At 41.4% G+C, this 65945-nt stretch overlaps 4 protein-coding genes across 7 annotated transcripts; 2 read left to right on the top strand and 2 right to left on the bottom strand.

Annotated features, from left to right (window-relative positions):
- The first annotated feature begins 5911 nt into the window (after positions 1 to 5911).
- Positions 5912 to 19143, top strand: efna1a (ephrin-A1a). 2 transcript variants are annotated; one of them, XM_065470675.1, is made up of 5 exons: positions 5912 to 6242; positions 17238 to 17533; positions 18326 to 18391; positions 18503 to 18598; positions 18721 to 19143. In XM_065470675.1, the coding sequence occupies exons 1-5, from the start codon at positions 6145 to 6147 to the stop codon at positions 18843 to 18845; spliced, it is 681 nt and encodes a 226-aa protein (XP_065326747.1). In that variant the 5' UTR covers positions 5912 to 6144; the 3' UTR covers positions 18846 to 19143. The 2 variants fall into 2 exon arrangements, with proteins under 2 accessions (XP_065326747.1, XP_065326746.1); XM_065470674.1 differs by having other exon boundaries at positions 5913 to 6242; positions 18718 to 19143.
- Positions 19144 to 28749: 9606 nt separating this feature from the next.
- Positions 28750 to 30544, bottom strand: dpm3 (dolichyl-phosphate mannosyltransferase subunit 3, regulatory). Its single transcript, XM_065471944.1, has 2 exons — positions 30495 to 30544; positions 28750 to 30283 (listed from the first exon to the last, which is right to left on the bottom strand). The coding sequence occupies exon 2, from the start codon at positions 30235 to 30237 to the stop codon at positions 29959 to 29961; it is 279 nt and encodes a 92-aa protein (XP_065328016.1). The 5' UTR covers positions 30238 to 30283; positions 30495 to 30544; the 3' UTR covers positions 28750 to 29958.
- A 14327-nt stretch (positions 30545 to 44871) lies between these two features.
- LOC135932918 (tripartite motif-containing protein 46-like) lies at positions 44872 to 59787 on the bottom strand. 3 transcript variants are annotated; one of them, XM_065470667.1, is made up of 12 exons: positions 59222 to 59783; positions 56521 to 56782; positions 56109 to 56298; positions 55252 to 55450; positions 54553 to 54699; positions 53712 to 53807; positions 53120 to 53373; positions 52137 to 52258; positions 51597 to 51935; positions 48498 to 48727; positions 46557 to 46624; positions 44872 to 46223 (listed from the first exon to the last, which is right to left on the bottom strand). In XM_065470667.1, the coding sequence occupies exons 1-12, from the start codon at positions 59312 to 59314 to the stop codon at positions 45794 to 45796; spliced, it is 2430 nt and encodes an 809-aa protein (XP_065326739.1). In that variant the 5' UTR covers positions 59315 to 59783; the 3' UTR covers positions 44872 to 45793. The 3 variants fall into 3 exon arrangements, with proteins under 3 accessions (XP_065326739.1, XP_065326740.1, XP_065326743.1); XM_065470668.1 differs by lacking the exon at positions 59222 to 59783 and adding an exon at positions 58436 to 58551; XM_065470671.1 differs by lacking the exons at positions 44872 to 46223; positions 46557 to 46624 and adding an exon at positions 49427 to 49491 and having other exon boundaries at positions 48499 to 48727; positions 59222 to 59787.
- A 4093-nt stretch (positions 59788 to 63880) lies between these two features.
- Positions 63881 to 65495, top strand: LOC135933774 (protein S100-A10-like). The gene is made up of 3 exons (XM_065471943.1): positions 63881 to 64011; positions 64947 to 65096; positions 65234 to 65495. Exons 2-3 carry the CDS (start codon positions 64968 to 64970, stop codon positions 65393 to 65395), a joined length of 291 nt encoding a protein of 96 aa, XP_065328015.1. The 5' UTR covers positions 63881 to 64011; positions 64947 to 64967; the 3' UTR covers positions 65396 to 65495.
- Positions 65496 to 65945: the final 450 nt, after the last annotated feature.

Here is a 65945-nt window from a genome sequence, read left to right as displayed (position 1 = left end):
TACTCTGGGATCAGGTGCATTAGCCTACAGCTTCCTCCAAAAAAGTGTCTCTGCAAGCCTTGTCACCTCTATTCAACTTCCTCTCTCCACATTTCCTCTGGAGAAACGTGCTCAGCTGGCACCTGTGAGATTTTTAGAGCTCTCTGTTAAAAATCTCGTTGTGTAAGTGCAGTGCGGTGCTGGGCTGTTTAAAGAACGATATCATTTTAGGTTTGCTTTCTTCTCAGCCTTACGTGACGGGAAAAAAATCAATACACCGTAGTATCGCTTTATTTTGCATGGCACTATTGTCGATCGATACATAGAATAAATAACTCAAGATATAGATAACTAAATAACTTAATCTAATTGCATAAAAAAAAGATCCTGATAAGCTTTTAACTTTCAGGACATAATCTATACCAGATGAAAGGTGATAAATCACCGTATATGTTACTGAAATATTCAGCATAACACAAAATATCAAAAATTGCAATATCGTATCGTGGGGTGAGGTGATTCCCACCTCTATATCATTGTATGTGATGCAATAAGGTAATTGTGTTTGTGCTTGTAACGTGGTTGGCAACTTATTCACACTTAGCCCCTCATACACTCTCAGTCTGTTGTGCTGTTGTGTCAAGAAAAAGCAGGGGATGGTAAACAGAACCTCTGGGTGGTCCCCTTTCTCTGGACTCACACTCCCTGGACACACTGTAAAGTCTGCTGACAGGAGGAGAGCTCTTTTCTTTTCAGCACAACCTGCGTCGCTGCACTCCTCTCCTTTCTGTTCTGTCGCTTGTTTGTGGCTGCCAGAGTCTATGGAACTGCCCTCATACATATTGAAGGGGCTTTTGAGGAATCCACCAGTGTGCGGCTTTTTCATCCTCCTCTCCCTATTTACATTTGAGTGTCAGTCTCTCCCTCTTTTTCTCCCTGCATCTGTCTGTATCTCTCTAAGAAGTACTTTTGCATTCCACTATTCAATTTAGGTTTTTCTCACCCTCTTCCACCTGCCCACTTTGATGCAGGCCCCCCTGTTTTCTCACACCACTTAGCGCTGCCTAAATATTTCTGGTCTTTGTTTTGTGCCAGTCCTTCTCTTCACTCCAATTTTTTTTTGTTTCCAGAGACATGTCTTGTTATATTCCAGTATATCTCTAGATTTCCTCAATGTCAAATTATGCCATTCTGGCATATTTCTATCCCTTTCTTTGGGTCCTGTTGCTTTTCTGTTCCAAAATTCAGTATTAATTTATTTCAGCTTGTTTTAAATCATACTCCCACTTCTCCTCACTTCCTATTTATTATTTTCTTCCATCAATCGAGAATCACTATTGCATCCTGTGTCCCTGTCTCCCCTGCATTTGTATTTTATGCCTCATCTGAAGATCTTATTACATCTTGTGCCTCTCCTCTCTCCCTCTGTCCTTCTTATTTGTTTCCTGTCTATTTCTATCTTTCTCACCCTCTTGCCAGCCCCCTCTTATTCATTTGGCATCCGTCCCTCCTTCCGCCTCTCCCCGGCACTCACTTTCGCCTCAGATATATTTCTGTGTACACATTAAGTCTCTTTTCACCTTGATTCTAAGCCGTCCTCCCTCACATCTCTTCTTGTTATTAAACTTCCTGTAGATCGCCGTCTCGCATGTAGAATTTTTAAAATGTTTTCCCACTGCCTCAACTGGAAGGGACATCTGAGGCGGAAATCCATTCATTGTCAGCCTTTCCTGAATTACTCTGCATTGCCCAGAGTAAGAACTGCATTGTTCATTTGTTTGCCTGTGAGTCACCTGCAATATCTCAGACACCATTTACCAGATTTGGACAGTTTCAGGGAAATGATGCATTTCACCTTAAAATTTCAATCTTCCCAAGGGAGGCAGCCATAATCACAGGTCAGTAAAAGTAGCATGTTGGCTAATTGCTGGCCCAAAGGTCTCCCTGCATCATTTATCGATGAGACATGTTTATTGCTGCCTTATGGTTTGTCCCCCTTTTCTTCATTTTTCCCCGCATCCTTTCACGTCACATATTGTCCTTCTTAAGTGTATCTTTTTTTAAGCCCCTCACTCTCATCTCGCTCGCCTCTTCATTTTAGCTTTCATTCTTCGTCTTACGCTCTTGTTATCTAACATTGTGTTTGCATTTCTCCTCAGTCCTCCTCCTCCTCCTCATCCGCCTCCTTCTCAGCTGCTCTTTGTCTCTCAGTATGCGCTTCTGTGATGGTGGGTATGCAGGCATACATTTTTGTGTGTCTGTGTGCGTGGGTGCTTTCCTGAATGTCTAAGCATACCGACTGACCAGCTGTCAGCGAGGCCGCTAACTGAGATGCCGCCTTAATAGTATTACCTGATCTCCAGTCTTTCAGCTGGAAAACTGATCACTGGATAAGGCTATGCATAATCAACCGCTGCTTTATTTACCTCTGATAATTAACCACAGCTAATTAAGAACTGGCACTTACAACTTCATCGCTTTGCTGTAATGTGATCGGTTACTTACTGATTGCTTTGCTCTAAAATTGCTCCACCTAGTCATTAGCTTTGCTTTCTGTTGCCTCGGGAAAGTTGAAGAAAAATCATTTGTTCCAAAGGAGGCAGAACGAACTTCTTCACAAGCAAACTACTGGAAGGAAGGTTATGCTATCTTTACAGAGAATTTCATAAGAGGAGGTAGACCTGCGCAATGCTAATTACTGGAAACACTTCACTTCATTGTCTGCAAAGAAAGAGCTCATAGGTCCAGGAACAACTCCTGCAGAGAAGCTGCAGTGACTAACAATAGAGGACAAAAACCAAAGAGGCCGAGACACACGGTGGACTGGGCACTGCTGGGCTGCTCCAGAGTTCACACTAACACAGGTCGCTTTATGTAAATAGATGGTGGGCTCTTGTTTGGGGATGGGGACGTTATGACAGTCATTAAAACTCTCATTTGTATTCACAGCCAAGGGACCAAACACTTTTCCTTTAATGGTTATGCAGGAGAGCGTGAAGACGGAAAAGGACCGACGATCTCCAACAGAAGAAAAGAAGGCAACTTAAAGCAGATCTTTTCAAACTTGCTGCTCAGGCTGACATAGACTAACATGTTAAACAGGTTAAAAGCCCTTCCCTAAGCATAACTTCAAACAGATCACCTGAAAAGGTATATATTAGAAATTTTGTACATTCGGAGAAAAACAAACCCTCCATGGTTTGATTTATCTGTTCGGGATCATGGAAAGTGCATTTCTATGACATCATCTAATTACACTGGTTGAAACGGTCGAAAAAAAAGCAAATTATGGACAGGCGAGTTCCCATGCCTGCATAAAACGGTTCTCCCTATCATTTTCCTATATCTTATTTTCATGCCACGGAACAGGCTTGGTGCAAATCCCGTCAGGATTTGAGGTGAAAAGGGTTGTGTTTATGTGTGTGCGTGCGTTTGTGTTTGTGTCTGTGCGGACATGTATGCCTGCAGAGATCCATTTGTGCATCTGTCTGTCTGTATATATACATGCATATATATATATAAATGCATATATCGGGCTGAGCTGCAGTTTTGTTCTACCCCGTCTTTCTTTCTGTTTACTCATTCAGAAACTCAGGTTGGTATGAAATTAAAGGTCTGCTCATTTAGGCCCTGATAGAGTTTTGACATAAATGTCGGCGTGGAGAAAGCGTTTCCACAAAAAATTCTGATTGCAATGCAAATGACAATTATGTTTGCAGTCCCTCTCAGCCTGTTATCTTGCCACCGAGCCAGAGAAAACAATTGGACTCTCAAAAAATTGATCCACTGGGATGAGCGCTCTCCATGAATACAAAACACATTATTTTGGATGACCTGCTTGACACTGAATAGCACACAATTACCATGTATATATGCCTTTCTGTATTTGCTCTGTGTGATATGAAATGGTCTGTCTGTTTGGACAGAATTCTAAAACACAGAATGCATTGTGAATACTCAAAAGCCCCGAGCGCAGAATGCATTGTCTGTAATATAAAAAAGACTCCTCCTGAGTGTGTGACTTTTGCAAGAGAAAGTAAATAATGCTCAGAGTTTATGTAAACCTCTTAGCAAAATAGCAGTGTGGGTGTCTCATACTGGCGATTATTTAAAGACGAAGGACAACAGAGCACAGAATCAGACCTGAGTTAGCAGGTGATGCAAATAGATATTAGTGCTTTAATCTGCTTGGAGCGCCAGATGAGTGGGATGCATCTACACCGTGACAATTAAACTGTCAAATAAACTGTTGATTTGCGTTCAGCAGTCTACCTGGCAGATCAATTATCTTGTTAAACTGTCAGCTACAGTTTTCTAGAATTCCACGTTTTCTTGTGGCTAAACACCAAACTGTATGAGGCGTGTTTAAACACAAGCAGAAAACCTTAAAAGCTTCGCCTCACAGATGCACTGAGCTTAACGGGCTGTAAGAAAGCAATAATTTCTTTCACTCTTCTGCTCTTATATGCTGTGGAATGAGACACCTTTCAGATTAAGTCTTACAGTGTGGTTACATCAGGAGTGTATCCTGCACCCTCTGCACTCCTTCTGCGTTTTCTTAAAAATCAGCCAAACACCTGCAGAGTTTATCCGATCCTGTCCCTAAGTCTTATTTACATCCTAAAAAAGGAATCAATCCTCTCATCTGAACTCATTATCCCGAAAGGTTTCCCCCCACCCCCTTTTTTTCCCCCGACTTAATTTTAGATTTTTCATGTTTTGAAAGCTGTTATGCTGCTAATCGGGCATAGCAAATAAAGTGCTGTGTCAAGTAGAAGCAGGCTTGAAAACCCCTTCTGGCAACAAGGCCTCACTATGCTGAACAAGCAGCCCGCGGTCCTGATTATCCATGTCAATGGAACAGAAAATGAGAATAAAGATTTACAGTGTAACTGACAGCAAGAAGGTTACATGCTTCCAGTTAAATCTGCAGACTTTGTATTTGGCCATGTAGAGCTCTTTACCATTCAAATGGCATCCACAGTTTGAAAGCTAGTTCCTATTTTTTCTTCTTTTTTAAAATTTTCTAACATACAAATTTAAGCCCTTATAGTAATGATTGGAATCACACAGTCATGGTCATCATTAATGTCTGTCATCATGCAGAAGAGCCGTTGGAGATAAATCTACTAGCAACAGTTTGAAGAATCACTATACAAACATACCAGATGTTGCTCAACGAGTTCTCAAGCTACGGGTGTTGCAATTCAATGATAGATAAGGACTTACGAGAAAGGAAACACACTATTTCAACTCATTCGATGGTTGAAAACTGAATGTAAGTGAAACACAAAATCATCTTTTGGATACTGTAATGTACAGATTTAGTTTATAGTGTGTTGGAGAGGTAGCAGCATGACTGTATATTAATTTTATGATGTAATGTGTCGTTCATGTTTCCAGGTTAGCCCAAGTTAAAAGTCTAAACAACTGAAATACTGTTGCAAGTTCACTATAGATGTAGCTATATTCAAGGACGCGCTTTCCTGCTTTGCAACACGTTTATAACAATCCACTAACGGAACAAAAGCATTGACTTTTGGTAGTTTATAACAAGAGCTATCAATTACAGATTTATTTGAATACAGCTGCTACATTATGGTAATGTGGACGCACGAAAATCTGCAACATATGACATGTATTTACACTTGAAGCATAATAAAGTTACGATTAAAAAATCTGGCATATAAATCACAGCAAACCCTCTGTGTGTTTACCCAGACATCCTGTACACGCCGGAGTGGTGATACTGTGCACAACACACACACACACACACACACACACACACACACACACACACACAAAGCACGCAAACTTGCAGAGAAACCTGTGCAGCTCGCTTCTCTCGGACAGCCCTCTGATTGGTCTCCTCCGCCATAGGAGGCGTGACACGCGGCTGTGGGCGTTTCACAAAACCAACCTCCACTCAGCACAACCTCTCATTCACTACGGATTTGTCGCGTAATCTCAGCCTCCCTTCACTTATTTTTTTATGCCTTTGCGAATATACAGAAATCTCTCTCAGATCTGCTGCGTGCGTTAAGTTTTTTAATTAACAGGTTCACGGATAAGCTTCCTTCGGTAAACTTTTAGTTTTTTTTTCTTTTTTGTGCACAACCTACCTGAGTTGTGTTCCGTCTCTGCACGCCTTCACTCCTCTCCACCATGGATTTGGTTTGGATTGTGGGCTTCGTTGGGAGCGTCTGCGCCTGGTTTGCTTCAGCGGAGCGGCACAGTGTCTACTGGAACAGCACAAACCCAAAGTAAATATGTTTTCCATTTGCGCTAATTTAGCGCACTTCGAATCGTCTTTGCGCACTCTTTTTTCTTAATCGGTTCAACACACTGATTTACTTTTGGCATCAAACACACTTTTAACCGCATTTGCAGTGTTGGCAAAGCCGTTATCTTATATTCAGATGCACGCTGAATAGTTGCAGCTCATGTATATTCAGGGAGATGCCTGCGATGAGCGCCTGATAGAATCGACTGTCTGCTGTTGTCATGATAATGCGGGACAGTTAGGAGTATCTTCCCTCTTCGCCTCTTTCTGAGCTCTAACCTGTTATCGTGGTGTTGTTTACCTGTAATTCTTTGTTTAAGCTGTCCAGATTTAATCCGTTTCGCAATCTGTGTAGCCTACCTACACAGCAGCATTAGTTACACCAGGTTATGCCATCTGTTTATCTTTCTGGGCTGATATTGAGGCAGTTAAATAGTTCACGCTTAGTAGGGAAGAGAGCTGCTTTAAATGTAAATGCGGGGGGAGTAGAGGAAACAGCGGGTTTCTGAGGTTTAGGACATTTAATCTTTGAATACTGCTTGTCTTATCTTGCCTGCATGTCAGCATGTGGATACAGTGTTTTGTATGTGCGTGTGCGTGCAGCAAAAATGTCAGTAAACTTCTCTTATGTCTGTATTCATGAGTTGCACTTCTACCCGGGTTTGGATACAATTTTTCCCTGGCAAGGGTTGTATTTTTCTTTTTCCCTGTTGATTTTTACAGGCTTGACTCACTGCAGAATGTGTTGAAAGATCTGGTGCAATATCCTCCCCATCTGACACCGAGTCCTAACCTCTGAGTAGAGTGGGAGGTTGCCATATCTCCTAAATCAAGAGATATCACTTGGGTTCTTACGTGGCTGTCAGAGAGACATAGGGGTGTTCATATTTCAGGTGGTAAGACGAGTAATAATGGTGTATGACAGTGACAGAGGAGGTAACTTGAGGCCTGCCCAGTAGGTCACGCTGTGGGAGAGAGATGGATTGCTCAGGGAGGAGAAATTGGAGCTCAAATTGTCGGGGTTAGGGGCCATTTGGAGTAAGTGGGGGTCAATTAGAATTATGGTTGATGATGGCTGGGGTGACATGGCTCGGGGTACGAAGAGGGTTAGGTTTTCACTCCACAGATGAACCTCTACGTGCACCCCTACACAAACACACACACACACACACACACACACGATAGGGCAAGCACAAACAGGTACTCCTGGCAGGCAATCCCTCAATCACAAACCAGCATGTTCAGTCGCACCAAGTGACGCCGTCTGAATCAATCAGTGCTGGGCTTACACACTTTCCCTCTGGTGGGCAAACACATATTGTATATTCAAGCGTTCTTCCACACAAGCTTACGTTCAACCACTTTCTCCCTCCTCATTTCCCCTGTGGTTAAAACAGCAGTTGCTGTTCTCAGAAAGTCCGTAATTACAACGACAAAGCCTTTCACAGGAAATCAGAATGAAGTCCCAGATGGAAAGGCGTTCTGCTGTGTCCCTGCTGTGGAATGACAGTGATCATTCCCATATATATACTGATAATCCGTCTTTTTGCACTTGCTTTTTTTCCAGATGACTGTGCTAAATATCTCCCTTTAGCTACTCTTAATCCTGTTTTCACAGAAAAAGCACGAGAGTTTTTATTTGGTGCTTTTCATCATTCACTGCAATCTCCCCTCCCCTTTGACCTGTTACTTGATAGCGTGTTTTCTTTTTGTTGGTCCGGGTTAATTGTTCCATCCAATTGGTCAGAGAGCCATCGTTAATCAAATTGATCTGAGATTGATCGCTTTAGTCCATGTGGTATATACTCATTTCCTTTTTTTCCCATGTGGGTGTGTTTAGGGATTTAGCAATAGACACACACACACACACATACTCACATACTCGCACAGTTACCCTTCCTAACATGTTTGTGTGCACAGCTTGGGGCCTGCTGACTTCCAAGACTTCCAAGGTCATATCTGCCTGTACCTAAGGACTACTTTTTATGTTTCAGCACAACAAAATCTCCTACTGTGTGTGTTTGTGTTCGTGACCTTTTTGCTTGCTGGCATATTTGCGACCTTTGTTTCTGATTAGCAACAGTTTAATCACCAGCCAGGTTTGACTGCCAGAAAGAGTCTCACCAGTGTTCAGCTTTGGTCCCGGCATGCCAGCGTGTGTTTTTTGTAAAGGGAGTGTCTGTACATAAGCTTACTCACATACACAGCATCGCCAGATTCAAGTGACTCACACGCACACACATTAACCCAGTCTCTCTCTCACACACACACACACACACACACACACACACACACACACACACACACGCGCGCGCGCGCGCGCTACACATTTGGGATTGATGTTGACATCGGCCCAGGAGCCCTCTGGACTCTACAACTTCGATGTGAGGCAATAATCTGCTCTTTCAGTGCTTCTTACTCCCTTTTCCCTTTTCCCTGCTGACAGAGCATGAGAGGACCACCACCTCCACCACCCCCACCTCCTCCTCTGCTTTGTACCTGTCTCTCCCTCTCTCTGGCACCTCCCTCCCCCTCTTCTTGGCCAGGTTCCCTCTGCAGCCTGGTTCTGTGGGCTCTGTGAATCTGTTAACCGTTTCATGGCACGCTCACACACACGTTTGATCTCAAAAAAGTCTTTTAACTAATCTCTTATAATTCTGTAGTGATTTTCAGAACAGCTGTTTGATATTGGGTTAGCTGCGTTTCCAAGTAGTTTCAGCTCACCGTTCCTTCGTTAAACTGAGCTTGCTTCCTGCTGGCTCACACAAAAGTTATTTAAGGTATGTTTCACCCGCATGGAGCATTTTCTCGGTTTTTATCCGGTCAGTGTGGCTTTTTTGTGATGCTCCCCATACAAATTGGGGCTTGCTCTTCACGGTGGGCCACAGAAAGAGAATAGTAACTGGTGTGACTGATCGAGGGTCAGAGTTCGCTATGTGATGAAGTGGCACGGCCTCTATCAATCTGTCAGTCATTCTGTCACGTCGGTGGTCCCTGAATACTGGCTGCCACTCAGGCCAGCCCCTCTTCACACAGCCGTGGCTCTGCCTCTGGGAAACTCTCTTTCTTCCCTCTCCTGTCTTTTCGGTCCCCTTCACTCCTTCACCAGCTTTTATCTCAACTTTACAAGCTGTCCCTTTTCAGTCTATTATTTCCTCACCTCCAGCTCTGGTTCTCAGAGAAGGGGAGAAGGAGGGAAGCATGGTAAGAGGTGTGGAATTTTTATTTTTTTTTTTTAATCATTCTTGGCACCCATAGCAAGCCGTCACAAGGCACTTTGCCCTTTCCTTCAGGGAAAAAGAGCCCCCCCCCCCCCCCTCACACATACACACACTTTGCACTCTACCTTTTAAGCTTCCTTCTTCTACTTCCTTAAGAAAGGCCACTCCAGTCTTCCCAGCAAAACTGTTTTCGCTCTCCTTTCGGCCTTTTAACGTGCCCCTCTTGAACGTCTTGTTTAGCAGTGGAAATGGTGGAGCCTGTCTGAGAGCTCAAGTTATTAAAGGAGAGAAATGAGAAGGAAAAAACACAGAAGTGTATGTGTAGGAGTAAGTAAAAGTGTCTGTGTGGGTGCATCCATGTTTGAGAGATGAAACATAAGACTGGCTAGTCCACTGGCGTGATTTGGTGGGGGCAATAGATATGAGATGTTTGCAGTTTCCAATTTAAATGAATTAAAATCTTTTTTTTCTTTTCTCATATACATCCAGAACACTTCACTTTTCAAATCCTAATCCAGCTTTAACCCCCTAGAATACCCTTCCCCTCCCCCTTCCCTTTAGTTGGTCTCCATATTTCTCTCAAAGTGTCCGTCCCCCTCCCCTCTCACCATTCTTAATCTGGCTTTGTAATCTGTCTGGTGCATTCAATCTGGAAAAAAATGCTGCCTCGTCAGGCAGATGGTAATCACCTCTTTTGGGTTCAGTGACCACTCAAGTGTGTTGATGATTCCCATCTTTACAGTCTGCAATCATAATAAAATTTTACCTCAGTGATCACATTGATAAGGTTCTTCTTTTCCTTCCAGCTCACTTGTTCTTGCAGAGTCAGAACAGGAGGGCTTGTTTTATTGACTGAGCAGGATAGCGAATCGGGCCAAAGGTTTTAACTTCCCGCAGGCGTGATGTTGGTGTTACTAAAGTCTGCACGCTGTCTGCTGTGTGTCTCCTGCGAAGTGTTGCGCTTCCTGGTTACGTTTTTCCCGGGAAAACAGCGTATCCTGTCTGCACAATAAACAATACATTTCTCACACACCAGCACACGCAAGGGTTTAAAGGTCTGGATACAAGAGCTGATTGAATTTCCCAGGCTCACATTAGAATGAACACATTTAGAGTAAATAGCTGAGCAGGGATTAATTGTTTAATTAGGGTTTGTGTTCCAACTTTCAAGCCCAAAGGATGATTTGGGATCTGCCTCCTGTCCCCGCCCCGCTGTCAAATCGCTGCATGTCTCTATTTGGGATTCTCCTCTGATCAGTTTCACCTCGTTCGACCTCGGCCAGTGTTTCTGCCCTCTGCCCGTCCTCATGCTTCTTCCTTATCTACACACCAGACTTCCCCTGCACCTTCCCGCTATGCTGCTCCAATCTGCTCTGCTTTACAAGTGTTCAGTCCCACACATAAAACCAAGGAGGAAGAAAAGCTCCATTAGTACACAGATTTATGATTATGGTACAATTACAATTGTGAACAGACCTCACACTCTCTCTTTATTAGATGTGTCTCAGCCAGAGATTATGTGTGTGTGTGTGCGTTTGCATGTGTCCTTCAGACTTGTTTGTCAATTCCTGGTGGCATTCAGTGCACGATGTGTTTGATTGAGGAAGAATTGACCAGCAAGAGTCGGATATTATCTCTGAAATGAACCATTGTGGTTGTTTTTGTTGTGTAAATATCAGCTATTGTGCAACTTTTTTGTTTTTCCTTCTGTTTTGGCCCTGTTTGTTAAAGGCCTAGATGTAGTATGTAAACTTGTCTGCACAGCAACTATCGCCACCCCTGCAGGTCAGCTGTAATATTACCAAAATTTCTAATTGACGTCATAAGCAAGAGCTACCATTTAATTAAAGGAGTTTTTGCCTGTACTCACATATTGTTAATTCTCACTGGAATTCATTAAGTTACAATCTGAGATTGTTTTTACAGGAGGGAAAAAAAAACATTAAACATGAAAGTTTTATTTCATTGAAAAAAATCAATCTTGCAAAATCGATTTTCTTATACAGATATTTGCCTGCTGAGAAATGTGATGTCAGAGATGACCTTTCTGCTTTGGCCCTTATAAGATACAAATGGCTCAGGGGACAGTATAAGGCAGCTGGAAAGAGCATATGTATTCATCTAACCCTCCTTAGTGCAGTGGAGTCGGCCAATTATTTCTCTGCTGAACTTAAAGCTTTGTCTCTTCGCTGGGTGGCAAAAGGAGCTCAGCTAGGTCAGCAAAGTACGCTGGCAGAATGACCAATGAACCGGGTGGACAAAGGTTGAATGACAAGACCAGAGAAAGCTGATTGAGATGGATGGCGAAAAGTCACACGGTGCAAAGAATGAAGGCTAGAATATTATGTTAACGGGGTTGGATCATATTTGTTTCTATGATGACCCCTGCATACCCACATCACATTGTGCTTGGCTATGCAAACGGTGGGTCAGAGAGCTGCATAGTTGGAATACCACCAGAAAAGGCTGCGATTGGTGCAGCAGGTCTGAGTGGGGGGAGTGACAGAGTTGACACTAGGATCTGGTTTGCTTATTGAGTGTTGAGAGATAGACAGGGAGTGGGAAGGGTCGGTTGACGTTGATGGATGAATGGGTAGGTAGATGGATGAAACAAGAAGAATCCGAGCAATAACATTAAACAGTCCCGCTTAACTCAGCTAAGTTTGGATCTGGAAAAAGCTTCACCTGTCATGGAGTCATGTGGTTTTGAGGGATTTATCTTGAAAAAAAAGTACTCCCTTGTGTCCAGTGTCTTTCAGCATTCTGTTACCACCTCTTGGTTCCCATTTTTGCACGGACACATTTGCACACACCCACACACACATATAGCTATACATAGACAATATGTCTCTTTTGAACTCCAAATCTTCAGTGAAAAGCCATAATACCCCTTCTCTATGTGAGAACAATAGAGGTGGGAGGGGGGGGGAAAAAGCTCCACCCTGCCTGTCTCACCCCTTACTCTGTCCCCAGCCGTCATTCCCTGCTCTGGGCCTCGCTGTCCAGTCTAAGCCCCTGTATTAAGTAGGGTCTGGTGCTGATGAATGGACCTCAGTTCAGCCGCTGCTCCACCCAATAATCCAGGCTTGGGCGAGCCAATTAGGTGGTCCCCACATTCCGGTTCAGTCATCCGTTACGGAAAATAATCTTGTTTATGTGGTTAGGGTGACTGTATGAAGCTCTGAGAGACAGTGGGTTAAGAAGACAGGAACTCTTTTTGGAAGCTGTAGTGAGATCTGTGTAGTTTGTTCTACAATGACCTTTATGGACCTTAGAATAGATTTGAATGAATCTTTACAGAGAGTAATTCCCATTATCCGTCTGTAGAATTTAAAATGCTTAAAGACCCTTCTTGCTGACTGTCCATGTAGAAAATTCTCCGGTGCTGACTTGGCAAGTGTCCGACCTTTGATCCGCGCCGCAGCCTCTTTGCCTCAGAGCTCTGACATTCCACAGGGTGAGAGAGTGCAGAGATGAGAGGGTGATGGAGGGATGAAAGAAGGGGATAGAGGTAGACAAGAAAGCAAAATGCAGGCCAGAGAGATTAAAGAAGAGATTAGACTCCTGAAGTTTCCTGAAAAGGCTCCAATAAATTAGGAATTCCTTCTCAGAAGAGGAGGAAGAGTGGTAAGGAGCAACCTGTGACCACTTGGCATTCCCTCGCTATCATCTCTGTTCATTATTAGCATTTATTATCCACCTTATCGCCACTGAAACACACTCCCAGATTCCCCAGAGCACCAGAGCAGCAACACACACACGCACACCTACTCAGTCATAAACAATCCTAGACTTGAATGTATCAGGCTGAGACAGACACTTGCACACAATCCTTGTTGCATATCTGCCATAGCTCCACAGATCATCCGTAAGTAGAGAGTACTACTCTGCTACTCCATGCTGAGTTTACTGAGGCTTTGGGTGTCACTGGCATTAAAAGGCATCCTGGGAAAAAACAATGGGAATAAACCAAAACAGCCTTATTGACTCAGAGAGGGAGACAATCTGGAGGAGGGAAATAACAAGGGACACACACTGGGGAAGGCTGAAAGTGAGAGGATTTTGTTTGCTAAAGTGAAGGTGGCATGGTTTGACTTTGTTGTTAAACTGTGTGACACAGGGGCCAAAGCTCTCTTTGAAGTGCGTTACCGCAATCAGTTAATTAAGCTGATGATGTGGAACGTTTCAGTGCTGAGGCGTTGGGGGGTGAACAAAAGGCAGCAGGATAATTAAAACTATTTGCCATTAATAAAAGGCACTAGCCAACATCCCCTGGTGCGTTTTCAGTGGCGGTTCTCCCTGCTAAGTGAAGCACTCCATCAGTGCGGGCACACTGTGAATAGAAACACTGTATGAAACGGTGGCATTGATAGAGCAACAGTAGCACTCACATAGAAACATTTACTGGGTGAGACTTCAAAAGCCATTCCCAATTCAAGCCCTTTGACCCACCCCCTTCGCCCACGTCTATTCATCCCCCCGCACTCTCAAGCCTGCAGGGGCTGGGAAGTGGGGAGAGGGAGGACATAATTACCCCCTTCTAGGGCGACTTTAATACCCTTTTTTTGTGTTTTAATTGCACCCCCTTCAACCTCCTTTCTAATGAACACATTGGGACCATACTACAACCTGTTTGTAATCAGGACTAGAGGTCAGGGAGGGACTGGCTATAGGGAGTTTGTTAGTGTGCGCGTGTGTGTGTGCTCAGGGTGTGCAGTGGGCTGATAACTCTGTCAGGCAAAAGCAGAGAACAACGGTGTTTGTTCAATAGTGTTATCGATTCGGCTGGAATTGAAAGCGGCATGGGGAAAAAACACTTTAACAGCAATCTGGTAAACAGAGCATGGCAGGCAAACTGCAGATAAGCACTAAGCTGCCTGCTCCGTGGCAAAATTATAATTATTCCTCTCCCCACCGAAAGTTGGCTGGAACTTGTTGGCGAGATGGAAGTTTCATTGGTCCGCTAAAAAAGATGCTTGGTTTCTAATGGGCCCGTGTTTCTGGCTTATCTGGCCATCAGTATTGATGGCATGCAGTCAGGCAGAGAGAGGCAAAGGGACGGGGGAAGGGAGCCAGAGGGGTAGTGGGAGTCAGGGCCCACAGTTTGGAGCCACTTTGTCTATCCTTTTACCAAGGGGGTACCAGGGAGACCCCTGGCAACAAACAACAACACCAGCTAACGAGCGACTGGAGCCAAGGCCTGTGCACTTTGATCGTTAGTCACACATATGGACCTTGTCACACAAACACAAACTCCCCAAATGCTGCTTGTTACATTTAAGGAGTGGGTGGAGGTGGAGGTGGTGGTGGTGGGTTGATAAAAGCCAGAATTCCCCAAGAAAAGCCTGCTTTAGGAAAGAAATGCCATCACTGGTGTCAGTTTAACACCCCACGGGCTTTTGGGAGCTCATAACTCCTTGAGATCTGTACATCTGATTAAACAGCAGTCAGCTAGCTATCTCTTTTTAGGGTTAGTGTCGAAAGGCTGTCAAACTATGCGTATATTCGTTGCAAAAGCAACAAAACTCTATATTACACACACATTCGCCCTGTGTGTTGTAAAAATATTTAAGTCTGTCAAATTTCATCTACTCTCAGGGAACCCCTGGCGATCCAGAACAGTAGGAGACGGTAAACTGATAGGCATCGAGCTCAGTACCATGGGAGGAGATGTGTGTCTGCCTGTGTGGGTTCAGTGGGTGTAAATAGTAGGTAGCTACAGCTTTAGGTTGTTGATAGATGGGAATTACTGCGAAGTGAGTGTGATTTTGTGTGTGTGTGTGTGTGTGTGCGTGTGTGTGTGTGTGTTGCTTGTGGTCAGCTACCGCTTCAGGCTGGTGATGGATGGCTTTGGCTGAGAAGAGAGCATTAGCTGTGAGCCGCCCCTGGAGCTCTCACTGAGTCAAGAGGATGGGGACAAAGCTGAAATACCTTCAGTGACAATTCCCTGGAGACAACCTCATAATATCTCCGATGGTATCCCCCTGAGGACGAAGGACTCATGGACAGTTGAGATAAGGCCAAATGAAACTGCACCAAAGTATTCTAAATTGTTCTTTAAGTAGTCTAAGCTTTCTGCAATAATCAGTGTTTATGTGCGCACATGTGAAGCAGACTAAAATGATGCTTTTTGTATAAGTGCTTTTTTGAGCCAGCTCTAAGAGGAGATGGGAAGTTTAGTTTACTTAAGGACCATAGTAAAAAGGGTGGAGAGGGTGGAAGAGTGAAGGGAGGGTTGAAGGGGGAGGCAGACAGTCTGACTGTCTCTATCTGTATTTGTAATGAGAGGGAGTGTGGTGGAAGACAGTTACAGACTGTCACCAGACTCATGTTGTATCTGTGCCTATCTATCTGACCCTAATGAGTGGGTTAAGACATACAACCCTGTTCTCAAAAAAAGCTGGGACGCGGTGTAAAATGCAAGCAAGAAGAGACGACAATGATTTGTAAATCACCTACATTTATTTAGAAAATGAATCAAGACAACATATCGGATGTTGAAACTTGGAGCATTTATTGTTTTGTTTTTTTAATTTGATGCCAACAACTCACCTCTAAAAATTGTGGCAGGTGGGTCTTTACTGCTACCGCTGTCACGTATCATCTATGAAGTGTTGTAAGAGTTTTAGAGCTGAGGGATATCTGTGTTTTTGTACTATTCTCAAATTCAGCTGCTCAACAATTTGGGGCCTCCTTTGCCATTTTTTTTTTTTTCAAAATGCAGTGACCGGGCCGGACTGCAGTCTAGCCAATTTACCCCTCCTCAGCCCCCTAATTTTTTTACTACTGAGCTATGCTGCTGGAATATGTACACAATGTGGTTTTTCTTGCTGAAATCAGCTAGACCTTTCATGAAAAGGAACATGGGAGCACATGTTTCTTTAAAAGCTGTGTTTATTGTTCAGCCTTGATGGCGCTTTGCTAGATGTTTAGGTTACCCCTGCTGTGTGCACTAAGACACCATCAGACCATCACAGATGCTGACTTTTGAAGTGTGTCCTGAAACAAGTGAGGAGATGCAACAGCCATGATTTCTTAAATCATTCAGATTGGTTCAGAAATTCCACTTTGCCTTAGTCCGTCTTATCCTGTGGAAGATGCTTTTGCCATTTCCTTTTGCTACCCCAGTTATAGTTTGTCTATCCTTAAGTTTTTATTTTTAGATTGAGTTGTATGTGACCTTTATTTATATTCTTGTCTCTATCGCTCGCAAACTCAGGTGTGTTTCCACTTTTTCTGTCATTATGCATTCTGCTGCTCTACCTGTGTGTGTTTGTTTGTGTGTGCATGTAGCCTGCAGATGTCAATACTCATCTCCTGTGTTGACGGGCTAACTGACTACTAATGTTTCTCGGTAAACATCATTCAACTCCAGGGAGACACGGGATCAATGTGCACTCGGTGCTAACTCTCAGCACAGCAGCATCAGCTACACTGGCCTCCCGTTCATCCATATTTATGGGCGTGTCCTCTGCAGATCACTTTTTCCCCTTATCGCGTTTTCCTTCTTCATTCCACCTGAACACGCATATACATCCTCTCATACAAATATTCTTTCTTCCTTTTGCTCTCTATCTCCCATTCCTAGACCCCACAGTCTTTCCTCTGATTTCCCTGTTGTATACCGGCGTGTAGCGGATCAATATATAATCAGAGGTTTTGAGGCTTATATTTATTACTGCTCCGATGCTATAAGCACGGTTATCAGTCTCCTGCCACTTGCGTAACCTGCCTCCTCTCCCTCATCCCTACAGGTTTCAGCGGGACGACTATGCTGTGGAGGTGAAGCTTAATGACTACCTAGACATCGTCTGCCCCCATTACCCGCAGGGTGAGGTGCCATCGCTGGATGCAGAGCGATACGTGCTCTACATGGTGGAGCGGGATGACTACGACACCTGCAAGCCGCAGTCGTATGACCAGATGCGCTGGGAGTGCGGTCATCCATTTGCCCCTCACGCTCCTGAGAAGTTCTCTGAAAAATTCCAGCGTTTTACTCCTTTCACCCTGGGAAAGGAGTTTCGCCAAGGAGAGAGCTACTACTATATCTGTAAGTGTCATGGATCCTGTCCTAGTTCCTAGTTAAACTTATTTTCTAATAAAACAGGAAGCATGCAGCCAAGATAAATGTGCTTGGAACTACATGCCAACTCTTCAAATTGACAGCGTTTTCCTGTTCAACATATTAGCTTTTGGATGTTTGCATGACACAAAGTCAGTCATAGAAATGTGGTACTTATGTAATGATGACTAGATGCTAGACACTAATGCTAAACGATCCTTGAATTTATCCCAATTCATGCTAAAATAAACATGGACATCTTTTTGAGACATTTCACTTGGAAAAAATCTTTTAATCTTAAGGTCATTGCAGCTCGTTGCCTGGAAATGATAAAAAAAAAACTTCATGTTAATCCATCTAATTATTCCTGATTCACAGAAATCTTACTTTTGCAACAAAGTGTGACCTGGGTGGTGTTTGCATGTTTGTGTACCAGGTGTGATAAGCTGCAGCTCAGTGGCCAGCTCTTTGAAAACTGGGGCGCTGGCTCACTTTGCCAAGTTTTATGCAATACTAGCCTTGCTATAAACTGACCACAAAGCACAGGCAATGTTGTCACCCTGGCCATGGTTGTAATTAGATAAACGGCAGGACAAGACACACTCTGCCTGATCACAGATGGCTTTCCAGGGCTTTGTACCGTTGTTTTTCTGTTGCCAAGGGTTTGTGTGTCAGTGTTTGTATGCGCGCGTGCATTAAGGTGGATTAAGGGGCCAAGAGAGGATAAGTGTATTAGTAAGGATGTTAACGCCTGTTTTGTTTCTTTCTTCTTCCCTGCAGCCAAACCTTTGCACCACCATGGCCAAGAGTGCCTGAGGCTGAGGGTGGACGTCATAGCCGCAGATGGTAAGTTTTTGACCACCCTCTTGGATGAAAGGAAAGCAGTACAGTCACCTCTAACAGTCGTGTTTTAGGCTATTGCAAGACAGAATAATTGATGGCCTTTTTTTTTTCCAGGCTCTCAAGAGGCCAGAGTGGCTAAAGGGGGCACAGGTGGGACTGCAGTTGGAGCCGGTGGCGGGGTTCACAACCCATCCAACAGGCTGCCTGCAGGTATGTAGCCCAACCCCGTGTCCTATCTAATTATCCCTGACCCTAAAACAATCCAGGTACATTTGGGGTTTATGTAAATTTATGGTACTAATGTGTTTTCTTTGTCTCCTGTCCTCAAGCAGATGACCCGGTGGTTATCCTGCCAGATGTTCAGAAGAGTGTACGGACAAACTCCGCAGCGGCAGCTACATCCCTCTCAATCTTCTCAGTGCTAGTCCCATTTTCGTTACTGTTTTTGTTGCACTGAGAATACATAAAAAGGATTTCTGTTGGCAGACTTTTTTTTGTTTTTGGGGGGGGATTTTTTTGTTTTTTTTCAGAGACTACAATGAAGACAGTCCGTGGGGTTGAAAACCACTGACTTAAAAAAAAAAAAACCCATGCCCAGTGCTGGCCACAGGGAGAGACTTTTGAAGCGTGCAGAGTACAGATGGACTCGCTTGCACAACATGTGCTGAGCAACTTTGAGCATTTGAGACAAGTACTTGTACTTTGTCTTATTTTTTTTTTTTTTTGTCCAATAGATGACAGTATTTTTCTGGAAAGACAAAGCTCTCCTTGATTTGTGTTATTTGGGGCTCCCCCATCAAACCAACCGCTCTGGAGGACTTCCCTGCAAGAGAGAAGAAAGAAGTTGAAGAGGAACCTGAAGTGGCTGAAGGACAATCAGGAGCTACGACACCAAGTTAACCAACTTTGAATTTTATACTGACATGGGGGACAGGGAGTCAGCATTTAAAGAAAAAAGAAAGGAAGAAAAAAAAAAGTAATCTCAAGCCTTTTGAGCCAAAGATCAGCCATCTCTCCACCTTGTACACTATTCCACCCTGAGTACTGTGTACTATTTGTTGTATTGTTATCGTAACGGTATTGCGTGACCTTGCTGTCCCAGGTGATTACGTTCTCTTAATGTAGCATTAACAGACACAAAAGTTGTTCTCATGACCACCATTCCTTCACAGACCATGTGCTTATATACTGTAGCACTAATACTGCACATCAACATACACTTCATTTAAAACAGTGCTTAATCCAGACACACACACACACACACACACACAATCATCAGACGCTCTGTAACACATGGAAACACTACGTTGAATCATGTTACGTGTACATTCTGTGAAGATAATTTATAACATTTGCAGCTGAGACGTTTTACTGTATATACCATGTGCTCACAAAATGAAATGTTTACTGTTGCCGATGGGGAGGGCCCCCGGTGGAGGTAGTATTTGTGTGAAAGGCAATATGTGCGCGTTTAATTGAAAACAGGAGAATGTGTGTAAGCTGTGCAGCGTTTGATTGAAAGCGTGTTGAGACAAATGTTGTTGTTTTTTTTTCTGCCAAAAGAAACACTGAGATGTTGTGTGAACCGCAGAGAGGCTGGACTTCTCTGTTTGTTGGATCTCGCCTCGCAATGGTTAAAACTGTCTGACACAAGGAGCTGGTATTAAATCTTTCTTTTTTAGCGCAGGACTCACCCCTGTGTGTCATGGTGCTTTCCACCCCGACTGGAAAACAAGCAAACACAAAGTGGGGCAATCAGCTATTTAGTTTTAGTTTAGAGCAATTTAAAAAAAAAAAAAAAAGGAAAAAAAAGTTATAGTCACCAGTTCACAACAGACGAGACACAGCATCAAACCCAGTTGCCAAGCACATCTTCACCTGACAGGCTGGCTTGATTCAACAAAGCACAACAGTGTATGACTACCATTGAAGTCAGTCTTTTTTTATCTGAATTCTTGTTACCTAATTTTGTACATGTGTAAGTAAGAGAAATGTATAATATGTGTACATATAAATATATTATAGATTCTATAAAAAGCCTGTTTGATAAATATGATAAATGTGAAAACTTTTCATGTGAAAATAATAAAAAAAAAAAGATGTTTTTGAGAAAATCAGAATGACTTTCTTGTGATTATTTTTAACCGCGGCAGTATTTAAGCAGTGTTGGTCCCACCCCTTTGAGCTTTAATAACTAATGGATGCATTAGCATAGGATTTTGTTTTTTGTGGTTACCTGTGAGGCTTTTCCAGAGCATTGGTATAGTTTGGAGTAAAGTGGCTCTGCAGCTAATTGGCAGACATGCATTCTTTTTCAAACGCCAGCAGGGGGCGACTCTTCTGGTTTTCCAGTTGTACAGAAGTCTGTGAAAATGTGACCCTTGGTTCCATTGCTCCGAATAAAACATGAAGTCCATGTTTTTAATAATGTCCATCAGACTCAGAAAGTAGGATTATCAGGGCTCTGTTTTCTTGAAGTGTTAGGTTCCTCCACAGGTTTTCTGTAGGACTGAGGTCTGGGGACTGGCGAGATCGCTCCATGAGCTTAATGTGCATCTTCATTAGCCATTAGTATTAATTGCCTTGGTATATTTTGGGTAATTCTTTTGCTGGAAAACCATTCCCAAAGCATAATGCTTCCACCTCCGTGCTTGATTGTAGGAGTGGAGTTCTTTGGGTCATACTCAACATTTTTCTTCCTCCAAACACAGCAGGTCAAATTGATGGCAGATGAGTTCAATTTTGGTTTCATCTGACCACCACACTTTCTTCCAAGCCTTCTCTGATTCATTTAGATGTTCAAGTCAATTCAATTCAATTCAATTTTATTTATATAGCGCCAAATCACAACAACAGTCGCCTCAAGGCGCTTTATATTGTGCAGTAGATTGTACAATAATAGATACGGAGAAAAACCCAACAATCATATGACCCCCTATGAGCAAGCACTTTGGCAACAGTGGGAAGGAAAAACTCCCTTTAATGTTCACTTCCAAACTTAGGACAGTTCTGTACATGTGCTTTCTTCAGCAGGGGGATTTTAGTCAACTACATGTAGTGTGTTACCAGTGGTGTTCTTGATGACTGTGGTCCCAACCGCCTTCAGATCATTAACCAGCTCCTCCCAAGTTGTTTTGGCCAATCAACCATTTTTTTCATGATCATCCTCACCCCATGAATGAAGATCTTGTGTGGAGCTCCAGACCGAGGGTGATTGATGGTCATTTTATATTTCTTCCATTTCCAAATGATCGCATCAACAGTTTTCTCCTTCTCACCAAGCTTCTTGCTGATGGTCTTGTAGATCAAAAAATAATTTCTCACACTGTAGCAGTATTATTAAGCTGTTTCTCTCCGAGATGTAGTTTTTTTAAAATATAGATTACAAATCAAAATAATGAACATATCTCCTCAAAAGTTGCAGAACATTCCACCAGTGATCTCCTCCCTGCACAGGAACTGAAATCAGCTGTATCTGTACAGGAAGTAAAAAGATACGCCGGATGTTTCTTTGCTTTTAGTCCATCACGCAAACAACAACTTTTGTAACAGTACTGTACAGTACAGTAATGTATCACATTTTTGTGTTACCAAAAACATTATGTGACTGCATTACTTTACATGCATTGGATCTAACACTGCCAGTGAGTGATGTCACAGTGGCTACATCCATCTTTTATAACCTGTTTATCTGCAAATATTTGCAAAACTAAAAATAATTCAAAAAATTCCAGCTGTGCATTATGTTCCATACTGTTTAGGAAATGTGGACATATTTGGGGTGTCTGTGGTGGAGCAGGTCATCGACCAATCAGAAGATTTGTGGTTCGATCCCTTGCTGCTCCAGTTTGAATGCCAACATTTCCCTTTGGCAAGATACGAACCCAGAGTTGCTTCTGATGCATTCATTGAAGAGTGAATGACAGATAGAAAGAACCAAGGCATAAAAAAGTGCTTGTATGACTGTGTGTGTGAATGGGTGAATAAGGATTATATTATAAAGTGCTTTGAGTGTTCAAGCTAAGTAGAAAGGCACTATATCAGAACCAGTCCATTTACCATGTAAGAAAGTGCATGGTGAGCAAATAAGAAACAAGCACACCTGTTTAACATCATAAAGCTACCTGGAACATCAACAATAATAACAAAGTATTAGAAGTTATCTTAAAGCTGCCCTCAGCCTTGCAGAGCAGACCTATTTTCAATCCTGGAACACAGTAAAACATCTGAGACAAAGTTACAGTGACACTTAGCTTTCTGCTTGGCTGCACTCTTTCACACAGTAACTGAAGTAAAACATTCTCAGATAACTTCTCAGGAAGGTGAGGAGCAGATGGCATTTAGGTGTACAGCTGAGGCAGGTACAATTCTTCCACTATGTACGGCATCCAACAACAGATGATCACCACAGGATAGACACATTAAATATAAAGGGGTAGATATTCATACATACTCTAAAAAGAACCAGCAATCCAGTTTTCCAGTATCAGTAAAAAGAAAAATGCATCTTTAAATTAAGGGGATTTTTGTGCTAAAAAGCTCTCAGGAAACCAAACTCCATTTTGCCTTTTCATTACACTGGGAAGATCTCCCGAGCAGCACATATCACAGATAATGGCTCAGATACACTAATGTGACAGGAGACAAATAGAATAAAGGCTAAGATGGTCACAGACAGGAAAAGCTGCGAATGAGATAAAAGAAAAATGAGGTGCAGTCTGTTTGTTATTACCATTAGCATTGTCTTTTGGCAGGAAGATTGAATACGCCTTAGTGACCCCTCTGCTATCTTTATTTCAACCGTATGGTGAGTTTCCACACTCAGCCCCAGCATCGACACACCTCCTCCTCTCCAACCATGATAGTTTGCGTGTCTGCAAGCTGTATGACAAGCCATTGTTCTCATCTCTTCTTCTTTTGTCTCACCCTTCCCAAGGGAGCTTTATGGCCGTGACAGTAAAAACAGCTGTAGCACCAAACACTGGTGCCACAACCTCCCAACTCCCCAATGTTTTCAAAGACGTGGCCGTAAATTAAGGGCGTCGGACAGGCCCCTTAACCGTCCGACCCCTAGAAGAGGCTCCAATGAGTAAAAGCTTGTCCAGAGGAAACAATTCTTTTTATTTACTCACTCGTTCGGCATACCAGCTTAAGTAAACGCGAACAGCAAGAGTGAAATCTTTAAACACCATAAGAAACGGTAAGGGGAGTCAGTAGATAACTAGAGCAAACGTGCTGCACAAACAGCAGGAACAATGACTTTACAGACCTTGGAGAAAAGAAACTACATGGATTTTAAAGCTCAAATTTACAGACCAGAAAGGTTAAGTACAAGCAACTGAAGCTAAACTACAATAAGGTGTGACGACACCTATCAGTTTAAAGAAATAAAAATGAAAACTAACTAAATTCAGTCAAATGCGTCAATACAAGAGACATTTAGAGGCTTTATTCCATATTTTTAGTAAAATTTTGCCCCTTACATTTATTCCATGCAGGGTTGGCATCATATATGCATAGTACATTGACAGAAAAATGTAGTTGCAGTTATGAAAGTGCAAAATAGTCTGTCCTAGATTTTCGAGTCAAAGCAGAAGACACACGGAGGAAATGGAGAGACATCATCGGTCGATGCAGAAGTAGATCAATGAACTCATCTCACACACTGGGGCAGCTGACTGTGAGTGCACGATATCCTCAACACATCTTCATTTGTTTTGCGATTTTCGAGTATAGGGTCATGCTTTAAAACCAGCTGCACAAACTGATGAATGACCTGCCTTAGGTTTCAAAGAGATGTGAGGGGCACTTCCTAAACTCTGACCTGCATGGGCTCATCCGCTCAGTGTCCACTTCAGTCATGCTGGTTACCACGTTTTCTGCAGAAGAGCTAAACTACTGTGAATTGAATACTTAGATAGAGTTCACATTTCAGTATCTTATCAGCGATATGAGTGTTTAAGTTTTCCATTACCAAATCGTATGAAAACCTCAATAGGATATACAACAGCCCCATTTTGGGACCTTTCTTATTAAATTCAAGTTACAGAGCCGGTCATCATTTAATCAATAGATTAACAGTGACACAAAACAATGTTTCTGGTGTATTTCTAATATCCTCAAAGACTTTTCTAACCACCTGCATTTAAAAAAAAAACTGTCTCCAATAAATTCCATTTCCCAAACTGCAATTATACTTTATACAAGCTATCTTTGAAGCAGAGCAGTGGTAGGTGTAATTAAACAATCCAGTATTTTTGGTGAAACCAGCAGCAGGATGCTAATGCTCTGAATTAGGATGTAACAGCTCACATCTAAATGAATTCTCACCCACAGGATGAATCATTATGACTGAACTCATAACTTTTCCTCTAGTATCAGAAATAGGTCACAATTTTAATTTGTTGTACTTTTAATTTAGGGAGAAAAATACCTGCAAAACAAATGACTTTAATATATTTTGTGTTTAACGTTAATTACCAAATATTAGCACGACACACAGTAATCTTATATGAGTTTCTATTTAATTCAAAGCCTCGCTTTGAGCGAGCATAGCCTCACAGCGCATCTACAGACTGCTAGTTTTAAATTAAAAGAAATCACAGACAAATAATAATATTTCTGAAAGATAAACGCTTGGCAATGCAACTCAAATAGCAAAAGTTGCCAATATAATGGCAATACACAAGAGCTGCAATCTGGTGCAACTGAATGAAATATTTCTTTTCAAGCAGAAAAATGGACTGGATTTATCAATTTATCTTCAACAGAGTCAGGACTTGCCAACAGTGTGCAACCCTAAAACCTGGGTGGAGGCTGTAGAGGACACAATTCAGAGCAGGCTTGGCATGGCCAGCTGGTCTGTCTCTGCATATCTGTGCTGAGTCGAGCCTCCTATCAGCAGGACACACGATGATCCGTCCCTGTCTGCCTGCTAGCGTATGTTACTTCTAACAAGAGCCAGGAGTATCTAGCTTACAGGACCTCTGGGAGGTTACCTAATGTTATTGTAGCTATTTGCAGCATTTATACGCATTCACACTGCCCTAGATTGGCAACCCAGTGTCCTGTAAGTATCAAAGCAGCAGTGAAAGAACAGTAAGCTGACCCATGAGTGACTTTTTAAGCAGTGTTCGCCTTCCTTTTATGCAGTAATGATGCACTTTATATTAGGATTAAATGTATTTTTAATGCAGCAGCACTGTTAAAAGTGCCCTTTATGCTCTTTTCTGCTTTAGTGGCTGCAAAAGCATTAGCAGGGTGAGACTGATAGGGCCGATAAGGAGAAAACACCTTGGTTCTTCAGAATAAGATGGCGTCTCAGGACCAGTTGAGACACGTTTTGGTCCCCTGCCATCAGCAGCGGTTGGGGTGTGGTCTTCTCTTCCCGAAAAGCCCTGTCATACACTCTCTGTCACCACTGCCAGGGTCATCTGTTTTGTTCCAGCTCATGCTTCGGTTTCCTGTCGGTGTCACTTAGTCATTTTCACCCATTTTTATTCATTCTTACTTTCACACATCTTTTGTTCTGTGCTTTTAATTCACTCGTGCTCTCTGTATCTATCTCCTGTTTCAATTTGTCCCCAAGTGACTCTCGTCCCGTTATTACCGCTCCTCACAGTTTCTGTATCTGTATCAAATGTATCAAATCTCCATCTTTTTCAGCTCTGAGCCCTCAATAACTCCATTTCCATCTCTCTTTCTGTCCGTCTCTAGATGGGTTTGAGGTTTTGCTGTGAAATGTGTGGGTGGGGAAAAAGAAGTCTTTTCTGTGCAGAAAAATGATAACCTATCATTTTTCAGTCTTGGTTCTCAGCCTGTCGAAATGGATTTGCTCCCAGCAGTGTCACAGAGTGTCTCTAGAAATGTTTTTTATAGTGTCTGAAGGTCTCAGTGGGGCCATGCTGTGGGCACAACCCCGTGGCCTGGCCCCCTCTCACCGTCTGCCTCAGTCCCCATTAGGTTTCCTCCAATTTTTTTGGCTCCTCACACAATTTGGTCGATGCTTTTCACCTTGCCGCTTTGGAGCAGAAGGTGAAGAACACTCTGTGCACTTTTGTCATCTTTCCCAGCCTCTCTTACTGTCAGACATACCAATTATGAAAAGCTGGAAAGCGGCTCTCTTACCCCAAAGATCACCTGCACAAAAACCGCAACAAAAGGATTTGAAGTTTTCCACTTATTCACTTTACAACACAGAGAGATTTTAGTTGACTTTGACACATGAACAAGTCTACGGAATGATCCACTTTGTATTACGAGACTGAATAGCTACTTTAAATAATGCATGACAAACCAGCTTCGTATCTTCAATGTGAAAGAGAGCAGAATCTCGAATCTGAATTTCTAATACTGCAGATCAAATTGAGGTCTTAAAGAGATCTGCTAATGTAGGTGATACAATGATCATAGGGCTTTGCAAAGGTTTGATTTCCTTAAAAATAAAGGTAAAATATGTAAGCAGTCACATTACGCCTACATTTTTATTTACCATAGCCATGTTTATATTGCTAGTAGCCCTGCATGGAAAAGGCATGTGGTGATGAGACAAAGCTGTATATTAATAAGAAACATATCATGACTACCTACATGTAAAAGAATGGAGATGCTGTTTACCTTGTAAAATGCAATCTTAGAGTCCTACTGCCAACTGCACAGTGCTGAGAAGTTTTCCAGTGAAGTAAAATTCTTTGTACATTTTATATTTGTATCACTGGTACCTAAAGTAGTACATCCCCACCACAGCAGTTTGCCCTGCTGTTGTCTCCCCGCTAATTCAAAATGTTGAGCGTTGTTTTTTTCATGACACATTAATTGTCACCCGTGTTTGTTTCCCCTGGTGCACATACAGTATACCTGCACAGCACAGCCAGGAAATTGAGCAAAGAATAAAATGAAATGTAGTTCTACAGAAAAAAGAACCTGCCTTTCCTATTTTTTAAATCGTTCTTCGAGAAAAGCTAACGGTGGAGGAACAATAATGGAACTCGAGTCACAACTTCAGACTAGCGACAGAGGATAATCAGCTCTCGATTTCATTTTCCCCCCCTCCAGTCATCTGGCAGCTGCAGAGCCCAGGTAACAATTTAAGGCCTGTTACTGCTGCTCCTCTAAAATGCACTCCCTAATAACAGCTCTCAAAGTTGACAAAGCTGAATCTTTAAGAAGTCAATTGAAATGCAAAGGAAGCTCTCCACATATTTCTCACGAGAGCAGCGAAGCCCTCACCTCTAAGCCAAAAAGAGTATGCAGACAGACAAAATGAATTACTGTGCAATCATTATTATAGATTTTGCACAGTGTGTCATGTTACTTTACTCTATCAGGTGCATCCTCTCCTGTGAATACTGCCACTTAAGCACCAAACAGCAGCGGTTTTGATGGCAATCACTTCACATTTAGGACAAATGAATTGCACAGAGATGTTTTAAAAGAGCATTAAAGTATTTTATGTCATTCGGGGTGGCTTTCATAAACATCTCTATCTCTGAATCAGATTACACCTACATAGATTTGCTGTTACGTAAATGCAAAAGTCAGGAATGGAGCTTATCTTCTGCATGTTTTAAAGAAGGGATAAAACGGCACAAAACTCCCTGCGCTGTTCACCTATCTAACATCTTTGGCCTATTCCGAGGTATACTTTCATCCCAACAACCCACGTCTTCAAAGTTGGATTTGGGGAGAGTGAAAACAAAGGAAAGTGATCAACTACTGTACATGTGGCTACGAGTAAGAACATAACGGCATACAGAGGGAAGCCTTTGGTGTATATGCCAAAGTAGAAGATTTTCTGGTAAATGAGAGGTTTGTCTTTCATCCAGTCTGCTCCAGCAACAGCTTGCAGACATTCATGGGGGGTGACGTTGCAAGGCATGATGGGGCTGCAGCCAAACAGCACAACGGGCAGAGCCTGCACAGAGAGAACTGCCAACTCTTTTGCATTTGTTCAGAAGTTATGGGAGCTTTTGAAGCACTATAATGATGCCTTTGGCCAGGCTACGCTTTGTTTATGCGCAGCAGGCACTCACTGGAAATGAGCAGAGGCAGCCTTTTTAAGGCTTTCACAAAAGAACTGCAACTGCCAAAATCACATTTACTTCAGAACCACAGACTTAAGCTTACTTTTTTTTTTTCCAATTTATGAACCAAACTTCTGTGTGGGAAGACGTGGAGCTGCTGTGTAGCGTATAGTTCGTCATTAACTACGACAGACAGATACAGATCAGTCTTTCACACAGAGGGAGGCATTGAACAGTTGATATAAGCCCCCAGGCAGGAATTCATCATACACAAAAGCACTCATGCATATACTCATTCAAACCAACAAAGACACATTTCTAGACCAAAAAAAATGAGGAAAATAGATTTAATGAATTCTCAGTGTTACCTTCAGGGTACAACTCTCAAACTGGACAATGGAATGTACATTCCTTTACAGATAAAATCTAATCCACCTACAGCGACAATCAACAATCTCCAGACGAACACAACAAGGTCCAGCATGTGCTGCGCTACTCTGGAGCCGAGGCTGATTGAAAGCATCTGAGATTTCCCAGTGGAAGCCGTCTTTAATCAGATTGGTGCAATGTGAGCGTTTGTTGGCATTGCAGTGAACAGCAACTGTGTACAGATGATAATTTAGCATAAAGAGTAACATGAAAGCAACTGTATGGAGTTAAAAGCCAAAGACACCACCATGTGTGTTCACTGTTTCGACTTTCTTTCTGGTGTAAGATGTGCTAATCAGTCAAACCACATTACACAAACAGATTAGAGCAAAAATGATGCTGGATATAAACTCTGCTACAAAAGCCTTTCCCCCTCCGTTCTTGACATTTATGGGTTAACCAGAAAAACATTCATTAAACTACTCATTTCTCAGGCTTCAGCCACAGTAATGCATTTTAATTTAAAGATCTTTGACTTTGCCTGAATAAGCAGTTTTAGAGATGATCTACGTCTGCATTAAGTGCCAATTACACACACCGAGCAAGGGTACCAATCAGAAGGGTGGAATTACTGTAGAGGAATAACAGCAATGGCATAAAGAAAGCCCAAAGATTTCTTTAGTTGGACCCACAATCAGGTGTAAGTGTGACTGAATATAATGCAAAAGCATAAGAAAGCCAGGGTATTATCCATCAAAGGCAGAAGCCGTGGCTTTGGAGAACAGAGTCAAGCTTTGACATGTTTTGGCTTAACTTTTATTGCCCAATCAGAAAGCAACTGTTGGCTTTTGCGTCATCACTTCCAAAATGTTTCTGCATGTCCTGCAGTTTTTAACTAAGAGTCCTGCGATGCTGAGGTAATGTGGATTGGCTTAGTAAAAGTTATATATTTCGAAATTTACAAAAATGTATCAGTGTGGCTCTTTCCTCATTTTCTGAAACATACTGGATAAACAGCCAATTGACAAAATACAGTCGTGAATGAGAATCCTGATGTTCAGGAAGATGTCTCCAAAACAAGACCCTTTTTTTCAGGAATACACACTATGTGCATAAGACAATAGTCCGTGCTTTTCTCCTCTCAGTCCCAGAAGTTTACACATAGTGCCCTTTTAATCTCTATATTTTTAAACCTTTCCTCCTTAAGTCCTCTTTGGCTTCTTTTATTTGCTCCTGTAGCTCTTTCGCCGCCTCCTCACAGTCATTGAAGGTGGCCACCCTGTATCCCACAGTGGCCAGAGAGTAGCAGCCAAATGAAATCAGCAGGTAGAAAGGCATCGGCCAGGCGACCTCTCTGTAAGTCTGCGGGAGGCTCAGGTCCAACAGGTCAAAAGTGACCAAAGCCCAGAGTGCGCCCAGCAGCGACACACCGAACAGCCACTGCAGAAGTTTGGTCATGATGAAAGCTGCGGACGGGATTTCAGGGGAACAGCCAGAGAACAACCTGACAGGGAAAGCGTTGGATTAGCTTAGCTTTAGCACACTGTAAATTCAACGTGTTAGCCGTTTTAGCTACAACGCGCGCGAGAGACAAACAGCAGCTGGATAATTAGAATAGAAACAGCTGTAAAAACGCAACAGACTTAATAACAATCCATCATTAATTTCGACCTTTAATGCATCAAATCCTTTCAAAAATAATCCGATTTGTTTACCTCTTCTCAAACGCCACCTCAGCTATGCGCACATTAATGACGTTAAAAGGCCGCGGTGCCTTATGGGAAATGGAGTTAATGACGGAAATGGCTCTGGGTTTCTAACAGAGGGTGAGTTTTTATCTGGACTTTTGTTAATAAATATAACATTTTTGCAACATTTTGATTAAACTTTTCTTAATTTATATTCATACGTTTTATAAAGATCTTGAGGAAGGGAAACAAGGAGAAAAGACTGAGGTGTAACAAATTACTCAATAACTGGGCTGAAAATCAGTGGCAATAGGTCTGACTGAGTGATGAATACAGATTTGACATTTATGGTTTAAATCATCATCAGTATGTAATGACGAGGTTGGGGGATAAGTACAATAGTGAGTATCTACAGCCATCTGTAAAACACAGTGGAGGCTCTGTCATGGTTTGGGGCTCCATTTCAGCCAGTGGGGTTGGAGATCTTCTCAAAATTGATGGAATTATGAATGCAGAAATGTACCAGATTTTGGTACTCCATTTTTGAGCATGAGGATGATCCCAAACACATTGCCAATGCAGTAAAAGCATACCTGGAGAGAAAACACACACAATGGAACAGTATGAGTCATGGATTGGCCTCCCCAGAGTCAGGACCTCAACATTATTAAAGCAGTGTGGAATCATCTTGACAAAAAACAGAAGAAAAGGCAGCCAACATCCAAAGAAAAGTATTGGATGTCCTTCAGAAAGCCTGGAGAACACTTCCTGGAAAGGAACACTACAAGAAAGTTTGCCGAAGAGAGATCAGGCTGTGACGAAGAATAAAGGTGGTCATATATTGACGTTTAAGCTCATGTTTTTGCTATATAAACTGCATGTTTATTTGCATGTTCTAATAAATTGCTGCACTTATTTCCCATTTTCCTAGCAAAATATAAAGACACGAGGAGCAGCTGAAGACTTTTGAGCAGTACTATATATTTGTATTAAATCTCATATCGAACTAATACCAAAAGACAATTTAAGTTTTAAATAATATTTTTTATACAAACATTGCTCCTTTTTTGTTGTATCTGTTTGCATCCCACCATCTAAGAGTCTATACACTGTTATTTTAATGATTTATAAAATCCTTATTATATTCTATAATTGCTTTCTTGTTGTAGTTATCGGACGGTACAGAAGAAGTAAGAAGACAGTGTTTGGGAAGATTAAATACAACAGCTCTCCGTGTTTTTTGCACGTCTCAATAAATCTTAATGTTGTCGCTGTCTTTTCGCTTTTCATTAAAACACTTCACTAAACTGTTGTCTGATTTATTAACAACACCAGTACCCTGTCAGCTGAGAGAAAGCAAACACTTTGTCAAGCGAGTCTTTAATGAGGCCCCCAGTCAGGCTTTTAACACACATTAGACCTCTAACTTACATTAGACCTCTAACTCTGCCTCCGTGTCATCCTCTTAATTTAGAAAAGCCATTTTGAAAATTAGATTACCATTAGCACCACCTAAAAGCTATCCATAAATACTAATGCTTTTTTTTTTTTTCCAAAGCGAGGAATCCAACAACAATTTAATTAGGGGCCACCGGGAACTCACAGTCATTTGATCTCAGTTTCTCCTCGGGTGCTCTGGGGCATATCTGTTCAGCTGGGGTGATGAACTGTCCAGGTGCATGGGACAACAGATCTCTCCAGGGTAAAGTCACCGGTGGGAGATGTAAACATTATTCACACGGCTGTAAAAAAAGGGAACACACTGAAGAGCAGCTGAGAAATAAACATCACTCTTTGGGGAAAAATGGAAGTTATTCTTAGGATGGTGGTGTTTATGTTTATCCGCATTAGTGTTAATAGTGTGAGTGACAATCTGCGCGTGTGCCAGAGGGCTAGATCCTGTTTCTTCTACTAATGGAGACTGCAATATGGAAGACTTGAGGCTAGTCGGGTTTTATGTCTGCGTGTTGCAAAACATTTGAAATGTAACAAGTTTGTATTTTCAAGGATACTTTATCTTGAGAATGACTCGGTGACTTTGTAAAACCACCCTCGCTTCTGTTATTACATGGTCTACATGTTTATTGCTTGTGACTGTCATAAAAAGGAGCTGCAGCACAAGTAGGGGTGAATGATGCAACTCCATTATGTTTTATTAGCTTTTTAATGGTCCAATAATCAGGATCATGAGCCCACAAAGAAAGCTTCACAAAAGTCTCAGAGTTACTGATTCTGAACAATTCAGTGACATATGGGAAAAGCCACATCTGGAAGATTTAAAATATATGTTTAGTAATTAGCTGATTATAAAACTTAACGCATGACTTCCTGTGCCCACTAAGTGCCACTGGAGAACACCCAGTAATCACAAGTCATGTTGCTGTAGAGCTTAAAGTGAAAATATCGCTAATATCTAATAATGTTTATGATGGTAATGCTACTTTCCTGTCACCGCTAGGTGGTTCTATGTCTGTAAGTCAGTGTCAATGACTAAATAAAAGAATTGACCAATGATTATGACAATGACTGTTTTCTACAGTCACTGGTCAATACTGACATGTAGATGTTTCCAGACCTGGACTCTATCAAGCTTGTGAAGCTTGGGACAGATGAGTTAGAAGAACAGATGAGTGAGGAAACATCAAAATTCCTCATGTCACCCTTTAACAAGAACTCAAAAGCATTACAACTTAGCATCACCAAAGTCTGATGATTAAACTGATCAAATATCATATCAATCTTACTAAATCTGTTGGAGGAGTTTGTTAAAGTTCATCGCCTGAGAACATGGCATCTTAAATTTAAAATGGTAAAATTCCATTTGGGTTGAGGGTAAGTCTTGAAAAACCTACAAAATTTCATCCATGTAAAAAAAAGTGCATGGGCTATTTCATTTATATATTTTAGCTAGTGTGACACAGCCATTTGTGCCTCACCTACATGTCACACACATAAAGTATGGAAGTCTATCCATGACTGAGAAGTGTGAAAGCAAAGTCAGGACTCCTATCAAACATGCGAAGTTTAGATGTATCTTGAAGGTCTTTTAAATTAAGTCATTGCGAAATTGCCTTAAAACTGCATTCTATCTTGAGTCCAGCAGATGGTGAAAGCTGTGGTTGCAAAGACTTCCCATCCTGCTTCGGAAAAAACAGCCTTCTGACTTCACGTGTGTAAACAGTTTCCTGCTTAGCTCAGTCACTCGTTTTGGGCCATACTGGATAAAGTCCAAGTAAATCTAACTTGTAAATCTTAGTCACACTACCTGCCAAAATGGAGAAACTGCACATTCATTGGATGACAAGTTGTTAATCGCAAGTCATTAGCTAATAGGCGATGTTGTGTTAGCTATATGTCCATCTTTATTGCTGTCTATGGGTCAGACTTGTATATTTGGGTTATTGACATATCAAAATTTGCCATGTCACTAGGGTACCACCGTTTGATGAAAACTGACAGTTTTCACAATAAAGCAACATCAGCTCTTCAATAGTTTTCAAATTTCATGTGATTCTGGTCAACCAGCTTGGAGAAGCACATCAACATATAAAACACATCATTTCCTGTTGTCACTATGCAACACTAAAACCATCATTAAAAGAAAAATGTAGAAGTCCTTAGGGCTGGTTTTACTATTGAACATGAGAAGCTTGGGCCACACTGGATAATGTATGTGTTATTTACAACAACTTAAAGTTTCATGGCAACTGATTGAAATTCACCATCACACCACAGGCACGGCCTTCAATGAAAACTCAAAAGCTTCACATCTTTTCATGGCCAAGTTCAGACTGAACAATTATGGAGGCAACCTGATATGGAGATGATCTGGAAAACTCGGCTGTCAAAAATGAGATCTATTTGGGTAAATAATAAAAAAGAAGCAGACAGGGTCTGCGCACCGTCAGTCTTTGGGGTTTAATCCTGTTTTTGCATTTGGCCCTGCACTTGTTACTGTTAAGCAGACATGTCATGATACACACCAGACTACCAAGGTCAAGTTTCTCCATCGCCATGATAAAGTGAATCCTGGTGGAATTACCCATGACATGCCACATCATTACATACATCATAGCGTGTGCCGTGTCCTGCCTGGAATACACTGGTATGGGCAGCGCTGTGAGCGCGTGTGACTCTCAGTGGGAACGGTCAAGCTGGCTTTTCTCAGTGTATCTCCCTGCCAGCTCCTGTTCCGTTCCAGTACTCAGGAAACCTGTCCTCCAATCGAGCAGGCCTGGCAGACACAACACAACAGCCTGTGAGAAGGAGGGGCATGAAAACTGAGAGAATGAGAGGGAGATATTGAAACTGGAAAAAAAGAAACAGAGTGGGATATGCCGAATAAAGCAAAAAATAAAAATAAAGGAAGACAGGGGGTGTGTAGTGAAAGAGTTATTTTTGTAAGAAAACCAGAAAGAAGGGGTGGGTGGGGGCTTTCGAAGCTGATAGGACAGGAGAGGACCCGACACGGAAAGCTGAGAGGACCACAAATAAAAAAGAAAGGGCTGACAAAGTATGTGAACGAAAGAGGAGAGGGCAACAGAAAAAATGAGGGGAGGGAGGGAAAGAGCTTTAGACAGGGGGGGTGAAATCAGGAGATTTGCAGGTGCAGCTTGAACAACCAATGACCTTAATGGTGCATTAAATCCAGCTGTTGCTTATCCAGACTTTACTCAATCCCTCTAACACCTTCAGCTGCACAAAAACCTGCATGCAGCATCTCAGTTCCCACAATGGGGAGTGAATATATATATATAGCAGTGCAAGTAAAAGGAATGAGAAACAAAAGCATAAAGACGGTGTGTGACAGGGATTGGCAGAGACGGTGATTGTTGAGGAGATACTTGATCTATAAGAGCAGAAACTGCAGTGATTGTGTGACTCCAGCCAGAAAGCAAGGATAAGGCCCATAGATAAAACAGGAACAGTGGTAATGGAGCGTTGTGTTGACTCTATCTCCTTGACTTTGTCAATATTAGCCGAGTGAAAGGTCCAGATAAGAATGTGTGCTACTACAAAGCTATATAAGGATCTAGATTGGCTAGATACTAATTGTGTAATATCTCAAGTGTGTGAAGCAAGCTGGGGAGATTAAAAAAAAAAAAAAAAAAAAACGCCAAAAAAAAAGCCAGAAGGAGAGAGGAGGGGGCGAGTGTGTGTGGACTGTCAAAATGCTGTTTAAGATAACAATAGAGCCTGGATTCAAAAACAGGAACCCTCTGTTTCCTGAGCTGGAGACTGTAGCTGTGTGTAATGTTGTCATTAGATGTGAGTGTTGATGTGCTTGAGAAAAAGCAAAGAGTGACCTACAGTCCAGTCCAGGTTCCATGCACAGATTTTTTATTTATTTTTTTGGTTGGTGAACAAGAACAAGAAGAAGTGATACGTGTCTGGGAATCCAAACAAGCGGCAAAACAAGATGAAATCTCTCCAACTCAGGGTTTTTTCCATGAAAACGTGGGTTGGAAAACATCAACTTAAAAATCAGTACAGCCTGGCTGGAAAATGCTAAACCAATTAGCAAAGGCTTAGAGCTCATCAACCTCAGATTTACTGATGAAAGATGAAGAATCATCGGAAAAAGCATGGCCCATTTCTCCTTAAACCTCTTCAGGAACTAATTTAATTGCAATATTCATTAAAAACTTTACAGTGTATTCACTAGAAATGGAAAATTGTGAAGTGCATTTACGTTTTTAGTAATAAAACTAAGTTGCCTTTTTTTTTTTAATCTACTCTTTTACTTAAGTGTTTAAATGTAATTTATGTCAATGCCACAGCCTTGACGTGATGTCTAAGGGAACACTGGGAGTTTCTGGAAATATGGTACCAAGCGCAACAAGGGGAAAAAGCAGCGGAAACACTCTTAAGTGTATTAAAGTATGACTTTTATTTACAGTAAGATAATTAACAAAGACAAACCAAGTTCGAAAAACAAAAGGAAGCAGATAAGTTTCAGAGTCTTCCAAGGCCAAAGAAATAAAAGGAAAAGAAAGCCCACAACGCCTAGGGAAACAAAACTCAGTTGGTCTATGGAATCAAATTGTTTCCGATGTTACCACAAAAACATGAGAAGAAGAAAGCAAGAAACAGATTGCCTCCCATGAGTTATCAAGTATTCCGGGGTCATAACAGGATACTTATCAACAAGCTCAACAATAGATGACACTCTGAGGATGAGTGGGACATGATGTCCAGCCCCAGTGATGGTCTGATGACCTTTAGGCGTGGGTGATCCAGGCACTGGGGTGTGGCTGACAACCCTGAAACACAATGAGAGCAACATCGCTCGTCCAAAGAGAGGTCAGAAAAAGTGTTGTCCTTGAGGGTAACACTTCGAGTATTAAACTTTAGATGTCAGAAGTCTCATAAACAAAAAGTAACAAAAAGAAATGCTAAATGGCTAAATGCTAAAATGCTTACAGCAGAGCCTCCAACTCTATATTAGCTGTTCAGTGAGGAGCACCACCATAATCCTCTCTTTTGAAAGATTTTGAGAGGCACGGAGAGATAGCAGAGACTTGTTATATTTTAAGCTGACAATAAATGAAATGAAATGACCTGAAAGAAGAATCAGATGAAGAACATTTTTAGCTAGGTCTTCCTGCCACTAACTGTCACTGTTACCTGTCACCACAACCTGAAGCTTTAATGTCTTTGTTTTTTAACAGTTTTTAGTCACATCTTCAGACAGATACATGTTAGATCAAGTTTCAAGTGTTAATTTTTACATCATGTATAATGGTTTCAAGTCTCAATGCAACAAGGTGTGTGTTATCCCAATAAGACCATTAGGTCAGGCCTGTGTTGATGTGTCCTTAAACAAAACTACTTCTCAGTTGTCTCCTTTGTTTTTGGCTTCAGATGGCACCTTTGTGCCCGGATCATAACGAGTGAAGCTGAGTTTGTCTGCTAACTTTAAAGTTTAAGCAGAGGCTCTTCAGACAGTTGAGGTGGCCATGAATCAAAGTAGGGGCATCAGGGTGGAGGGCCCGGCTACCCTTCTCATCGGGGGTCCTGGACTTAAAGTGGGACTCCTGAAGGTTTTGACATTGATAAGCACACAGCTCATAAATACCCTTGAGCCGCGATCATTATGGACAGCCAGGGCCTGTATTAAATTGCAGACATAATAGTTGTGGGATCCCTGCGCTACTTAGGGCCCGCTTAATGAAGTCTCAGGCTACTCCGTTGGGTGTAAGGTCAGAGTGTGGTCAAGTGTGACCATCCTTAACCATGTGAGACCAGCACTTGCCCTCGGTGGCCCAAGTAAAGAGACACACCTGTTTCAGCTGCTGCTGTGATGGCAGCAGTGAAACAGTGGAGGAATGTGGCCCCCACCCTTCACCCTTCACCTCCCACGCCCCCCATTCCCTCTTCTCCTCTCTCTCCACGCTATCAATGCTGTCCTAATGAATCTCATCACACAGCCTGCGTTTGTCCCACTAGTGCTTTGTTTGTTGACCTTTATAAGACGTCATTACTTGTTATCTTCATGTGTAATTCTGCCCCATAACACAACCCCTTCAGCCACATTCATAGGCCACAATATGTGTGTGTGTGTGTGTGTGTCAATGTGTGTGTGTGAGTGTCTGATCAAATGCTTCTTGTCAGTGTAACAGCCATTAACAATGAACAACGGGCATAAGCTTGATGATGTCTCCCTCCTCCCTCCATCCATTCTCTCCTCTCACCCTGAAACACAATGTCCTTTAGGATTACCGTTATTGACAGTGGAACTAATTGGCACATGGCTATGAAAGTTCCCCCACCCACCCCCCGGCCATTTTAAATTGGACTGCACAATTTCCTTCAACATCTGATAGGCAAGTATGCCCACAGGACCTGAGGAGGTATTGATTATAAATGTATTAATGTGGGTCAGTGCTGTGCACGCAGCAAGGGGCGGATGATGGAGAGCTGCATGTCTAGACTGGAATAAACTGACCTCGTCTTGTGTTTACATAATTGATGGTAATGGCAGGAAGGGGGAATTCTTTCTAGTAGTCCGATCTGCTCACTACATTGTTTTCCCTTGAAAGAGGCAATGCAAAAAGCTCTTTGGGAGATGCTACTGTATTGCTAAATTAAATGCAGCTATAGACCATCAGGAAGACAAAGCGTATTGATTTTAGTGTAGACATGGCAAACTTTATTTCACTGATGTATTAAGGAGGCCTGGGATAAACTGAAACAAGCATTAAATAGGCAGATCTGCCAAACTGAACATCAAGTTAAAGACAAAAAACTAATTACGCCCAGTCGATGGATGCAAGCATCACTGACTGCATTCAAGATATCGCTTTTGGTGTCTCATTATGCAGAGAATGACCTTTCTTGTTTCTTTTCTTGCTTTGCATGAATGGGGAAATCGCATAGATTTGGTCATCCAAGCACAAATCCATATGTTATTGATTTACTCTACAAACTAATTATGCATTTATAGCGGCTACAGAGTTAAGCTATTGCGCAGTATGCCAAATGTAATCAGCGCCTGGCGCTTGAAAGGTGAAGTAAATAATTTATTTCACATTTACAGGTCAGTTTTGCAATTGAAACCACACAAAGACACGCCATTGTTGATGCCGCTGGTGACTGCCATTGACCTTGTGTTGAAATGCTACAGGTCAAGGATTGGAGGACTATGGATTTGGGGTGGGAAGCGGCAGCTCAATGAGGCCACCACATCAGACAGGCTGTCTGTCTGTCATTACCCATAAATGAAGTTGATTGGGTCAGACTGCTGCTCTGCAGTCATGCCCATCTTGACACAAGCCATATTGCCCCGCCACCCCTCTCAACCCAAAGATCACGACTGCTCAACCTCACAGAAATCTGACCCCAAGGCTCCTCCCTGCTCCTTAAGGCACCTGCCAACCTTTCACCCCTTCACTGGGTGAGCATCTGGAAGGTGATGAGGCACAGACACGAAGGCCAGGGTGGGCTGTTGCAGGGTGGTAACAGATAGGCCTAAGGAGTCATTAGACTTCAGAAAGCTGGTCCTATTTGTTTTCATAGATTAAATACCTACTCCCCCTTCTCTATTACATGTTTTGAGTGTGTCTGTTGGTATTACTTCCCACGTCTCCTTCTTTTTGTGTTTTTTTCCCCTTCATGTCCATCTTTCTTTAACAGTGCACACACAGATCAGACAGGCTATGATGTATGCACAGCTGGTCTTGACAGAGCCGTCCAGGAAACGTGTGGTTTACAGATCCCCTGTTGACACGCTGATTTGAATAGCCTTTTTCCTTTTCAGAAACCTGGAATTTTTACTGTGCAGGGGACATTGAGGTCCGACTCAGCATGTTTGACCACGGTGGAAAACCAATCTCAGTGTGCTGCATCCTGACTGACTGACTGATTTACTGAGTGGATATGTCACAGTGCATACTGTAAAGCTCAATCCAAAATCTTGATTTCTTACCACACATGCACTGGCCCCACACCTGCTCACACCATTTGTTACAAAGATTCTGTACCATTAGTTTCTTTAAAATGCTATTCCCATGCCTCGGTTTTATGGAAACAGTAATATCCAAGTTGTTAAGTTACAGGCAGAGACTACAGACATACTAAATCTGAAGCTACGCCATCCTAAAAGTTACACCTTAGGGCCAAAAGCTATGCAATAAAGTTTGGTTCACTTGACTCACTTGATTGAAAAGACAGGATTTTAATGGTTCTAACCAGTGAACCATTCTTTTCAGGTCAGCGTAAAATCAATCTGCAACGTGAGGCATTCACATTGTTGGTTTAAGAGGTTAGCGTGATAGTTCAGCATTATGCAAAATACAGTTGCTTACTTTCTTGTCAAAAATTAAACTAAAAGATCAAATTTTGTGTCTAACAGGAGGAAACAGCCACTGTGTATACCGGAGGTTTCCACTCATGGTTTCAAAAAAGACTCTAAGGCAGGTGTGTCATATGTGTCAAACCCATTTTAATTCATGGGCCACATGCAGTCCCAGTTCACTGGCCTGTAAAACCCATGCATAATAATATGTATAAAATAATAATGATGATAATAAGACGAAAAACCTTGAAAATTTCCCCAGTGAAATGAAACATTAAAAAGCTCACATTTAATGAACCAGCTTTTTACAAAACAGACGACGAACAGCCTGAAGTGTCTTATTGAAAACAAAATACTCTAAGCTTAATTCAACAGTACATCTCAGTTTTTTCACATTCGCTCATCTTCACATGAAGTAGGCCACTTAGAACCAAACAACAACCAAATTTTACATCTTTATGAGTCAAATAACTTTTGTCAACATCTTTCAAAACTTGTAAAATTACCCAGACATTCCCAACCTCTGCAGTAATGCTGTAATCACCTAATTTTCAGCAATAGCATTCTCTTCCTTTGAAGTGCTGTAATTATTAATGACTTTGCTGCACTTTTACACATTGCAAACCCATGCGCTGGGTCCAATTGGATCCTTTGGCAGGCTGGCTCTGGCTCCATATGTTTGAGGCTCCTTCTCTAAGGAGTCACTACTTCTAGCCAAGAAAAAGCTTCAGCTTTATATTTAACAGACGTACATGGGAGTGGTAACTCTTAACATCTAGGCCTGTAACGTACAGTATCATGCCAAATACATGCTAGTTGTAGGGCTGTGCGGTGTATGCAGTATGTGTCACGCCTTCCACTACACACTCATTGCATAATGCTAATTGTATCATTCAATTGAGAATACAAAGCTTAGTAAACAAATCCAATAGAGTGGGATATGCCACTGGAGTGTAAACATTAAATTGAATTAGCCCTGTGTCTTCCCTCACAATTGCAGTGCAGTGGGTTACAGTGGCCATATGGGCTCCGTCAAGCATTACTGTCACCCCTCATTTAGAATAGTGAGGAGAGATGGCCCCGCTATGCCCCTCAAATCCTCTTAGCCAACATTTAGCTGATTGATTTTTTCTCCCCCTCCTACCTCGATTTAGATCATCAATGCGATAAAAGCAGGAAGTTGTATATTATGAATTCCATTTAGTCTCATGTAGAGATGGATGGACGAGTAAAAGGAACATAAATGTTTCAGCAATCACTGCGTCTGGAAGAAAAATATCAAGGCAGCGTTATTAAATTTAAAGGCGGCGCAAACTCAGTAAAAGAAGCGAATGATCTGAGTGTGATTCAATCCTTTCGGCAAATAACCTGTGTCACATGGAGGAGGACTCATCGCCTGTTGTGACTGCATATATATAAAAAGTTTGTCCGGTGACGTTTAAGAACAAATGTACTTCTTCAATTACATAAAAGTTTTGCTGCTGTGTTTTGGTGGGAGCTTGCAAAATCAAGTTTGAATCACATGCACATTATAATGATGTCTTTTTAAAAATTATTCACCCCCCTGTCTGTTTAATTCTTAGTGCCGGCCTCCATCACAAAGAACCATGGTAACAGTTTTGACTCAGCAGAATAGCATTAAGTTGGTTCCTCTTAAACAATGTATTCCCCTTCAGGCTATAGAAACCACTCTGTGCATTAAACAAACATCTCAGGCCTCTTGAACATGACGTTCAGCTCCATGTTGGCTGGGTTTGGGGATTCCAGCAGACCGAGTCCTATGTGTTCTCCAGATGGCACCACACACTGTCTCTCACAGATTGTATATACCCCCGAGATCCCTCATAAATTCAAATGATTGCCTCCTCCCCACCCCCATCCTCTCCCCTTGAACTATACTAAATGATGATCATGGAGATTATGTATTAGTAATTCCTGCCAGGTCTTTAAAAGAATGCCCATGCTGTGTGCTTAATACTCAAAGGAGGGATTATGCAGACCCCTACATGTGGTGTTGTGGCTGCATACCTCCAGTCAGACTAAACCCAATCTGTTACAGATTTGGACTAAAAGAAGAGAGGTGCAGCAAGCAAGCAGGGGGGTAGGTGGAAGGTTGCGCAGGCCATATTCATACTTTACAGTACATTCCACTTCTTCTATATCATGGGGGATCAGAGCTAAATCTCCCTTTGGAGGTTGTATTTTTATCTGTGTGTATAAGGACGCTAAAAAAAAGAAAGAACCTTGGCTTGTGTCAAGGCTATATGCTTTATTATTTTTCTCTCAATCTCTCTTTTTCTCCTTCATTTTTTATTTTCCCTTTGTGGTCGAGGCAATCCCAAATCCCCATACAGCTTCCCCTTGAATGTGGGTCCAATTAAACACATATGTGGATTTTCATATTGAAGCTCATAAAAGGTAAACGGCAGTGATTTACATTACATTTACATAAGGAATGCTAAGTGCCTGCACATGTGAGGTGTTAATACATCTATCAAAAGCAGATGGTCATCTCTATTCATTGCTCTCACCCTGATTGTTTCATTGACCAAAAGAATCTCATGAGCAGGGATGTTATTTTTGAAACATGGAAAAAAAAAAACATAAGCCTATTATTTTTTATGAGGAAAGGGCAAACATCTAAACATTTGGAAATATCTACCAAGTCACCAGTCTGTTTCAACCAACAGGTGACGTCTTTTTGGCTTTATCAGAGTAAACTCCTGTCTTAGTCACTATGTTAGCAGCAGCCTGGGTCTAAAGGGCACGTACAGAATGTCTGTTATAAGTTAACTTTTTATTGCATTTGTGTAAACAGTAAAGTTTGATTTACTGGTACATCCTACACATCCTTTACAGCACATAATTCCAAGAGATCATTTGGCAGTGAATGCTTTTTCTGTGGAGTTCGGGAACTTGGCATGAGTGATCCGGTTAGACTTTATGAGTTAGATCAGCCAACGTGTAAAGGTTTGTGTGCTGTTAAGTGAATGATTTAATGCCACAGCTATCAGTGGCCAAAGTGTAGCAAATCATTAGAGGTGTAATGGTTTAAAGTCCAAAGGCTGCTCTCTGGTTGTGTCCTCCCATGTGCATTTGTTTTTCAAGATTTTCAGGCCACTTGCGTACATTGAATGTGAGTTGGCATCAATTTGGCCCCTTAACAAATAGATAATTAATTTGTATTATGCCAAACAACCACATGTAGATATATGCCACAAGTATGCTAATGTGGTAAGCTGCGAATTTTAAACATGTTCATTTTAAAATTCATATTTAAATCCTTGCCTTTACTAAAGTAGCTTCGCATGACTTACACTTCTAAACGATCCGTCTTAAACCGAGACTCGGTCTGAAACAAACTGCTACTCTCCCTTTATGCCAACTTTCTTCTGATTGGCTGCCCCTCAAAAACAGAGAGCTTGAACACCATGTGGGTGGGGTGCCATGTTCAGACAGAGAAATGTGTCCAAGATGACCATTTTAAAGAGATTATCCCCATTTTTTGACATCATACAGATCCATCCATCCATCTTCTTCGACTTATTCAATTTAGGTTCGTGGGAGGCTGTTGCCTAGCTCAGTTGTAGTAGGGTGAGAGTGAGAGGTTGTACACCTTGGAGAAGTCGCCAGTTTGTTGCAGGGCAGCTTGAGACAGACAACCTTCAAACTCACCATCACACAAGTGGTCATTTTAGAAACACTTCATGTAGATCCAAGAGTAGAAAAAACTCTGAAAGAGTTCTGTGCCCCTCACCCCAACTGGTCATACAGATGGCCGTCCCTCCCAGAGCCTGGTTCTTCCCTAGGTTTCTTCCTGTTAAAAGCTGTCACCAAAGCGCTTGCTCATAGTGGGTCATATGATTGTTGGGGTTTTCTGTGTTTTCCTTGTATTATTGTAGGGCCTTTACCTTACAATATAAAGCACCTTGAGGCAACTGTTGTTGTGATTTGGCGCTATATAAATAAAACTGCATTGAATTGCACTTGGTTGATAGTAATTACTTGTATACATAAGCTGGCCTCATAATTTGATTTGTTTAATAGAAGCATCCACAACTGTAACAGTACATGTATGACGGAAAAAAAGGAAAAGTATAATAGGTCAACTTTAAAGATCGCTCACAAAGAAAGCAGAGCAAACTTGGTTTGTTATTTATTTAATTCAAGTGATCAATCTATTTTTTTAAACCAAGTTTGACAATTCCTTAATTCTTCTTCATCACTATGATGATGAAGGTGAAAAAGGAAAGACAAAGAAAAAATATTTATCTTTGTATTTAAGAATAAGGTTACCAGCACATTTCAGTCATTTGTTTACCAGTATCACATACCAAATAATATATGGGGAACAGCCTCAGTGATTTTCCTTCCCAAATAAATGTATTCAGACCATTACAGTAACTGGATGTGTCTCTAGTGCTTTGCTCAGAGACGGAGTATTGCTGCCCCCTAGCGTTGAAACAGCGCTAACGTTTCACTGCCGGGGCACAGTAAAGAAGCCGATTAAGAACAGTCTGAAACGCTGATTGAATTCTAACAACCACGGCAACACAATGAAACAGAAGGTGAGTCTGTAATAATTTAAACAATTTGAATTTATTCAGTGTTTACTTCCTTAATCCATTTTTCTTTTGCAAACATTCTGTCAGCAGACGAAGTTTACACGTTAATCTTCTGTTCTTTTCATAAGAAGCGCTGCTCATTAACTTACAATCAAGCAAGGTTGGGAAAAAAAAATCAAAAGTATTGTGTGCGAGAAAACAAGTTTTCACTATCTGCCAGTCGGTGCCGTTATCAGTCAAGCCACACGCCCCCGTGAAAACAGGGAATTAAACACCCAAATGCACACACATACACTCACGCACACACACAGACATCAGACTATTTGAAATCCAAAACAGCGATGCACAAACAGAAGTGTGGAAACTAGTGATTAGCTGTGCAGCAGAGGTATAATTGGAGCCTCTAATTACAGTATTGCCTCATTGTTCCTCTCTACCTCTAATTTACCACATTTACATCCCAGAAAAACAATCACTTTGGTTGGGATCATAATGGCTGAATGACTAGCATTAGCTGTGGTTAAACACAGATTTAGTTATAGATGCAATAAAAGCTCTTTTGTATTCACATAATGTTCATATCTCTGAAACAAAAGAGAAACATTAAGGACACGAAATGACAGAATAAAAGCTTCTACATGAAAGACGACACTGTGTGAAGCTATGTATACATTAGCTTTATAAATGTATGCCGTATAGCCTGGCTACAAGTGCAAGCATCAAAGATATAATTACATATCAGGTGCTGGATAGTCCAGACACTACTTAAGCAGTAACTCTTGCAAAACTGCATGTAACAAAAACGTAAGAAACATAATTACATTGCATATTTGTTGCTATAGAAACATTTTCTTGTAGAAGAAAATTAAATACAAACCAAAATCGCTGAGATGTCTAACTTTTCGCTCTAGCTTTGTAAATACTTCACAAATTAACCAAATACATTCCAGATTACCAACGTCAGATCAGCCATTATTTAAATTGGAAACTCGCGGCTGGATGGTCACCCGTCTGACCGGAGTCTGATCTGCGTTGCGATTGGCTACCAGCTCTTGCAGCTGTAGGGCCCCTCCACCAATGAAACAGAAAGCCGGGCACACGGGGCCGGAGCAATCCACGTGGCCTTCCCAAAGAGGCCGCAAGGAATGGGCATCGTAGAACGTGACGCGCCCTTTCTCAAAGTCAAGGCACACACCGAGCCGGGGCGGCAGCGGGTAAGTGAGGCCAGCGGGCGATGAATGGCCGTTGCTGTTGGTGATGGGGTCCCGCTGTTGATGGTGGTAGCTGTGCTGTGGCAGGTAGATTTTACCCATCCCCATAGTCAGAAAGCAAAAGGGCGGCGCAGAATCCAGGGCATCCTCTGCGCCGCTGTCATGGCCGCTGTCTGGGTCGTAGCTGCAGAGAGACAGAGCGAGCTCTTAAGTTCTTTTCTGACCACTTTCTTTCTTTCTTTAAACTAGTTTTTGTGGTGTCTCAGTCACAGCATGTGTGACAAATGTTTGCAGGTGGAGTCGAGTATTTAGACCCTCCTACTTTTTGCATACCTAAGATTTTGTTTATATTAAGTAGATACAATTAAACCTAATCTGTAATCCTATTTGAAGAGTGGATCCTAAACACACATAAATAAGCATTAATATTGTAGTAAATCATAATTTCCATGATCATCACTGCTGGAGTTAATATCTATTAGGCTGGATCTGGAGCTGTCATATTTTCTTTGCTCACCGGGGACTGGCCATGTCCTGTGGAAGGTGAAACCACTCCTGCAGTTTGGACTCCAGGCCCACTCCCACCTGTTCCAAAAAGAAAAAAGAAACAACCATTGTGTAATTGATAAAGAACTCATTTTTAGAGCAAACCTCATTTAAGTTATCCAATTTTGTTCTTGTTTTAATTAAGTGGATGCATTTTAAAGAATGGATTAGCCTTTTTCTTAAAACAATAGGCGTAACCATTGAAACTCTTTTCTGAACTGAGCAGCTACCCTTGATAAAAACCTGGAAACTATTCTAATGCTCATCAGACAACATCTTTATTAATATATATGAGGTATCAAAACCCATCATTAAGAATACAGGGGAAGCTGTTGTATGTCACCCTTATGGGGGTAAATACTAAAGTTTTTGATATTGGCTGGGGTCTTTCTGGTACTCAGATGTCTTCCCAAGTAAGTTAAGTTAATTGGCAATTCTAATTTATCCATAGGTGTGAATGGTTGTCTGCCTCTCTGTGTGTGTCAACGTGTCTAGCCTCTCAATCTATGACAGCTGGAATCTGCATTAAGAAAATAAATGATGTAGTTAAAACTCTGGAGTTTATATTACCTTTAAATAGAGCCATGGAGAAAAAGAATTACAATTATTAGGTATATTAGTTTCAGTATATTAATTAAAATAGTTTGGGTTATTTCACAAGCTGGAACCATTTCCTCATTTAGATTCGACAGCATTTCTAGTAGATAACAGCAGATGGCGTAAGCATGAATTGAGGCTGCACTTTGGGGAAAGCCTCAGAGGGATTGGCTGCGGCTCCTAGACAAGGCAGATCCCCATCTACTAATGAGAGGTAAATAAATTGGAAAGGGAGCAAGGGTGAGGCACGAAAATGAGAACAAACTGCTTGTAGTCTGCGTGGTGGGTTTATGTGTTCTCTGGGTTCCTGTCACTATTATAAGTGGATTAGGGCTCATTTGAAGAAGGAAGGCGGCAGGCAGTGTGTTTAAATGCACACATTTACACACACTTTTTCATTTCATTCAAACATTTCATTATGGTTGAATGTAATGACAGATGGCTGAACTTACTGATGAAATTACACTTTAACTTCATTAACACATCATTCCCATTGAACCTTTCTCACACCAGCTCTGAGGACATTTTAAATTTAGATTTTAGGATTTTTTAAATACCCTTAAAGCCGTTCATGGCTTACACAACTTCATGGCTTGCAAGTTCTCTAAGTTACATCTCGGACCTCTCGGTATCATACAGGCCAGTTTGTACTTTGAGATTGTTTGGACAAAGAGGCCATTTGTCTGTTCTAGTGCTCTTCTTTAAACTAAAATAGAAACTGTTAAGAGGTAGTTTGCAGTCAGGACACAAAAACATAAACATAAAAACACAAAAGTTTTATTTTCCTTGAGTTTCACAGACCACACTTGTTTTTATTAGTGTTTCTTAATCTGATGACCTGTGGCCTTAAGCAGTGCTCAAATTGGGTATTTTTTTAAAGAAGATTAAAGCATTTTTAATCAGGAATATTTATAGTTTTTTGAAAAAAAATCTATACTATACTTCACACACAGTAATGGGAATATTGACCTGGCAGTACGTTTTCATGAAATCTTCAGTTCAATTCAGTTTTATTTAAATAGTGCCAAATCACAAGGCCTTAAGGCACTTTATATTATAAGTATAGATCCTGCAAGAATATGGAGAAAACAGAAAACCCCAACAATCAGATTAAACCCTATGAGCAAACACTTTGTCAACAGTGGGGAGGAAAAAAATCCCTTTTAACAGAAAGAAATCTGGCAGAACCAGGCTCAGAGAGTGGGGGCGGTTGGGGGTGAGGGGAGGAAGACGGGACAGAGGCACGATGTGGAAAAAAGCCAAAGATGAATAATAATCAATGATTGTTGAAATGTATGCACATGAATTCACTTGCCTTCACAAGGTAAGACCCAGGCTCCACTGAGCATGCCCAATAGTGCCGTCCTTGTGTTATGGCTACATCCCCTACAAGTAGGTCAGAAGTCAGGTGACAGGAAGTTAGGGCGTGGTCGGCAGCCTGCAGCAGAGAGAGACCAGGAACGCTGCGGGCACAACGCTGCTCTTTGCTGACCACCAGGCGGTCGGCATGGAGACCCCAGCGAGAGTCCAGGTAGAAGTTAAGCACTGAGAGGAGAGAGTGTGATAGAGGACACAGCAGAGTGAGGGGAGAGAAGAAGAGAATGGAGGGAGAAATGAGAAAACAAAGGGACAGGTGCATACAGAGATGACACATGGGGGTTTTAGAAGTGACAGGAGGTGACAGACAGATTTACAATCAGAAAACAGCAAAGAGATAAACAGTGAGGAGAATAAGAAGCAGCTGAGAGGAGAGACTAGAGGGAGAGGACCACAGAGCAGGCATGCACCTCCTTCCACCAGCACTGGAAGAGAAAAGGACACTGGTCCACACAACGCACTGATGACTCAGGAAGTAAAATACAGAAGCTTTGGCAGAGTTAAGTGCAGTATTTCCACAGGAAGTACAGTGGGAAGATATGCAATAGCAGGAAGGAAACAACAGCTAACAAGGACACGAGGAATTCAGCAATCACTCAAATCGATGGTTAAAAAGCCCTAGATCTGAATCAGATCCATGTTGTTAAGCCTCAGGTCTTAACAAACCGCAAACCTCATCAGCACTCAGACAGATCTCGTTACAGGAGCTAAAGTGGGAGGCGGAGGGATGAGTGGGTGTCTAAGCAGGGGTGGAAGAACAGAGGATGTGTGGGATGACCGTAAAGAGAAACAGGGAAAAGACCAAATAATTTAGTGGTATGGGGTACAGAGAGTTGGTGAGAGAATACGTATGAGTGCACTTCTTACGTTCTGTAGGAGGCACGTAGTTTGGCAGCGTGGAAGTAGCACAGTTGAGGATGACAAGTAGAAAGCTGTGAAATGGAAATAATACATGAGAGAAAGATGAGGAAATAAAGAGTAAGAAAGTAAAGATGGTTCAAAAGTGAAGAGAGAGAGAGAAGTGGAAATAAGTGAGAAAGGAAAATTGGAATGACAGAAAAGGAAAGAGAATGGATTTTTAAGCATTTCACCACAGTAAGCATTCCAATGCTTTCATTTTAAATGAAAAAACAAAAAATGGGTGCGATGTGGTGAACGTGTCAAGTGTGTATGATGCATTTTACACTCAACAGAGGGATAAACCATCCGAATTCACATCTCCTTTTCTGAGTAATTATAACATATTTGATACTGTTTAAAGACCTTGAGGTCTTTAGGTACAGCAGTCTTGAGGTACAGCAAACGTATTTGGAAGAGTAACAGAGATGCCTGTTGTATTTAGCTACGCTAGTTTAAAAAAAAACCCAAACACCTTAGGCACAAAATGCCTGCAACAAAAGACGTTGTGAGCCAAGAACGGTTTACTGGGTGTTTACTCTGGGTATGTTTTCTTACAGTTTTACCTCCAGCATGCACAGTTACTGTGAGCTAAGTTAATGTTGGTGCCAGTTTCTGTGTTTCTGTTACAAGCAACGTGCCTACATGGCGAGAGAAACAGACAAAATAAATCAGAAAATAAAGTCCAAGTAATAAAGCTTTCACCAAGGAAAGTGGGGTTTGTGTTTACACCGTTTTTCTTGTTTATTTATTTATTTTTTGCAGTTGCTTTTGGACAGAAGAATTTAACTTAACATGTCACACCCAGGCCCGATTACTGCTAGACCTGTTGAATCAAGAATCACTTAAAAAGAAGCTGTCTGATAGTGAAGTAGGCTAAAAGATCTGAAAAAGCAACACATTATGCCACAATCTAAAGAAAAAGATGAGAAACAAAATCAGTGACATCTCTCAGTCTTGAAAGGGTTACCAAGGCCATTTCTAAGACTTTGGGCCATCAACAAACCACAGAGTCTTTAACCAGGGGTGGCCAACCAAAAAAAAATGCCTAAAAACATACTGATAATCCCAAAGACTTTTGAGAAAATATTCAGTGGACTGATGACTGAGACTAAAGTTGAACTTTTTGGAAGGTTTTGAAGGTTTGCTGCTAATAAAATCCAAGATAAAAGTAACATAAAAGCACTCTGTGCAACAGTCAAATATGGTTGTGGTAGTGTTACACGTAAAACCCTCCAGTTTGGCAGAATTAAAACAAAAGTCCTCCAGAGCCGGACTGACTGGGAGAATCACTCACTGGCAGGTATTGCAAAAGCTGGATTGCAGTTCTTGCTGCCATCACTACCAATGACTAGGTTTAGGGGGCAATTATTTGTTCACACATGGCCGTGTAGGCTTGGATAGCTTCCCCCCCCCCCCGCTAATAATTGAAATCATCATTTAAGAACTTTAAATCATCATACAAAAACGTGCTTTTTGTATTTGCATTATCTTCGTCTAATACTAAAATTAGTTTGATGATCTGAAACATGTAAGTGTGACATATGAAGAAAACTAAGAAAGATGGGGCGAATACTTTTACACAACAGTGTTTATACACAGCATGTTTATTATTAGTTAGCTTGGTGAAAGAGAGATACAATCATAAGGTGATAATTCTGACAAAGTCACAGTGCTTACAGAGGCTGCTTGTGCAGAAAATTCAAAAGACTTTATGCAGGAAACCATCTGAACCTTTTTGAAGCAATGCCTGAAAGTCACTGCACTTTAAACTGGGATGCAATTGCTTGGTGTCATAGTCATGATTATTAATTGGGGTAAATGTTGAGTCGGCAGATAAGATCTTATAAATAAAACATTGACTCCCAAAAATATATATGGTATAAAACTGGTTGTAGTCCAGTTTCAAGGTGTGGTTGCTTTCCCACAACAATCCGTGACATGCATGTAGGCAACCTCATGTCAAACTAGTTTGACATGTTTCGTGTTTTTTTTTTTCTTTGTTTTTTTTTTTCTTTGTTTTTTTTGTTTTTTGTTTTTCCTCAAACAGCCATGTTGTTTGGGTGTGTTTACACTGTGACAAAGTCTTCCTGTTCAGTTGTTAATAAGGACAACTAAGAAGCTTGGTGTGTACCCTCACCTGGTGCAGGCGGGGTGTGCAGGTACACCTCCTCACTGTACTCTCCGTAGCCCGCCTTGTTGCAGCCTCTCACCCGCAGCACGTACACACTGTCCATTTCCAACCTGTCAATCACAGCGCTGCTTCCACTCACTTCGTCCAATCGCTGCCAGCCCCAGCGTGCAGCAGCCAGTCCTCCTCTGATCCCACCTCTGGACGCTCCTCCTGGTACTACACCACGACGGCGATACTCTACAGAAAAGTGCCAGGATGGTGCAGACTCCGGGGGCAGTCGCCAGCACAAGAACAGCTGGTCGTAGGCCAGACTACGCTGGGTATCGATCACTGGAGCCAAGGGCACTATGGCAATAACGTAATGATTAGATCAAATTTTTAAGTTATGTTATATATGTAATAATAATAATTCTATAACCTGCTCACATGTAGTTGGTATGAAATTATTTAGACAGTGAATGTTTAATTAGAAAGTCAATAGAAAACCCGCTCTTACTCTATTTCATTCGTATCTTTTTTTTAACCTTCAACTAGAACCCTCCTCACCCTGGATGAAGTTCAACTCTGTCAGGAGTTTAAGTTCTTTGGAGACGTCCAGCTGGAAGTGTCTGAATGATGGATCGGCTGCTAGTGTGAAATGTTGCAGATTCTCAATTGCTTTACTCAGCCTAGTGCAGTGAAAACAGAGAGAGCGGCGTCAGAGGAATCAACAAAGGCTTTCAGGAGGGACAGTGAGGAAGACTCACAGTTTTAAAGGACGTATGAAAAAGAAAATTAATTAATAAATAAAAGATAAGACTGTTTTTAATCTATATTTCCTATTATAATAAAAAAAACATAAACAGCACATTAGTGACATCCCTTCAGTTTTTATTTCCAGATACTGTGCTATATGTGGGGCTTTCCTTATTCCCTTTCACGTATTTACATTTGAACCTAGCCAGGGTGTTCCCTGCCTCCTCTCTAATGGATATTTACTTTTACAATAACAGATGCAACAATAAACTGAACTTTCAAATAATGAGTTAAGGGTCTGCACAAATAGTCCCAGTAAATGTAATAAATTAGGCAGCCAGTCATAAGAATGTAGGCCCAAAGGTGCAAGGGAGCTAAAACAGTTTGTTACAGAAAGAAAATAACAAAGGGGCTTAGTATTATATAAATAAGACTCATGCAAAGCAACTCCAAGAATAAAAATATGGTACTGGAAATTTTGACAATACACACATTTTGTGCTATTCTTTGGATTTACTGACAACACTGCTTATGCTGTTTCTTTATTTGGCAAGATGATCAGCTGAAAAACAAGTCCATTATAAAACATGAATCCTATATTGGAACCAATGAAGTTATGATTCCTATACATTCTAAGCCTGCTTCCTCTACCCTGAAGCCAAACAACACAGAGAAGAATGCACGAAGAGAAGTCTCTGAAGATTTCCCCTCAAAAAAGAAAGAAAGGAAGAGCTAATCTAAGATCTATTCTATCAAATCAGAGAGTGATTACTTAACGTAAACAAAAAGGAAACCTGTTATGAGTCTGGCGAGAAGCCTGCACAAAACAGGGCTGATCTGTTTCTTTCAACAGTTCCTGCGTGAACGCCATGAGCCCAGCGTGCTCCAACAAACCACGTCTCTCCGCCACTTGAGCAGCCAGTGCCTCGCCTCGTTTCTGCCGTGCCCCCTCCAGAGCCTGGGTGAGCGAAGCGTGACGCTCGGCGAGAGCGGCCGTCAAATCCCTGATGCTCTGAGCCAGCTGCTCTCTGGCCGACACGCTGTTTACCTGGTGAGGAAAAAGCACAAAGACAAGTTTGGAGAACTAACACCAGGCTTCTGCTGGTACATTCTTAAAAAGGGTCCAAAAACATTCTAAAACACTTTGACAAAAGACACATTTTTGGAGTTATATAGGTTTGTAATTATATGATTAGGGATGCCAGCTATAGTAGGTAACAGGTTTACTGTAAAAGAGTCAAACAGGTTGGATCATGCATGAAACATGCAGCAGTTGTACATAGTATCCAATCCTAAACAGCCAAGCTGAACAAATACTTGCAGTAGCTGCTGACTGATTTTAATCCCATGTTCAGGGAGATTTTGTGGGCCAGAAGTATTAATCACCTCAGTCTGTGTGATGGAACTCTCCAGCTGGGTAATCTGAGCCAAAACTGTGTCCTGGTTGGACAGAATGTAGTTCATCTCCTTTGTAATCTTCTCCTGTCAAATTAACACCAAATAAGTGACACAGAAACAACAAATGCACACGGATTATCAGTTTCACACAGCCACACATCTGCATTGTCTTGCACACTATGCTTGTCTAACAGTTAAAGCTGAATTACTGTAGCCTTTTAAACAGCACTGCCTCATTTTTATCTTTACCTTCATTATATTTGGTGTTTGCACTTCAAATGTTAGTGAAGTGCAAAACTATTTTAGAGATCTAGACTAAGTCTAAGTGGTGGAACAATTCCTCCTTGATAGCTCAGAATCTTATCTCTGCAGACTTGTGTGAAAGACTTGGAGCAGAGTCGCTACTCCTCCAAATCAAAAGGAGCTAGTCGAGGTTGTTTATCTGACCTTGTCAGATGGCACCTGGGTGAGGTGTTCCAGACAAGTGAAAGAAGATGGAAGGATAGATAGGAACGGGAATCAAGAACCGGTTCTCTAGTCCAATTCCTTGGAATTGTTAGTGTGCCTACCAATCGATCCTGTTTATCGGTTGCATTTGCACTTGTGCTACAATCAGCTGATTTCAGTTTGTTTGTCAGAGGAAGCAGAGAAGCAGTCTTTGACTACTATAATATATTATTTTAAACTGTGAAATGTGTGAAATGGAGGGTTTCACACTATTCACATATATGCTGGCTCCACTACTACATGTTTGCTTTGTGTGTATTCCTGCCTCTAGTAAACCTTTCACTGTGCAGGACAGAGATAGATGTCAGATTGTGAGTCAAACCTTCAGCGCTTGGTACGCCTGGGCCACTGGAAGGATTTTATGTCCGGTGTGAATGCGGCGCAGTTTGCAGAGGGGGCAGAGCAGCCGCTGACATGACCGACAATAGAACTGCAGCTTCTCCTGGTCGTGTTCTGGACAAGTCAGCACCTGAGCGAGACAGGCAAAAGAGATGAGAACAGTTTAATCTGAGGCACATTTTTACTGAGTGGAAGAAAACAGAGGAATGTAGCACACAAGTGTGAGGATGCCTGGGTAATTTATTGCTTTGCCTTTTGCTAAGCAGCCAAGAGCCAGCGGAGGGCTCTGAAAAACAAAAGTAAAGTAAATGTAAAGGGGTCTCTGTATTTTCTTCTTTGTGATGTTATAATCTAAGTGGGTCAGAAATCCATATTTTTCACATGGAAAGAAACCATAACTGTTCCATCCATGCAGTCTTACAGTAATGTACAATTACTATCCTTTATGCAACTTGAACTGTGCTTCACATGGCAATCACACTTTCTATATAATGCAGTGCAATATAACTACACTCAGTTTACCACTTATTTAACAACATACATAATTAATACTTATAAACCCTCAGCAAACCATGTATTGTTAAAAAGTGTAAGAAAAGACTTCATGTCTGCTGTCACTTATGCTTTATTTTAGCACAAGCAGATGTGGATGAACAGTATGTGTGTGTCAGTGTTTCAGTACCTTTGGTCTGAAGTTAAGTGTAGGCTGGATGTGCTCATGCTGCGCCCGTGGCGTTCCCCATGGGTGATAGAGTTTGAAACACTCATTGCAGAAATTAGACCTGCAGTCAGCACAGCCCTTGGTGGCTTCCAGAGTTTGAGGCGGCTTACAGAATTGGCACATCACAGCCACACTGCCCAGACTCACCGTGTGTCTGTACCTGAGAAAGGTAAGAGAGACAGACTGATTTAGCCTCAAGTTATTGAGCTTGTTCCACCTTTTTTTTTTTTTAATGAAGTGGGACCTGGCAACCAAGCAAATAAAGGATTAATGAGTTGAATATTTGAACATGAAATAAATTCTCATTAAAGGAACACAAATGTTTATAACAAAGAGTAATTCGAGCCCATGGGTATGCTTGAGACAAATGGTAATGAGCAGGTGATGAATGGAAAGCTGTGGAAGTGCAGTCAGCCAGGGTAGCTACAGCATGTTGCAGTGCACGCTCAGTGCTGGTTCAGCTGCTGAATACTGACAATAAGTTCTGTTCCCATACATTCTGCTTTTCAGGTCTAAGTCCTCTCCTTATTTACATTTGTCCATAAACATCATGAGCACTGAAGGACATCATCAATCTGTAGGGTTATCTAACTTTTTTTGTCATTAATCTGTACTCAAATAGCATCTTTCTGCTCAAGTTAAACACAGAAAGCACTTTTTACTACAAGTCTCATTCGCCCAGTCACATACACGGTCATTTTTCTAATATTCATTCATCTGAAGGAGCTGGGGATCGATCCATTGACCTTGAGATGGCCTGCTCGACCACCTGAGCCACAGCTCCCAATCTTCTGTTTGCAGATTGAGTCTATACTTACCTCTCCACTATACGCTCCAAGGTGAGGTTGCGCAGACAGTCAGTAAGGCCTTTCTCTCCCAGCTCAACATCTCTGCCGCAGGGGATACAGGGGAACATCATCACCAAGGGTGGACCTTCCTTACGGCGTCTACCTGGGTACGTCCCATAACCGGGAGACCGTGGCATGGATGGTGAAGGGGGGTGTGGACCTTAAACAAAAAAGTAAAACCAGTTATAAACAAAGAAAAAGGTAAACAATTAAGAAAAATCATGGTTGCCATTTCTTTTTAATGGCATGAAAATGCAATCCCATTACACCAAAAAACCTAAGGCTATTTTTAAGAAAGAATGCCTCATTGACAAAAACAAAAACACCCTCCCTCTCTTTGTGAGATTAACTTAGGTTATAAATGGAGAGAGGTACTACAAACCTGAACGCAGCACGCGGTCAATGGGCCGTTGTTCATTTTTAGGTGTGGGCCTGCGTGCCTGACGAGGTGAACGGGTGTTGGGTGTGGAGGCTGGTGAGTTGGGTTCTGGTGGAAGCTCTGGAGGCGGGTATCCATTTGCTACCAAGACCTCGGAGGCACACAAGAGACAGACGCTGTGCAGGCATGGCAGGACCACAGGCTGTTTGACTATTTCCTTACACACGGGGCAATGCAACTCATGCTCCAGGCTCTTCATGTTAGACTGTTGGAAGCAAATAAGCAAAGGATGACTATCTGCACATGGTGCTGTAGAGAAAAACAGGCTGAGTATCCAGACATCCCGAAGATGAATGTGTTTAGGAATGCAGTACACAGACGACCGACTGTGCACAAAAGAAATTTAACTTGAATAAATGGAACTAAAATTTGCAGGCAGTGGAAAAAGCTCTCAAACACGAATGGCAATGGAATTGATTAAAATCTAAAACTATCCAATTATAGCATAAAGATGCAAAATTAAGACTATGACTCAGCCAAATGTCGTTTTATACTTAAGAGTTTTGATTCTTACTTCTATAGACTTATTTTTACTCAGTACCAGAACAGCATTCACGTTTTAGACCAGTCCGACTTGCAGATGTATAACTGAGGGGAAACAGCTTCACAGCAGATACCCTGAGAAATACTTGGCAATGTGAAAAAGATGTCCCACACAGGCGACACAGGGTGCCAATCTTGTTAAATATGGATTAAGATGAGGCATTAATTATTCAACCACCCATCTCTTAAATCACAGCCATGCATGTGACCATGAGCCAGTAGCCACATTTCTTTATGTCTCAGAAATTCTATAACACACTTGTTTCTAAGAAATTTTGTAAAAATGTGTAATAATGTGTAATATATTAGCACACAAAATCAGGTTCGATAATGCATTTGTCTTTTTCTATACATTACTGCCAATGCAGCACCTTCGCTTTGTGAAACTACAGCAAACAGACCTGGATGGCGAATCAAAACTCGCACCTCTGGAGCACTTAACGCGTGCTCTGCTCAAGGACATTGATCTGACAGAAAAGGACACTGACTGTTGCATAAACCTGTGACTTTACCACTGCACTCACTCTGATCTGATAAAAGATTAATTCCACTCTCATTACATCCTGGTCTATGTGAAAAATACACAGATTTTATGTCCAGTGATGTTAAGAATAATAGTATATTTTATTTGTTGTCCTTTTCCCAGTCATGAGGACCTCCTTCCCCCCCCCCCTTTGCTTTGTGGATGCCCTTGACACAGAACCTACTACCAAACTGGTTGCAGGGCATCACAGACATTATGAGTTAACTTCAAAACCAGGACAAGGCAAACAGACTGACAGTGCTGCATAGGGGATTTGGGGATTGTGTCACTGTGATGCGATATGATGCCACCATCAGGGCTACTTAAAACACAAAGATCATGCATAGGGATGCAGAACAATTGGAATATCATGAAGGGAATATAAAAAGGAAAGGTCTACATTCATACAATAAAGCCGGATGAGAAAATATGTGCAGATACTGGCTGATAGCGCACCATCTACCCAATTTGCAGACAGCACCACCTTAGTCAAATTAGAATTACACGGAGAGAACTGGCGGATAGCGACGACCTGCATTGAAGTATGAAACTGGATTAATGCTAATAACCTCCTTCCTCCCTCAGTCCACCTCAGTCATTTTCTCCAATGTCAACTCTGGCCTGTCTTTTTCTCATCCTCTAGCAGCTTAGCCTATCGCATTTTCAAGCACCTCCGATTCCTGCAGGCTGAGCGCACAGCTACAAACTGTGGCTCTCTACCTCCATCTCACATGCACAGTCCGCACTGCTGCTGCTGAGGCCGGCGCGGAAAAACAAGCAGCGCATCCTTACCTTCACCTGGAATCTAGGCGCCATGACAGCATTTCCAGGATCAGAGCAGTGTCTGTGTAGTGCAAAGAGGGGAGGGGTTTGAGCGATTACAACGACCTCCTAGCGCAGGTACGATGGGCTCTGGAGGAAACGGGCTATGGCGACGGAAAAGATAACGCACGTGACTGCCTTTGACTGCTGAACGTGCTCTGTGTGCACCTCGCTCTGTTGGAGCCGTGTCTAAAATTACCTCTAGGTTTTAACCCTGCGATGCTTGATGCTCCCAGATGCATCGATACACGTTTTTTTTTTTATTTGTCTCAGCAGCAGCCCCGAGTCCTGCATCTCGTCTCCATGGAAACGAGCATCCGGAGTGCCGAAAAAAGAAACGTGTCATTTGGGTCTGCACCCATGCTATTATTTTTTAATGACGTTATTATAATTGCCACATTTGAATGGAGGTTAAGCTCAAGTCTGATATGTAGGTCATTAATGTCGGTAAAGCAAAAATCGAAGAAGATCAATATTTAATTGGCTAAAGATGATAAGAAAAACATGTTTTATTTTTCTTTTATTTCAGTGGACTTTAATTGAGGTTCAGAAACAGATCGCACAGGGATTGGGCCCATGTGATAGAGACACTCCGGCAGGTGCCATCCACGCCGATAATTCGCTTTTTCCCTTTAAAACATGATAAAACATGATAGCTACTCTTTATTTAAAAGAAATAAATAAATACAAATTCATACTCCACGTTATATTCAGCGTATATCAACTAAAAGCACAATGTCACAGATATACACTTACGGTGGCGCGAACCAAGGCTTCCATCGCTGATGTGGCTGTTTTTAAATCCATCTCTGCCATTTTAAGAGCATAGCTTCCCCCTGTTTTCATCATCTGGAAATAGATCGTGGTGTGTCCAGGCCGATGGCCATGTAACACATATTAAGAACGCGAAATATGCCGAAAATATGTCTTGAATATAGAAGCGTTTTGGATATTAATATTATTTTTTTCTATTAGATGTTTAATTTGGACATTTTTACGCGCGTTAATTACCGACTGATAAGAAGCACCGTGTGCTGCTTTTAGGCATAAAAACAAAACGCTTTCTGGAAAAAAATCATAATTTGTTCTTAATTTACGAGTACATCCACGCCGAATAGCTACTACTAAAAGATGCCTGTGGCTTTATTCCTCACGCAGGCATCCCTCCCCCTACGTTTCCCATCCTGCACCGGATGCCCTCAGCTGATGCGGAACACAGGGAAAATCGCTGTAAATCCAGGAACCCATTCCTTAATAGCTCAAGAACGTAGTGGGGAAAAAACAGTATTTGTCGGTTTAAAACTGATTTCCGGGATTTAAAATGTTGTAAAGGAGTCGTTGGCCTAGACTCGAACACATCTCTCGTGGATGATGTCAGTTTGAGCCAGAAAAAAAAAACAATCATGTCATAAGATAGAAGCTGCAACCAGCTTTTGGCAAAGGGAGTTTTATATATCTTTTATTGATCAGGGCAAAAACTCTCACTGACTTATAAAAATGTATTTTTTTAGGAGCGATCAGGCCAAGAGGATAGCAGAAATTGCAACAAATTTAACAGTTCTACAATGATAAATAAATAAAGATATATGATGACGGCAACGCAGACATAGAGTAGGTAAAACAACACAAAGTCATAAATATACTTGGGAAAGCAGCTACTTTTTGTGTTTTATATAGAGGCTATTTACTAGGGAGAGCCTTCAGTTTTCAGGCCCCTCTTCTGTGGAACCAGCTTCCAGTTTGGATTCGGGAGACAGACACTATCTCTACTTTCAAGATTAGGCTTAAAACTTTCCTTTTTGCTAAAGCATATAGTTAGGGCTGGACCAGCTGACCCTGAATCCTCCCTTAGTTATGCTGCAATAGATGTAGGCTGCCGGGGATTCCCATGATGCATCGAGTTTTTCCTTTCCAGTCACCTTTTCACTCACTATGTGTTAATAGACCTCTCTGCATCGAATCATATCTGTTATTAATCTCTGTCTCTCTTCCACAGCATGTCTTTATCCTGTTTTCCTTTTTTCACCCCAACCGGTCGCAGCAGATGGCCCCGCCCCTCCCTAAGCCTGGTTCTGCCGGAGGTTTCTTCCTGTTAAAAGGGAGTTTTTCCTTCCCACTGTCGCCAAAGTGCTTGCTCATAGGGGCTCATATGATATGATTGTTGGGTTTTTCTCTGTATTTAATATTGTGCTATCTACTGTACAATATAAAGCGCCTTGAGGCGACTTTTGTTGTGATTTGGCGCTATATAAATAAAATTGAATTGAATTGAATTGAACTAGCGTAAGCAAAGATATTGTACATAAAAATAAATAAATAAAGAGAAATCACTTTTTTCATGTTTTAGGATCCTCAGAAAATTCAATAACTAAACTTGACAGAATGCGTAACATAGATGTAGGAGGATTCATTCTGGCTACTATCTGAAGTAGCGTATTGTAGCCTGCAGATTCCAGACTTGGAGAAGTCACTCACTCGGATCTTGGCAGCTGTTCTGGAGTCTTTAGACACATCTCGCACTTCTTTTCTTTCAAGAGTCTTTGAAATGTTTCTCTACCTACCTCTGCTAGGCTTGTTCTGTACCGAGTGTCTCTCTTTGAATTTCTTGATGATACTTCTCACTCCAGTGAGTGATAACTTTGCATAGCCATCTTCTGCTTTGTTGGAATCAAAAAATATTTTGAGTCTAAACTGATTTATTTTGTTGTTGTCATGATGCTTTCTTAGGTGTGAGCTCAAACCTTTGCTGAATTTAGACAAACCAACAGAGGTCAGTTAAAAAAAAGTCAGTTTTTCAGTAGTGACACTGGTTGTTTTGTTTATTTTCTTCTTATTTTCTTTCTTATTCTGTTTTGTGTGCAAGTAGAAAAAATTTAGGAAAAATAGCATGTTCACATATGTTACATCATGTTACTTTAAATTATATAGGGGGACTGATCATTTTATGTTTATTGTGTGCTCAAGCAAAACTACACATGTATGAAATAAAACTGATTGTAGTTTCCTCATTGGAAACATTGTTTCCAATCATTGTATTTTGACATTATATTCAGTATTATTAACAGAACTTAAATTCATAATTTAAAGGAAACTGATGTCAGTGTAATAAACTGGGCTGTGCAGCCATGATACTGCTTTAATTTACTTTAAAGAAATAAAGAACTTATACTAAGAAACTTACATGTGAAGTCAGGGTGGGTAGTCAGTACTGTCAGTGGCGTGAGTGAGTGTCTTCAAAAAGACTGCCATAGCTATTCACATGTCTCAGTGTTTCTTCCACAGGTGGAAAGTTTCCTGACAGGTGTGTTCAATAATGACCTAACCAGCTCTCTGTTGGGTGTGTAGACTACTCCCTCATATTAAAATTCCTGTTTGAATAATGAACATGAGATATACATGCCTCAGCTGTGTTTGACTAGGTCAATCTGTTTTTATTACAAAACAGCCGCTTTACTTCAAGCTGTAGCTAGCAATCAGAAAGTGTTTCTTTTCTTCTGCAGATCTTTTATTGAACTGTGCAAGTATGCTCAACCCTATGATTTAAACCCTATGATACCCTTATCATAGGGTTTAAAATAAACCCTATGATAAGGGTAAAGGATTACTATTGCAAAAAGGTAATTAGATTAAGGTTACTTCCCTGTTCTCTTCCACTCTATACAGCAATAACTGATATAGGTATTTTTCTGCCATAATGTGTTTATAAACCCTGCCTGCAAATGTTCACATTTTCAGAAAAATTGGAGATTAAAAGAAATTTACAGTCTCTTTATCCGAACAAGCTTTGAAATGGTTTTTCAGTTAATAGATACACTTCATCAGACACTAGAAGGCAATAAATTAGTTGCCTTCTAAATTGTTTATTACCATTAGTTGCACAGTAACCAGGTAGTCTCAGTGTGCAGCAAATGGCCTTGAGGTGCTATTATCTTTGTTAGGAAAATAAATCAATAAATGAACAAAGATAAGTCTTTTTTGACACAAAGCTTTCTTAATTTGGAAAAGCTTATACAACATTGAAAGTTACAGAAGTGCTGCGAGGAAACTTTGATAATTATGACAGACATGGGAAAGGATGTTCAAGAGTTCCCTCTGCTGGTGAGGAATATTTCCTTGTGGTCTGACATGTTTTCAGTTTGATGGAAACTCAGTTTACAGTCCACATCAATGCTTCCCTGAGTAGCAGACATATCACTACATTGGTAAAACTGATTCAAAAAATCACTACTAAAGGAGTCTGATAATAAGAAGAGAACTGCTTTAACCAAGAAACAAAACAAAACTCTGGAAATCTGAACTGACGAGTTATTAGAAAAGGAGCGTTAGGCAAGTACTGTATTTGTAGCTCTTTCAGTTAAAAATGATGTATTTATGGATAACAGCAAGAAATGTGTGTGTGTGTGTGTGTGTGTGTGTGTGTGTGTGTGTGTGTGTGTGTGTGTGTGTGTGTGTGTGTGTGTGTGTGTACAGTTTGTTATTTGCCTAATAAACGTTTTAAACAGGTTTACAATATTTTTGATTTCTTACTAAGGATTAGGCTAATAAAGTAAAAAAGTACCTCCACTTTGACCAGCTATGAGATTAACAAGATACCTAGCAATAATACATAGCGTGATCAAATAGGTTAAAATAACAAAAAGTTGAGTTCAGGAAACATTGCAATGAGGTATTTTGGTGATTTTCATGTTAAATTATGTTCTTTTTCTCCTTTGTTAATAAAATGAGACACAAACAAAAAAAAAAGGACAGAACTGATCGAGTTGTTATTCAAATACAGCTTTAACACTGGGCTGCAAAGCGTGCCATTTGTAATACCCTGTTTTCACCACAAGGGGGCACACTGTATCCATCCAGCTATCTGTCGTCCATCTTTGATATAAAACGCATTTCAGGATAATAGGAGTAAAGGTTCAGGTTATGATAGGAATATAAATGCAGATAATATCAGACAAAACAATCCTTGAAGCCACACTGGCTGGATTGCCTCTGTTGTGGATGATAGCTCTAGTTTACTGAATTGATCTTGTCCTCAGCAGAATGCTGCTGATTGGCTCTTCTTTAGGTATCAGTAAGTCTTACAGGTAAATTACAGATTTTCGAAATTACTGTAAATAGTTTTTAAAATCCCTTAAACCTAAGGTGTGTTTATTATGAGATATTAACACAGAAAAGTAGAGCGTGTGTGTGGGAGGTGGGCGGTGGAGAGGGGCGGGGGGTCTGTAAAACCGGTAGCCTAAACTTTAATGAAACTTTATCTTAAATTCCACAAAAACGGCTTTTAGCTCTTCTATCAGCAGCAGTACTAACTTTTTCCTTGTTTTTAATTCAGACGACTGAACTTAAGCTAAAGTCGTACTAATATATTTACTCTCCTATTACTAACCTTTCCAGTGTATTAACTGTTCAGGGAGTCCAGCGCCTGCACAGCCACAGTGTGAGTCAGTACGCACAGCCAGGGCGGCGCCTGACTATAAAATCTCTGTTGCTTGTTGCAGACGTCTGAGCATTTGCACCTCTTCTGCTGACCGCGTCCCAGCAACTGTACGGTAAGAAACTTTCTGCTTTTGTCCTACAGGTGTGGCTTTGCCACGATTTTTTTTAAATATAAACTTTAGTTGCTAAAACATACAGACATACAGCTAGGACCCTCTGGGTGTGAGAATAGTGTTTCATACTGTTTAACCTACTTTAAGCTATTAAGGAATGGGTACCCAGTCACTGCTTTGTATTTACTGAAGCTCCCTCTTGGTGAATTTCTAACGGTATCTAACGGATCTGTGTATTTCCTCTGCTGTTAACTAAGTTAGGCTGCAACTTTTAGTTAGTTTATCTTGTTTCTTTCTCTTGTTTTCAATCTTTCACATGAATTACACTTTAATTGTTTTTCCAGTGTTATGATTATTTTTATTAATAAAATATATAATTAACATTTTTACATTAAGCTCTGATTCACATTTAAGACAGTTAACTAGGTCTCCATATAGTAAATATAAGCCTTTGTAAGGGTGTGGTTGGACTGTGGGCATGTACACACATGTGCTTGTTCCTGCAGTGTCCTATCTCATTACTCACATTGAATCCCACCATTTTGGGTCTCACATTTTTCAGTTCAAGTTGTTCACATTTTCCATTCTCTTGCGCACAAATAACACACCCTCCCTCCTACTTCTCCTTTCTTTTAACTCTTACAGCTACAAAGACAGTAACTCAAATGTTGAGATTTTCTGTATTTTGCACAGTGGTTTACTAAAATTTCAATGACATACCTTTACTGTCTTCCCACGAGCATCACTCATCAGTGGGAAGTACAACAAAGACCCAAATGTGTCAGTTCCATCAATAATGGACGAGTTTAACAGCATCTCAACCACAGCAGCTTTCATAAATGCTTTCTATGGACTTCTTTGGAAAATGTCAGCTGATGTTAAACTGAATTGCTATCAGTTGTCATAGTCAACATTTTCTGAACATTGTTTTTCAGCCTAAACACATTCCAGCAACCATGCCTTCAGAACTGGAAAACTGCATGGAAGGACTCATCAAGGTGTTCCACCGTTACGCCAAGGACGGTTCGCTCACCCGGCAAAACCTCAGACAGCTAATGGAGGCTGAGCTTTCCAGCTTCCTTAAGGTGAGATGAGACCAAAACGTAAATTGTACAATCACACTGCGCATCATTTACACACTGTAATCCAATACTATGCCACCTCTTGTGCAATTTCACTGTTGCTGATGTATCCTCACACACCCTTTTTTTTTTAAACACAGTGTCAAAAAGATCCTGCTGCTGTAGACAAGATCATGAAAGACTTGGACGCCAACGGTGATGGTCTTGTGAACTTTGAGGAGTTTGTTTCTCTGGTTGTTGGACTGTCTGTTGCCTGTGAGCAGTGCTATCAGCTGCAAATGAAAAAGGCTGGAAAGAAGTAGGAAGTACAACAGTGGAAGAGAAGAGATCAAAAAGCATTGCTTTTTTTTGCTTTTTTTTTTTTTAAAGTTTTGTTCATTAAAAGTGCTGAATCATTTTAAACCTCTTGTGTCTTGTGTTTCCTAGCTATGTAATCTTTAAATTAGACAGATTTGCCTATAAATCCCCTTCAACTTTTTATACATGTGTTTTTTTAAGCAAGCACCAGAACCATTTCCATTTGAGAAGCTGGTAAAGCTTAATCCAGACAGCTTTCTCTGTTGGCATTGTAATTGAGTGAGTACTTTATGTTTCCCCGAGTGTTAAAGGGCAGATGAGCCACTCCCTCCCTGACAAAGTCCCTGCTTTATCACTGCTCTGAGGAATCTGCTGAATGTTGTAGGCATGAACACACCTCTCTCAGTGAGGCATAAACTCTCAGAGGATGTTGCAACTCTATGAATAAAACAGGTGATAACATTGCCTAGTCAGTTTGATTTGTATTTTGCAAGCCCTCAACTGACTCACAAGAACAGCACATCACTGCTCTTGTGCAGATCACAAAAATCCCAC

The sequence above is a fragment of the Pelmatolapia mariae genome, linkage group LG22, assembly GCF_036321145.2.
Source record: "Pelmatolapia mariae isolate MD_Pm_ZW linkage group LG22, Pm_UMD_F_2, whole genome shotgun sequence".
In the NCBI taxonomy this organism is placed as follows: domain Eukaryota; kingdom Metazoa; phylum Chordata; class Actinopteri; order Cichliformes; family Cichlidae; genus Pelmatolapia; species Pelmatolapia mariae.
Note: the sequence above shows the minus strand (reverse complement) of the source record. Positions and strands in the feature narration are given on the sequence as shown.

Bases quoted from the DNA above. Each gene is read 5' to 3' on its own strand.
- dpm3 (XM_065471944.1), bottom strand. From the start codon at position 30,237: ATGACCAAACTTCTGCAGTGGCTGTTCGGTGTGTCGCTGCTGGGCGCA.
- efna1a (XM_065470674.1), top strand. From the start codon at position 6,145: ATGGATTTGGTTTGGATTGTGGGCTTCGTTGGGAGCGTCTGCGCCTGG. The intron at 17,534-18,325 runs GTAAGTGTCATG...TCTTCCCTGCAG, and splicing joins AGAGAGCTACTACTATATCT to CCAAACCTTTGCACCACCAT. The intron at 18,599-18,717 runs GTATGTAGCCCA...CCTGTCCTCAAG, and splicing joins ATCCAACAGGCTGCCTGCAG to CAGATGACCCGGTGGTTATC.
- LOC135932918 (XM_065470667.1), bottom strand. From the start codon at position 59,314: ATGATGAAAACAGGGGGAAGCTATGCTCTTAAAATGGCAGAGATGGAT. The intron at 56,783-59,221 runs GTAAGTGTATAT...TGCTTCCAACAG, and splicing joins AAGCCTTGGTTCGCGCCACC to TCTAACATGAAGAGCCTGGA. The intron at 54,700-55,251 runs GTACTGAAACAC...TGTCTCGCTCAG, and splicing joins CACTTAACTTCAGACCAAAG to GTGCTGACTTGTCCAGAACA.
- LOC135933774 (XM_065471943.1), top strand. From the start codon at position 64,968: ATGCCTTCAGAACTGGAAAACTGCATGGAAGGACTCATCAAGGTGTTC. The intron at 65,097-65,233 runs GTGAGATGAGAC...TTTTAAACACAG, and splicing joins AGCTTTCCAGCTTCCTTAAG to TGTCAAAAAGATCCTGCTGC.